At 40.5% G+C, this 72,089-nt stretch overlaps 1 pseudogene; it reads right to left on the reverse strand.

The window, feature by feature from the left end:
* Window positions 1-2,940: 2,940 nt before the first annotated feature.
* Window positions 2,941-42,483, reverse strand: LOC136386502 (histone-lysine N-methyltransferase PRDM7-like; annotated as a pseudogene).
* Between the last annotated feature and the right edge of the window lie 29,606 nt (window positions 42,484-72,089).

Consider the following 72,089-nt stretch of genomic DNA (forward strand, 5'->3'; position numbering starts at 1 on the left):
GGGATACTCAGTCTGCTGTAGCTCCATGGTCAAGGCACATATGAGAAAGCAATCAATGAGCAACTAAGGTGTCACAACAAAAAACTAATGATTGATGCTTCTCATCTCTCTCTGTTCTTGTCTGTCTGACCTTATCTATCCCTCTCTCTGACTCTCTCTGTCTCTGAAAAAAAAAGATTGACTCCAGACTTCTGCGTTTCCAGAAGCTGAGTTTCTGTGCCTGACACTGTAAGTTCTCTGTGGCCCTGTGGCCCACAGAGAACTTACAGTGTCAGGCACAGAAACTGTTTCAGTGATGAGGGTGGGGGGTGAATGAGATATGTGGGCTTCATACTTTTAGAGAGATAAGATTTATTACAACAGGATGCAAAGAGATCATAGAGGAGATTGGTGTTGACATTCCCATAGCACTTAAGGAACTGTTTGTCTAGCTCATCTCTTGTCATGAAAGTAAGGAATTTGTTTAACCAGTTACTTCTGTATTAATTGCAGTCTTGGGAAGGTAAGGGATCAGTGAGTCCCTCTGAAGTCCCCTCAGAGCTGAGGTATGACCTGTGTGGTGGCTATGGCTGTGGAGATGCAATTTAATGCTAATAACTCACTCACCCTCCCTGCAAACACAGGGCTTCTCCCCTGAGTGTGTTCTGTGGTGTCTGAGAGCTGATTTCCGTGTAAAGCCTCTCTTACACTCCCTGCAAACATAAGGCTTCTCCCCTGAGTGTGTTCTCTGGTGTCTAAGGAGAGCTGACTTCTGTGTAAAGCCTCACTCACACTCCTTGCAAACATAGTGCTTCTACCCTGAGTGTGTCCTCTGCTCTCTAAGGAGATGTGACTTCTGTGTAAAGCCTTGCTCACACTCCATGCAAACATAGGGCTTCTCCCCTGAGTGTGTCTTCTTGTGTCTGAGGAGGGCTGACTTCTGTGCAAAGCCTCTCTCACACTCACTACAAACATAGGGCTTCTCCCCTGAGTGTGTCCTCTGGTGTCTGAGGAGACCTGACATCTTTGTAAAGCCTCACTCACACTCCCTGCAAACATAGGGCTTCTCCCCTAAGTGTGTCCTCTGGTGTCTAAGGAGAGATGACTTCCGTGTAAAACCTCTCTTACACTCCCTGCAAACATAGGGCTTCTTCCTTGAGTGTGTTCTCTGGTGTCTGATAATTGACTTCTATGTAAAGCCTTGCTCACACTCCCTGCAAACATAGTGCTTCTCCCCTGAATGTCTCCTCTGGTGTCTGAGGAGATATGACCCATAATCAAAGCCTTGCTCACACTCTTCATACTTGACAGCTACAATTCTTGACATTCCTACTCCCATAGATAGTTTGCCTATGTCCACTGAATTCACTTCCTGGCCTCTGCTGGGCACATCCTGCATCATTCTCTCTTGCTCACTAAAGCTCCCCATGCGTCTCTTGGGAGGTTTTAAAAAGTCTTTTAAAGTCCTCCTTTGCCTGGTCCTTTTAAGCAAAGGTTTAGACTTTTCTTTGACCTCTTGACCTTCAGCTTCGTCATCCCAGCTGTGTGTATCAGTATGTTGATGATGCTGATTTGGACCCTCTGGACAGGGATCCTCTGATTGGAGCTGTTTTCTTGTAGATGCTCCTGGGAGAATATGAGAGGGGTTATTGTGTCCTACGTGTTGGCTGAGTAATTTCTGACTGGAGAAGGCCAGAGAGCAGGAAGGGCATGGGTATATTTATGGCTTTGGTTCTGCTGAAAGAGAAAATTTTGGTCAGGGAAGAGATTGACAAGACTGCCTGGGTCATATGTTTTAGACAGGTCAGCTGTTAAGACCTGTCCATGAGTCATTCTTATGGATTTGACAGTGTGAGCTCTGTCTCCCACAAAGTGTTTCCTTACAGTCTGTTTTCTCTTTTCATTTTTATGTACTGTATCTTCTTTAGAAATCCAGAAAGGCCATATCAAGGGTCCTTTCTACACATTTCCAGATGAGGGACTTTCAAGTAGCATCAGGGGCTGTTTCACCCCTTGTATGGGTGGAACGCTGACCTTTCTTATATACATGTAACTTTTAACACACTCATTTAGAAAGACCACTGGCCCCAACTAGGAATTGCTTCCCTCATAGTTTCCCACAGATGAGAATCTGAAAATATGTCCTTCCTCAAGCCTCACACCAAATATTCATATTTGATTTCAATCAGTGTCAGCCCATTTCATATAAAATGGGAAGTTCTCTTTCAAAATATTTTCCCAACCATACTTTTTAAAAATTGATTTACTTTAGAGAGACAAAGAGATGAGGAGGAAGAAGAGGAGGAAGAGGAAGAAAAGAAGAACAGGAAAAAGAGGAGTAGTAGGAGGAAGAATAAAAAAAAGAAGATAGAGGCATTTATTCATTGTACTACCTAGACATGCAGTCATTGGTCATTTCTCATATGTGCCCTGACCTGGGCTAAATCTTGGTATTACAGGATGATGCTCTAACCAACTGAGCTAATCAGCCAGGGCCCCCAACCATACTTCTTACATGCCTGATTCCCATCCATCTCCAGCTAATCCATAATCCTCTCTCGTGTAGACATGAAGTAAACTCTGATAGGATTCCCAAGTGAAGTGTATTTTCAAAAATTAACAGAGTAAATCTTAGAGAACAAGCCAGAACAGCACCATTGTCCCACCTCACTCAGGAAGGTCCCTAGTATCTCAGCTTGGTTCACAGCATTGCATTTCCAGGCTGCTAGGCATCTATCCAAACTCTGCTTTTACCCTGTATGCTAGACAGGGGTGTTCCTCAGAAAACAGTCCCTGGCCAGTTGGTTCAGCAGATAGAGTGTTGGCCCAGCATGTGGATGTCCCAGGTTCAATCCCCACTCAGGGCACACATAAAAAATGACTGTCTGCTTCTTTTCCCCTCCCTCTCCCCCTTCTTTCTCTCTTCCCATCCCACAGCCAGTGGCTTGATTAGTTCAAGCATCAGCCCAATAGCTCAGTTGGTTCAAGTGTTGACCTCAGGTGCTGAAGATAGCTTGGCTGGTCCAAGAATGGACCTCAGACAGGGGTTGATGGGTGAATCCTGGTCAGGGCACGTGAAGGAATCTATCTATCTCCCCTCCTCTCACTTAAAAAAAAAAACATTAATAAAAAAGTAAAAATATAAAGATTTTTCCTAAGAATCAAAGGCATATGAAATGAATCCTTAATTTATAAAGCATTGGATTTGAAATCTTACTGACTTTAGAGTGTACCATGAAAATGTCTAAGGTGAGTTCTCTCTTTTCTTTCCATTTTGAAGAGTAGCTGGGCCCACCTCTAGCTGCTGTGAGCTCTCTCTTCCGCTTGCTGCCACACTTGATGCCCAGCTCCTGGCCATACTCGTCACCATACCAGACCAGCAGCTCACAGTCTGGCCTGATGACCCGGAGGGTTCAGTAAAAAATCTGCCCATGATACTGAAAGGCCACCAGGTTCTGCTCTTCCTCAAACTGGGCACAGTTCACATACCTGGGATTGAGGCAGGTGAAAGAAATAAACCCACAGGCGATGAGTTCCTACTACCTCTCACATCCATGTCCAGCTCTGCACCTGACACTTGGGCTGTGATGTTGCCCACTCCCAAAGTGCTTCCAGAGAACCTTCTGTTCAATGTCTGAACCTGTGACAATGTCATATGACTTCCTATCTCCCGGTCCTGCTTATGGTGCTCATCTTGCCTAATACCATTTTCAAAAACCAATTCCAGAAGTAACCTTCACCCTGATTGGCCATAAAACCCAGTGACCAGAACTAGCTTCAACTAAACTAAATCAGGTTTCCTTTTATATCACAGAACTTGCTACTTGATGTTCGACTCCGTGTGTAGATTACTTCCATCATAACATACTCAGCCCAAGACCAAATGCTCTTGAGAGGCCTTTCTCCATTCTCTTCACATTTTATTTAGGTAGCATTTGATGCCTCACTCAGGTACCCATAAAAACCTGGAAGCCACTTTGAGTTAAAAAAATTATAAAAAACAATAATAGCTTCCACTTCTTTGTATCTTCCTTGATTTCTTTTACCAATGCTTTATAATTTTTCGAGTACAAGTCTTTAGTCTCCTTGGTTAAGTTTACTCCTAGGTACTTTATGTTTTTGGTTGTAATAGTGAAGGGAATTGTTTTCTTAATTTCTATTTCTGACTGCTCATTGTTGGTGTATAAAAATGCCTCTGATTGCTGAGTATTGATTTTATATCCTGCCACCTTGCCAAATTTATTTATCAGGTCTAGTAGTTTTTTGACTGAGACTTTAGGGTTTTCTATATACAATATCATGTCATCTGCAAATAATGATAGTTTTACTTCTTCTTTTCCAACTTGAATGCATTTTATTTATTCTTGTTGTCTGATTGCTGTGGCTAGGACTTCCAGGACTATGTTAAATAAGAGTGGTGAAAGGGGGAACCCCTGACTTGTCCCTAATCTTAAGGGTATTGCTTTTAATTTTTGCCCATTGAGTATGATGTTGGCTGTGGGTTTCTCATAGATGGTTTTATCATGTTGAGGTATGCTCCCTGTATTACCACTTTGCGGAGGGTTTTGATCATGAATGGGTGCTGGATTTTATCAAAGGCTTTTTCTGCATCTATTGAAATTATCATATGGTTTTTCTCCTTCTTTTTGTTTATGTGATGAATCACATTGATTGATTTACAAATATTGTATCAGCCTTGCCTCCCCAGAATAAATCCCACTTGATCACGGTGTATGATTTTTTCCCTATATTGTTGGATCCAGTTTGCTAATATTTTATTGAGGATTTTAGTATCTATGTTCATCAGAGATATTGGTCTATAATTTTCTTTCTTTGATAAAAGAGATCAAGGAAGATACAAACAAGTGGAAGCATATACCGTGCTCATGGTTAGGAAGAATAAACATCATTAAAATGTTTATATTACCCAAAGCAATCTATAAATTCAATGCAATACCAATTAAAATACCAATGACATACTTTAAAGATATAGATCACATATTCCACAAATTTATATATAACCAAAAAAAAACACAAATAGCTTCAGGAATCTTAAAAAAGAAGACTAAGGAGAGACAAGATGGTGCTGGAGTAGGCGGACATACCAACATCTACCTCCCAGAACCAAAATGGATTACAAACTAATTTTATGAACTATCATCTGGAAAAACCAACTTTGGACTAAACTAAGAGGACTCTTCAAACAAAGAACACTGAAGAAGCCACACCAAAACTGGTAGGGAAAGCAGAAACGCAGAGAGGGCTGCCCAGCTCCCCGGAGCGAACGGCAGCAGGGAGAGACTCGCCTGGCAAAAAGTGAGTTTAGCAGAGGGGGAAGGGTCCTGAGCCCCAGGAACAAAAAGACCCAGCCTGCAGCCCCAGAGCCCAGAAGAGGCATAAGGACAATATTTAGCTGGAAACAAGTCAGGATACTGTTCTTGATAAAGAGTCTGATTTCTCAGAACCAGGATCCTTCTTAAAGGGACTGCGCAGAACATCTCTCTCACAACCACTCACCTGGGGCTCCTGGGGACGGGGAGAGAGGAGAGGACCAGAGTAACAGGAAGAGAGTGTAATCTAGGAGGCACAGGAAGAAACATTTTGGGAGATAGCCACCCTAACCCCTGGGACGAGTCACTCTCCAAAGCTGAAGTGAATATTTGCCTCAGAAACAGCAATACCAGCAAAGGGAAGCAGGAGAGAAGCCAAACAAGCTCCCCCACGGCAATCAGAGCAGAGTCGCATAGAAGGAGGGAACTTTTGGGTATACAGTAGTGAGTCTTAGGGTCCGAGCTGCAATGCTGACACCTACGCAGCTGAGGGCTCGATGGAGGGCAGGCGGCAGCAGGACACAAAAGCATGGTTCTGCTGGCAGGGGCTGAAGCCAGCTGGCCGCCACTGGGCTCAGGTGTGAGCTCAATCTTGCCTGGCTGGAGAGAAGGGGGCGCGCAAAAGCGGTCAAGCTCATCTTCCGGCAGCCTGTAATCCAGCCTGCGAGAGAAGGGTGGAAACCCAAGAAAGGGTGGAGACCAGCCCCTGAGCAAGGGTACAGGAGCACAGCCTTGCCCCGCCCATGCAACCCAGGCTTGAGATCTGACTTGGTAGCCGGCTCCTCCCATGGAGGTGGAACAAAACCCAAGAAGAGCTGGATTTCTGCTGCTGAGCTAAGCTTGGGCACGCAGTCCTGCCCAGTTGTAGAGCCAAGGCTAGCAGGCGTTACTTGAGCCAGCTCCTCCTGCAAGGGCAGGGTGAAAGCCTGGAAACAGGTGGAGACCCGCAGCTGAGCAAAGGTCCTCGGCAGTGCCCTCAGGACCGAGCATAAAGTCACACATGGGGGTGGGGCAATGGCCACCAATGCTTGTGCACCCAAGCGCGTGATCACAGCCACTCCTGTGAAGAGAAAATGCAGAGGCAGAGAAATACAACAAAAATAAACCAAGAGAAATCCCCAGAAAAGGACCTAAGTGAATCAGATATAACCAAATTACAAGATGCAGAGTTTAAAATAACAATTGTTAGGATGCTAAAAGATATTAGAACAACCATAGATGGCCATTACAGAAACCTAAATAAAGAGATAACAAATATAAAAAAGGACATTGAAAGAATAAAAAAGAATCACTCAGAAATGACAAATACAAAATCTGAAATAAAGAATACAATGGAAGGAATTAAAAGCAGGATGGATGAAGCAGAGAATCAAATCAGTGAGTTAGAGGACATGATAAATAAAGGCACAGAAGCAGAGCTGAAAAAGGAAAAGAGACTCAAAAAGTCTGAGGAAACTCTAAGAGAGCTCTGTGACAACATGAAGAGAAATAACATGCGCACCATAGAGGTTCCTGAAGAAGAAGAGAAAGAACAAGGGATAGAGACTTTGTTCAAACATATCATAGTGGAAAACTTCCCCCAATTAAGGCAAGAAAACATTTCACATGTTCAGGAAGCACAGAGAACTCAATTAGAAAAAAACCTACACCAAGACACATCATAATTAAAATACCAAAGCTAACTGACAAAGAGAAAATATTTAAAGCTGCTAGAGAAAAAAAGACTATCACTTACAAAGGAACCCCCATAAGGATGACTTCTGACTTCTCAACAGAAACACTTGAGGCCAGAAGGGAATGGCAAGAAATATTCAAAGTAATGCAGAACAAAAACCTAGAACCAAGACTACTTTATCCAGCAAGGCTATCATTTAAAATTGAAGGAGAAATAAAAAGCTTTACAGACAAAAAAAATACTCAAAGAATTCACTGCAACCAAACCAAGGCTGCAAGAAATGCTAAGGGACCTGTTTTAAGCAGATCAAAGGAAAAATGAATATAGCAAAAGAGGAATACAGTTTTAAAGAAAAAAATAGCAATAAACAATTACATATCAGTAATAACCTTAAATGTTAATGGATTAAATGATCCGATCAGGAGACATAGGGTAGGAGTCCAAGAAGGAAGCAGAGTAGGCAAACGCACAGAAGCCCAGTTATAACCAACAAACTGGAATACAACTCAATCTAGGAAAAATCAGCATGAAAAACCAACTCTGAACTGCAAGAACAGCTCTCAAAAACCAAGGAGCAAAATAGAAGCCACAATAATCCTGGTAGGGAGCGCCTGAATCTCCTCTGCTTACAGGAACGGAGGGGGGGGGTGAGGCTGAGAGCCCAGAGGAGATCTCACATAGGGAAAAGAGCAGAAGCTACTGCTCACAGCCACTTACCTGGTGACCAGGGAGTGAGGTGTGTTGAAAAGCCCAGCTTATCTCCCAAGTGGAAAGGAAAGAGAGAGGAACAGACTGTGAGGAGCTAAGAAATAAAGGAGAAGACCAAAAAAAGCTGACTCATTCGTGCTGGAGGCAGCCAAAGCTGGGGGTGGGACTAAACCTTTCACAAAACAGAGCTGAAGTGCTTCTGGATCAGAGATCTCCGGACATCTATCCAGCTCCAATCAGCACAACAAGACACAGCTGAACACAAAAAATGGAGAGGAGGGGCAGTAACTCAGGTCTCCATGGAGATCTGAGATACACCTCCCCCTACTGAAGCTGAGAAAACACCCTGCCCCCAGTGAGATTAGCTGGCTAAAGAGGACTTCAGAGTCTCATGTTACACCCATCGCATTCCTGGATACACTTTCAAGGAAGCCCCCTGCTGAGATCAGTTAACAAGACTATCACCTGTTAAGAAAACAAACAAATCAAGACTTCAAAGCTGCCCAAATCCAAAAGTGGATTACAGATAACAGCTGATACCAACTCAAGAAGACGTAGAAATAACACAACTGAAAACTGGAGGCAGACAAGACCAAGCCTAGACTCAACCAACTCTACAAATAAAACACCCAAAAACAGACAATGAGAAGACAAAGAAGTGCAATCCAAATGAAACCACAAGTGACACCTTCAGGAGATGAACTGAGTGATATGGAAATAATCAAACTTCCAGATGTGGAGTTCAAAACAATGATTGTAAGAATGCTTAGGGATCTTAGAACAACAATGGATGCTTAGGGATCTTAGAACAACAATGGATGGTCATTATGAACACCTAAATAAAGAAATAGCAAGTATAAAAATGAATCAGGTGGACATGACAAATACAATATCAGAAATAAAGACCAAAATGGAAGGAATTAAAAACAGGATAGATATAGCAGAGGATCGAATCAGCGAGTTAGAGGACAACTGGAATGAAGGCATGAAAGCAGAGAAGAAAAGAGAAAAGAGACTCAAAAAGTCAGAGGAAACTCTTAGAGAGCTCTGTGACAATATGAAGAGAAATAACATCCACGTCATAGGTGTTCCTGAAGAAGAAGAAAAGAAGCAAGGAATAGAGATGTTGTTCAATCATATCATAGCTGAAAACTTCCCTAAATTAATGCAAGAGAAACTCTCACAAGTCCAAAAAGCACAGAGGACTCCATTAAAGAGAAACCCAAAGAAACCTACACCAAGACACATCATAATTAAAATACCAAAGCTGAGCGAAAAAGAGAAAATATTAAAAGCTGCAAGAAAAAAAAAAGTTATCATCTACAAAGGAGCCCCCATAAGGATGACATCCGATTTCTCAACAGAAACACTTGAGGCCGGAAGGGAATGGCAAGAAATATTCAAAGTAATGCAGAATAAGAATCTACAACCAAGACTACTTTATCCAGCAAGGCTATCGTTTAAAATCGAAGGAGAAATAAAAAGCTTCCCAGACAAAAAACAACTCAAGGAATTCATTACAACCAAACCAATGCTGCAGGAAATGGTAAGGGACCTGTTGTAAACAGATCAAAATGAGAAAAGAATATAGCAAAAAAAGAATACACCTTTAAAGAAAAAAATAGCAATAAACAACTACATTTCAATAATAACCTTAAATGTAAATGGATTAAATGATCCAATAAAAAGACATAGGGTAGCTGCGTGGATAATAAAACAGGACTCATACATATGCTGTCTACAAGAGACACACCTTAGAACAAAAGACACACATAGATTGAAGGTAAAAGTATAGAAAAAACCATTTCATGCAAACGGAAATGAAAAAAAAGCAGAGGTAGCAATACTTATATCAGACAAATTGGACTTTAAAACAAAGGATATAGTAAGAGATAAAAAAAAGGCCACTACATAATGATAAAGGGAGTAATCCAACAGGAAGATATAACTATTATAAATATCTATTCACCTAATATAGGAGCACCCAAATATATAAAGCAGACTTTGATGGATTTAAAGAGCAAGATCAACAGCAATACTATAATAGTAGGGGATTTCAATACCCCACTAACATCACTAGATAGATCCTCAAGAAAGAAAGTTAACAAAGAAACAGCAGACTTTTGGAAACACTAGATCAACTCGATTTAATAGATATCTTCAGAATCTTTTACCCTAAACAGCAGAATATACATTCTTTTCAAGTGCTCATGGAACATTCTCTAGGATAGACCACATGTTAGGGCACAAAAGTGCTCTCAACAAATTTAAGAAGACTGAAATCATATCAAGCACTTTCTCCGATCACAACGGCATGAAACTAGAAATGAATCACAGTAGAAAAGCTCAAAAATTCTCAAACACATGGAAACTAAAGAGCAGGGTGTTAAATATTGAATGGATTGAGTGACGTCACGGAAATGGCACCGTGAGAAGCGCGTTCGACAGATCTCCCCAAAATCACAACAAATTTATCAACTAGAAACAGGAAAATTTATCTTCGGAGCAAACTGAAAGCAAAAGGACTGTTATCGCTCGAATCTGAGAGACGAGGGTGTGGAGGAAGCTACCGCAGGGACGTTCATTCAAGCCGCGAGAAAGTCCGCTTGTGGTAAGTCATCCCGCACTCGGAAGCCGCCGCCAGCCGCCGCCGCCGCCGCCGCCAGCGGCCGCGAACAGTGCCCGGGTCGGTTGCAGAACGAGCGGCGAGCAGCTGCTGGCGCGCTCCCGGTCTGGTTGCAGACCGAGCATTGCAGACCGAGCACCGCTAACGTTCCCAGCGGCCCGCGCACGGGGAGCGGGAGAGGCCCCAGGGCGGTATTCCCTACTTGGGAGATTCTCTCCGCGGGCGGGGCACCTCACCCAGCCATTCAAGCTAACAATCAAGCGTTGGGGGAGGGGCGCGCGCAGGCAGCCTGAAATACCTTCGGGAGCACAGCTGCGACCCAATTACTAAAATTAACTTAACCCGTGAAATCTGCGCACCCTCGGTTCTAATTGATAAGATCTCTCTCAGTTCACCGACCCAAGACAAGAGGCGTGATATTTTTTGGTGCCTCTCGCTAAAGGGGCGGGGGCAACTTCTGATTGATAGAGCCTCCATATTCAGGGATAAACGCTAACAAGAAGGACTTGGCAGATAATAAGATCTATACCACACTAGTCGCAAGCAGAGACTAGTGCCTCTTCTTACCGGCCAAAACAGGCTACAAAGTGTGGAAAGCCTGGGTTGAGAGGTCCAACGGAATGCTAGGCGCTGAACAATCACCTTGACAACAATTGACTCCCACCCCCGCCTGATTACACTGGAGGCCCTGACTGTCAGAGCCCTTCCCAGAGCCTTGCACTGAGTGGGGATAGAGTGGGGATTTCCCAGCTCTTTGAGCCTCTTACTCCCCAGGCAGAAGCAGTGGCAGCCTTGTGGCTGGATCGCCAGGCTGCTGGTTCGGGAGGGGGGGACTGGGAGAGAGAATCCACGAAGGCGAACTCTCTCGTCGTTAGACCCTGCAGACGCCGGCAGGCCTTGATTACCAGCAAGACTAAAGCCAATTGTGTGACATTGCCGTAGAACCCCATCAACTGCAAGTCCCTGCCTGGGTGTGGCGCAGGGGCAGGGCCTGGGGTGCAGAGTCGCCGACCGGGAAGAGGGAGAGAGGAGAAGGAGGAAGAGGTTGACATCTCAAAATCAGGAAAAATCCACAGACCTTGCAGCTTGTTCCACTGTTTTTTTTTTGTTTGTTTTTTTGTTGTTTGTTCCTTCTATCTTATTGTCTTTATTTCCTCCACCTCAGTCCTTCTATTCTCTGCCCATCTTATGCTTCCCTTTTCTTGAACTACACTACCCATAAGTGTTACATTTTATTTCTCTTCTTCATCCTCACCCTCCTTTGGGGTTATACTCCAGGACACTTAATTCTCACTCTCTCCTCTTTTGTTTTTTTTTGCCTTATTTTGTTTTTTTTCTCTTGCTTTCTTATTTCTTCCTTCGTTTTTCTCTTTTTCTTATTTTTCCCTTTATATTCCTTTTTTCTTTTCTCGTTTTACTTTCCTCCCATTTAATCCTCAATCACGAACAAATTAGTTAATTTGGGACTCAAGGTTTTTTTTTTTTTTTTGGCTTTGTTTTTCTTTTTCGGTATTGTTTTTGTTTTTTTCTGGTTGGTTTGTTTTTGTGGCATTTTGGGTCCTCCCAACCCAAGGTCTCCATTGTATTTGGTCTTTGCTCCACTTACTACAACGTATTTTTACTTATTATTTTTATTTTTTCTTCTTTATTATTCCTTTTTTTGTCCTTTTTTCTGGTTCCCTCTTCTCCCTCTCATTATATCTCTTGGTTGACCGTCACCCGCAGGCAGATCAACTTATGCTTGTCTAAGATTTTCTTCCTTTTTTTATTTTTAATTTTTTTTTTTAATTTTTTTATTTTTATTTTTTTTATTTTTTTTATTTTTTGCCCCCTTGAACTCTTCACCGCAAACCAGGCCCTCCATTATAGGCACGATATTTCCCTGAGGAGGGGAGAGGAGGGAAGTGGAACAAAGAAAAAAAAAAGGGGGAAACAATAAATTATTACTGCTTTTTTTGTGGGGTGTTTTACCCTCTGGTTTTTTTTGTTTGTTTGTTTGTTTTGTTTTTTTTGTTTTTGTTTTTGTTTTTTGTTTTTTACTTTTTACTCCTTATTAATTCTAATTAGTGCTATCAACAAGACCACCACCAGATGCCAATAAGAAAGAGGAAATCGAATATTATGGATACAAAAGAAAGAGAGGTAACACAAATAGATGTGGAAAAATCTATGGAGAAAAGACTTAACATATTGGAAGCCTTGGAGCTAAATGACAGAGAATTTAAAATAGAAATCTTAAAAATACTCAGAGATATACAAGAAAACACGGAAAGGCAATATAGGGAGATCAGAAAACAACTCAATGAACACAAAGAATATATTACCAAGGAAATTGAAACTATAAAAACAAATCAAACAGAAATGAAAAACTCAATTCACGAGCTGAAAAACGAGGTAACAAGCTTAGCTAGCAGAACAACCCAGATTGAAGATAGGATTAGTGAAATAGAAGACAAACAACTTGAGGCACAACAGAGAGAAGAAGAAAGAGACTCAAAAATAATAAAAAACGAGAAAGCCCTACAGGAATTATCTGACTCCATCAGAAAGAATAACATAAGAATAATAGGTATATCAGAGGGAGAAGAGAAAGAAAATGGAATGGAGAATATACTCAAACAAATAATAGACGAGAACTTCCCAAGCCTGTGGAAAGAACTAAAGCCTCAAATTCAAGAAGCAAACAGAACACCGAGTTTTCTTAACCCCAACAAACCCACTCCAAGGCACATCATAATAAAGATGACACAAACCAATGACAAAGAAAAAATTCTCAAGGCAGCCAGGGAAAAGAAGAGTACAACATATAAAGGAAGGCCTATTAGATTATCATCAGATTTCTCAGCAGAAACTCTACAAGCTAGAAGAGAGTGGACCCCAATATTTAAAGCCCTGAAAGAGAGGAACTTTCAGCCAAGAATACTATACCCATCAAAGCTATCCTTCAAGTATGAAGGAGATATAAAAACATTCACAAATACAGAAAAGATGAGAGAATTTATCACGAGAAAGCCCCCACTCCAGGAAATACTAAAGGGGGTTTTCCAACCAGATTCAAAGAACAAAAGAAAACAACACCACAAGTAACAGCTTCACCAAGAACACAATAAAACCAAACTTAAACTGTGACAACAAAGGAAAAAAAAAAAGGGGGGGGAGAGAATGGAGATTAACAGTAGCAAAGGACGATGAAGTGCAGAAATACTTATAAGATAGGGTACTACAATGAATATGGTAGGTACCCTTTTCATTACTTAATGGTAACCACCCTAGAAAAAGCCACCACAAAAACACATGACTTAAAAAAGGTAGCAACAGAGGAAAGAAGTATGGAACACAAACAAACAGAAACAAATGATAGAAAAACAAAAGAGAAGAATCAAACTAGATACAAAACTAACAGAAAGCAATTTATAAAATGGCAGTAGGGAACCCACAAGTGTCAATAATTACACTAAATGTAAATGGATTAAACTTACCAATAAAAAGACACAGAGTAGCAAAATGGATTAAAAAAGAAAATCCAACTATATGCTGCCTACAAGAAACACATCTAAGCAACAAGGATAAAAACAAATTCAAAGTGAAAGGCTGGAAAACAATACTCCAAGCAAACAACACCCAAAAAAAAGCAGGTGTAGCAATACTCATATCTGATAATGCTGACTACAAGACAGAAAAAGTACTCAGAGACAAAAATGGTCACTTCATAATGATTAAGGGGACACTGAATCAAGAAGACATAACAATCCTTAATATATATGCACCAAACCAAGGAGCACCAAAATATATAAGACAGCTACTTATTGACCTTAAAACAAAAACTAACAAAAATACAATCATACTTGGAGACCTCAATACTCCGCTGACGGCTCTAGATCGGTCATCCAAACAGAGAATCAATAAAGATATAGTGGCCTTGAACGAAATACTAGAACACCTGGATATGATAGACATCTACAGGACACTTCATCCCAAAGCGACAGAGTATACATTTTTCTCTAGTGTACATGGAACATTCTCAAGAATTGACCATATGTTGGGCCACAAAGACAATATCAGCAAATTTAGAAAAATTGAAATTGTACCAAGCATATTTTCTGATCATAAAGCCTTGAAACTAGAATTCAACTGCAAAAAAGAGGGGGAAAAAACCACAAAAATGTGGAAACTAAACAACATACTTCTAAAAAATGAATGGGTCAAAGAAGAAATAAGCGCAGAGATCAAAAGATACATACAGACAAATGAAAATGAAAATACGACATATCAGAATCTCTGGGATGCTGCAAAAGCAGTAATAAGAGGAAAGTTCATATCACTTCAGGCCTATATGAACAAACAAGAGAGAGCCGAAGTAAACCACTTAACTTCACACCTTAAGGAACTAGAAAAAGAAGAACAAAGACAACCCAAAACCAGCCGAAGAAAGGAGATAATAAAAATCAGAGCAGAAATAAATGAAATAGAGAACAGAAAAACTATAGAAAAAATCAATAAAACAAGGAGCTGGTTCTTTGAAAAGATCAACAAAATTGACAAACCCTTGGCAAGACTCACCAAGGAAAAAAGGCACAGGACTCAAATAAATAAAATCCAAAATGAAAGAGGAGAGATCACCACAGACATCATAGATATACAAAGAATTATTGTAGAATACTATGAAAAATTATATGCCACCAAATACAACAATCTAGAAGAAATGGATAAATTCCTAGAACAATACAACCTTCCTAGACTGAGTCATGAAGAAGCAGAAAGCCTAAACAGACCAATCAGCAGGGAGGAAATAGAAAAAACTATTAAAAACCTCCCCAAAAATAAAAGTCCAGGCCCAGACGGTTATACTAGTGAATTCTATCAAACATTCAAAGAAGACTTGGTTCCTATTCTACTCAAAGTCTTCCAAAAAATTGAAGAAGAAGCAATACTTCCAAACACATTTTATGAGGCCAACATAACCCTCATACCAAAACCTGGCAAGGATGGCACAAAGAAAGAAAACTACAGACCAATATCTCTAATGAATACAGATGCTAAAATTCTAAACAAAATACTGGCAAACCGAATACAACAACATATTAAAAAAATAATACATCATGATCAAGTGGGATTCATCCCAGAATCTCAAGGATGGTTCAACATACGCAAAACGGTTAACGTAATACACCATATCAACAAAAGAAAGAACAAAAACCATATGATCTTATCAATAGATGCAGAAAAGGCTTTTGATAAAATACAACACAATTTTATGTTTAAGACTCTCAACAAAATGGGTATAGAAGGAAAATATCTCAACATGATAAAGGCCATATATGATAAACCATCAGCCAACATCATTTTAAATGGCATAAAACTGAGGACTTTCTACCTTAAATCAGGAACAAGACAGGGTTTTCCACTCTCTCCACTCTTATTTAATGTGGTGCTAGAAGTTCTGGCCAGAGCAATCAGACAAGACAAAGAAATAAAAGGCATCCATATTGGAAAAGAAGAAGTAAAGGTATCACTTTTTGCTGATGATATGATCCTATACATCGAAAACCCGAAGGACTCCACAAAAAGATTATTAGAAACAATAAACCAATACAGTAAGGTCGCAGGATACAAAATTAACATACAGAAGTCCATAGCCTTTCTCTATGCCAACAATAAAATATTAGAAAACGAACTCAAAAAAATAATCCCCTTCACGATTGCAACAAAAAAAATAAAATACCTAGGAATAAACATAACAAAGAATGTAAAGGACCTATATAATGAAAATTACAAAGCATTGTTAAGAGAAATCGAAAAAGATACAATGAGATGGAAAAATATTCCTTGTTCTTGGATAGGAAGAATAAATATAATCAAAATGGCCATATTACCCAAAGCAATATACAAATTTAATGCAATTCCCATCAAAATCCCTATGGGATTTTTTAAAGAAATGGAACAAAAAATCATCAGATTTATATGGAACTATAAAAAACCCCGAATAGCCAAAACAATCCTAAGGAAAAAGAATGAAGCTGGGGGCATTACAATACCTGACTTTAAACTATATTATAGGGCCACAATAATCAAAACAGCATGGTATTGGCAGAAAAATAGACACTCAGACCAATGGAACAGAATAGAAAGCCCAGAAATAAAACCACATATATATGGTCAAATAATCTTTGATAAAGGGGCCAACAACACACAATGGAGAAAAGAAAGCCTATTCAACAAATGGTGTTGGGAAAACTGGAAAGCCACATGCAAAAGAATGAAACTCGACTACAGCCTGTCCCCGTGTACTAAAATTAATTCAAAATGGATCAAAGACCTAAATATAAGACCTGAAACAATAAAGTACATAGAAGAAGACATAGGTACTAAACTCATGGACCTGGGTTTTAAAGAACATTTGATGAACTTGACTCCAATGGCAAGAGAAGTGAAGGCAAAGATAAATGAATGGGACTACATCAGAATAAAAAGTTTTTGCTCAGCAAGAGAAACTGATATAAAAATAAACAGACAGCCAACTAAATGGGAAATGATATTTTCAAACAACAGCTCAGATAAGGGCCTAATTTCCAAAATTTACAAAGAACTCATAAAACTCAACAACAAACAAACAAACAATCCAATAAAAAAATGGGAAGAAGACATGAATAGACACTTCTCCCAGGAAGAGATACAAATGGCCAACAGATATATGAAAAAATGCTCAGCTTCATTAGTTATTAGGGAAATGCAAATCAAAACTACAATGAGATACCACCTCACCCCTGTTAGATTAGCTATGATCAACAAGACGGGTAATAGCAAATGTTGGAGAGGCTGTGGAGAAAAAGGAACCCTCATTCACTGTTGGTGGGACTGTAAAGTAGTACAACCATTATGGAGGAAAGTATGGTGGTTCCTCAAAAAACTGCAAATAGAACTACCTTATGACCCAGCAATCCCTCTACTGGGTATATACCCCAAAACCTCAGAAACATTGATACGTGAAGACACATGTAGCCCCGTGTTCATTGCAGCACTGTTCACAGTGGCCAAGACATGGAAACAACCAAAAAGCCCTTCAATAGAAGACTGGATAAAGAAGATGTGGCACATATACACTATGGAATACTACTCAGCCATAAGAAACGATGACATCAGATCATTTACAGCAAAATGGTGGGATCTTGATAACATTATAAGGAGTGAAATAAGTAAATCAGAAAAAAACAAGAACTACATGATTCCATACATTGGTGGAACATAAAAATGAGACTAAGAGACATGGACAAGAGTGTGGTGGTTACCAGGGGTGGGGGGAGGGAGAACAGGGGGAGAGTTAGGGGGAGGGGGAGGGGCACAGAGTACTAGATAGAGGGTGGCGAAGGACAATCTGACTTTGGGCGAGGGGTATGCAACATAATTTAATGACAAAATAACCTAGACATGTTTTCTTTGAATATATGTACCCTGATTTATTAATGTCATCCCATTACCATTAATAAAAATTTATTTAAAAAAAATATTGAATGGATTAAGAATGAGATCAAAGAAGAAATAAAAAAATTCCTAGAAACGAATGACAATGAGCATACAACTACTCAAAATTTATGGGACACAGCGAAAGCAGTTCTGAGAGGGAAGTTCATAGCACTACAGGCACACTTTCAGAAGCTAGAAAAAGCTCAAATAAACAACTTAACCCTGCATCTAAAAGAATTAGAAAAAGAACAGCAAGTAAAGCCCAAATGTAGTAGAAGGAAGGAAATAATAAAGATCAGAGGAGAAATACATGACAGAGAGGCTAAAGAAACAATACAGAGGTTCAATGAAACTAGGAGCTGGTTCTTTGAAAAGGTAAACAAGATTGATGAGCCTTTAAGTAGACTCACCAAGAAAAAGAGAGAGAGGCCTCAAATAAATAAAATTAGAAATGAGGGAGGAGAAATAACAACTGACACAACAGAAATACAAAATATTGTAAGAAAATACTATGAAGAACTGTATGCCAAAAAACTAGACAACCTAGATGAAATGGACAAATTCCTTGAAACATACAATCTTCCAAAAATCAATCTGGAAGAATCAGAAAACCTAAACAGACCGATTACAACAAATGAGATCGAAACAGTTATCAAAAAACGACCAACAAATGAAAGTCTGGGGCCCGATGGCTTCACAACGGAATTCTACCAAATATTCAAAGAAGAACTAACTCCTATCCTTCTCAAACTATTTCAAAAAATTCAAGAGGAAGGAAGACTTCCAAGCTCCTTTTATGAGGCGAGGATAATTCTGATTCCAAAACCAGGCAAAGACAACACAAAGAAAGAAAATTATAGGCCAATATCTCTGATGAATTTAGATGCTAAAATCCTCAACAAAATATTAGCAAACCGGATCCAACAAGATATGGAAAAAATCATACACCATGATCAAGTGGGATTTATTCTGGGGAGGCAAGGCTGGTACAATATTCGTAAATCAATCAATGTGATTCAGCACATAAACAAAAATAAGGAGAAAAACCACATGATAATTTCAATAGATGCAGAAAAAGCATTTGATAAAATCCAGCACCCATTTATGATCAAAACTCTCAGCAAAGTGGGAATACAGGAAACATACCTCAACATGATAAAAGCCATCTATGAGAAACCCACAGCCAACATCATACTCGATGGGAAAAAATTAAAAGCAATACCCTTAAGATCAGGAACAAGGCAGGGGTGCCCCCTTTCACCACTCTTATTTAACACAGTCCTGGAAGTCCTAGCTACAGCAATCAGACAAGAAGAAGAAATAAAAGGCATTCAAGTTGGAAAAGAAGAAGTAAAACTATCATTATTTGCAGATGATATGATATTGTATATAGAAAACCCTAAAGTCTCAGTCAAAAAACTACTGGACCTGATAAATACGTTCAGCAAAGTGGCAGGATATAAAATCAATACTCAGAAATCAGAAGCATTTTTATACACCAACAATGAACAGTCAGAAAGAGAAATTAAGGAAACAATCCCCTTCACAATTACAACCAAAAAAATAAAGTACCTAGGAGTAAACTTAACCAAGGAGACAAAAGACATGTACTCGGAAAATTACAAAACATTGATAAAAGAAATCAAGGAAGATACAAACAAGTGGAAGGATATACTGTGCTCATGGTTAGGAAGAATAAATATCATTAAAATGTCTGTATTACCCAAAGCAATCTATAAATTCAATGCAATACCAATTAAAATACCAATGACATACTTCAAAGATATAGAACACATATTCCAAAAATTTATATGGAACCAAAAAAGAACACGAATAGCCTCAGCAATTTTAAAAAAGAAGAATAAAGTGGGAGGTATCACACTTCTTGATATCAAGTTATACTACAAGGCCGTTGTACTCAAAACAGCCTGGTACTGGCATAAGAACAGGCATATAGATCAATGAAACAGAACTGAGAACCCAGAAATAAATCCACAGTTCTATGGACAACTGATATTTGATAAATGAGGTAAGGAAATACAATGGACTAAAGACAGCCTCTTTAACAAATGGTGTTGGCAAAATTGGACAGCTACCTGCAAAAAAATGAAACTAGATCACCAGCTTACACCACTTACAAAAATAAACTCAAAATGGATAAAAGACTTGAATGTAGGCCGTGAAACCATAAGCATCTTAGAAGAAAACATAGGCAGTAAGCTCTCGGACATCTCTCGGAGCAATATATTTGCTGATTTATCTCCTCGGGGAAGTGAAATAAAAGACAGAATAAATAAATGGGACTATATCAAACTAAAATCCTTTGCACAGCTAAAGACAACAAGAACAGAATAAAAAGAGAAACTACACAATGGGAGAACATATTTGACAATACGTCTGATAAGGGGTTAATAACCAAAATTTATAAAGAACTTGTAAAACTCAACACCAGGAAGACAAACAACCCAATCCAAAAATGGGCAAAAGAGATGAATAGACACTTTTCCAAAGAGGACATACAGATGGCCAATAGGCATATGAAAACATGCTCAACATCACTAATCATTAGAGAAATGCAAATTAAAACCACAATGAGATATCACTCACACCAGTCAGAACAGCGCTCATCAATAAAACAACACAGAATAAGTGCTGGCGAGGATGTGGAGAAAAGGGAACCCTCCTGCACTGCTGGTGGGAATGCAGACTGGTGCAACCACTGTGGAAAACAGTATGGAGATTCCTCAAGAAATTAAAAATTGAACTGCCTTTTGACCCAGCTATAACACTGTTAGGAATATACCCCAAGAACACCATAGCACTGTTTCAAAAGAAGAAATGCACCCCCATGTTTATGGTAGCATTTTTCACAATAGCAAAGATCTGAAAACAGCCCGTGTCCATCAGAGGACGAGTGGATTAAAAAGCTTTGGTATATATATATACAATGGAATACTATTCAGCCATAAGAAATGATGACATAGGATCTTTTACAACATGGATAGGCCTTGATAACATTATACTGAGCGAAAGTAAATCAGAAAAATCTAAGAACTATATGATTCCATACATAGGTGGGAAATAAAGATGAGACTCAGAGACATGGACAACAGTGTTGGGGTTTACAGGGTGGGGGGTAGAGAGGGACTTAAAGATCATGGCTTTTCAGAATTTGCAATATTCTTCCTTTAATCTATAGACTGACAGCAAATATTTACTTATGGTGTTTCCACTATAAAGACTGCTGTCTTTGGGAAAAATGCTGATGAACTATTTCAGCAGTTCCTCCTTCTTCAAAGACTTATATGTCAACATAGAGCTCCATGTTTCATAGGACATACTCAAGCTCACTCCATGCTCCCTGGAGCTTTAGCACAAGGGAATGCCCTTTTTTTTTCTTTTTTTTCTCTTTTCTTTTTTTTTTTTTTTTGTTGTTGTTGTTGTATTTTTTCTTTTATTTATTTATTTTTTGTATTTTTTCTGAAGATGGAAATGGGGAGGCAGTCAGACAGACTCCCGCATGCACCTGACCGGGATCCACTTGGCATGCCTACCAGGGGGGCATACTCTGCCCATCTGGGATGTTGCTCTGTTGCAACCAGAGCCATTCTAGCTACTGAGGCAGAGGCCATGGGGCCATCCTTAGTGCATGGGGTGGCTTCGCTCTGGTAAAGCCTTGGCTGCGGGAGGGGAAGAAAGAGACAGAGAAGGAGAGGGGGAAGGGGTGGAGAAGTAGATAGGCGCTTCTCCTGTGTGCTCTGACTTGGCATCAAACCCAGGAATCCTGCACACCAGGCCAATGCTCTACCACTGAGCCAACCGGCCAGGGCCTAGGAATGCCCTTGTTGATCAAGCTACCCAAAAGAAAATTATATGGAACAACAACGACAGTCCGAGCTAGTCAGTCTCATGCAATTCATCACCAGAACGCTGCAGCCTGGTGTAAACAGTTTCAACTTTCTCGGGAAGCAGCATGGCAGATTGGGAAATCCTGTCCAAGGGGTCCTATACTGCCCCTTCATTTGGAGTTAACCTTCAAGGACCCCTACCAGGACAACTTTGGCAGATGGATGTTACTCATATACCTTCATTTAGCAAACAGTCATATGTCCACATTACAGTGGATACATATTCCGGATCTATAGTAATCTCTGTCAGAACAGGAGAGGCTGCTAAGCATGTTATAGCTCATGGTCTGTATGCATTGTTCTATTATTGGATTTCCTAAACTGGCTAAACTGAAAATGCTCCTGCATATGGAGCAAAAGCATTTACTGTATTTTTTCATGCTTACAATCTTTAAAGCTAAGGTATTATTAAAGTGTACTCAGCAAATATTTTAAGGTCAATTAAAAAAAAAAAACTTTCAAAGGGGGTACTCATATCCTGGAACTCCTTTGGGTCTACTATATCATGCTTTTTATTTTTTAAAAAAATTTACATTTCTTTTGAATTCTGATAAACAGGAGACACCAAATCTTTTTCACCTGCAAACTACTACCTTCTTTATTAGATCCAGCTAATAACACTGTTTTGTCTTTTTCCAAATAGCTCCAGATATATGGAAAAGATTTATATAGGCAGATGGGGATCCTCAAACCCCTCAGCGAGATCTTCTGAGCATGGCTTTTAAGATACCTAGAGGCAGAAAAAGCCCAATAGAGATCAGGGGAACTACCAGCTTTTAGGATACACCCTTAAAGGCTCCAATGCCCCAAAGGGGTCTCATAGGATGCCATCTGGGTCCTGCTTCAGTAGTGGAAAGGAAGGTCTTTGAGCTAAAAGCCTGCCAGGCTTACATGCCTCTGCTGTGAGGAAACAGGGACACTGGAAGGTAGGCTTCCCCCTAGCTCCTATAAGGGAGTGTTCAGTCTTTTCCAGCCCTGCTCCAGCCACCTATGACCTAACCTTGCCCAGAAAGCTGGGGTTTGCCACTGAAAGCTGAAGGTGCCCAGAGCCGTCAGCCCCATCTACGACACTGTGGACAAGCCTAGGGTATTTCTTCCAAGAAGCAGGTAAACTGATCTCATTTGCACAAGGGCCACTTAACTATGTGTTGCCTGAATAGTCAGGTTTTTTATTCTCCTTCAAAGATCTCTGTTGTGGGTGTTGATATTCCTATTTTCTGTTGCTTTGCTTAACATATAGTGTTTTTCTTTATCCCTCCTACCTCAATGCCCCAATCATATTTCAGGCTGGGACCTACTCCTAATTTAGAGCTCTCTTTTCCCCTTTTGACAACTTCTATTATGAATCTACCTTTGCCACCCAGCTTAGTGTATCCTAAGGTTCTCTTTACCATGCCACAGTCACAGAGCTCCAGGGAAATGCAAACTGGTCTCATCTCTCCAGGCTGAGGAGAACAGAAGGTCCATATCCACGCATGCTGCAAATGGCTTTTCCAGTCTACCTGAATCATTACCAGCTAGAAGCAGCGGTCATTGGGACTTGGACATGAGCTGCAAAGTATAGAATGGTGACAACAATTCCAGTGCCATGAGGACTTTTCCTGGACTCCTGCTCCCCGTGACAGCTCCTAACAGACTGTACTGTGGTTGGGTTGCATTTTTCAGGGGTTTGGCATAGTGATGGGGCCAACTTGGACTTGGTGAACATGTTAAGGTCACTACTCTTTTATGGATTCTTGCTGTATTGGCCAAGAGTTTGCTTAAAGGCTTTTTATCACTGTAAAAAAAATAGAAGACTGGATAAAGAAGATGGGGCACATATACACCATGGTATACTATTCAGCTAGAAGAAATGATGACAGCGGGTCACTTTCAGCAGAATGGTGGAACTTGATAACATTATGCGGAGTGAAATAAGTGAATCAGAAAAAAACAAGAACTGCAGGATTCCATACATTGGTGGGACATAAAAGCGAGACTAAGAGACTTGGACAGGAGTGTGGTGGTTACAGGGGGTTGGGGGAGGGAAGGAGGAAGAGGGAAGGAGGAGGGGGAGTGGTACAAAAAACTGGATAGAGGGTGACGGAGGACGATCTCTCTTTGGGTGATGGGTATGCAACAGAACTAAATGACAAGATAACCTGGAAATGTTTTCTTTGAATATATGTACCCTGATTTATTGATGTCACCCCATTAAAAAAATTTATTTATAAAAAAAAGAAGAAGAAAGTGGGAGGTATCACACTTCCTGATATCAAGTTATACTACAAGACCACTGTACTCAAAACAGCCTGGTACTGGCATAAGAACAGGTATATAGATCAATGGAACAGAACATAAAACCCAGAAATAAACCCACAGCTCTATGGACAACTGATATTTGACAAAGGAGGTAAAGAAATACAATGGAGTAAAGGCAGCATCTTCAACAAATGGTGTTGGGAAAATTGGACAGCTACCTGCAAAAAAATGAAACTAGATCACCAGCTTACACCACTCCCAAAAATAAACTCAAAATGGATAAAAGACTTAAATGTAAGCTGTGAAAACATAAGCATCTTAGAAGAAAACATAGGCAGTAAGCTATCCAACATCTCTTGCAGCGATATATTTGCTGATTTATCTCTACAGGCAAGGAAAATAAAAGACAGGATAAAAAATGAAACTATATCAAACTAAAAAGCTTTTGCACAGCTAAAGACAATAAGAACAGAATAAAAAGACAAACTACATAATGGGAGAACATATTTGACAATATGTCTGATAAGGGGTTAATAACCAAAATTTATAAAGAACTTGTAAATCTCAACACCAGGAAGACAAACAATCCAATCAAAAAATGGAAAAAAGAAATGAAATGCCACTTCTCCAAAGAGGACATACAGATGGCCAATAGGCATATGAAAACATGCTCAACATCATTAATCATTAGAGAAATGCAAATTAAAACCACAATAAAATATCACCTCACACCAGCCAGAATGGCGCTCATCAACAAAACAACACAGAATAAGTGCTGGCGAGGATGTGGAGAAAAGAGAATCCTCCTACACTGCTGGTGGCAATGCAGACTTGTGCAGCCACTGTGGAAAAGAGTATGGAGATTCCTCAAAAAGTTGAAAATTGAACTGCCTTTTGACCCAGCTATCCCACTTTTAGGAATATACCCTAAGAACACCATAGAACAGCTCCAAAATGAGAAATGCACCCCCCTGTTTGTGGCAGCATTGTTCACAGTTTTCGAAGATCTAGAAATAGCCCAAGTGTCCGTCAGAGGACGAGTGGATTAAAAAGCTTTGGTACATATATACTATGGAATACTACTCAGCCATAAGAAATGATGACATCGGATCATTTACAATAACATGGATGGACCTTGATAACATTATACGGAGTGAAATAAGTAAATCAGAAAAAACAAAGAACTATATGCATCCATACATAGATGGGATATAAAAATGAGGCTCAGAGACATGAACAAGAATGTGATGGTAATGGGGGTGGAGGGGTGAGGGGAGGGGGGAATGAGGCAAAGAAGGAGATAGGGGATGGGGAAGGGAGGGGCACAAAGAAAACCAGATAGAAGGTGACAAAGACAATTTGGTTTGTGTGAGGGTTATACAGCATAACCAAATGTCAAAGTAATCTGGAGGTGTTTTCTCTCAATATATGTACCCTGATTTATCAATGTCACTGCATTAAATTTAATAAAATAAAAAATAAAATAAAAAACAATAATAGCTTATTCACAGTCTGTAGCCCATGATAAAAGACCCCTTCAGGAAAGTGGCCCATGATCATTGCTCTGCAGGCTGCAGAACTCATTTCTAGTTAGAAATGAGGCTGGAAAATTTTGCTGCCCTCACAGGTTTAGGCTATCCTTGATTTAGGTATCCTGGCACTGTGCACTTCTCAAAAAATAGGAAATTTATAGTTAAATATATCTAAAATCAATTGTTTGACTGTGTCTGCAATTAGTCCTCCATAAGAAGATGGGTTATATGATCTGTTTAAGTAATGAATATCTTCATCTAAACTGGAATATAGTAGGGCTTAAATAATGTTCATCAACCAAAAATTCCATCAATAGATGACTGGATAAAGTAGATGTGGCACATATACACTATGGAATACTACTCAGCCATAAGAAATGATGACATCGGATCATTTACAGCAAAATGGTGGGATCTTGATAACATTATACGAAGTGAAATAAGTAAATCAGAAAAAACCAGGAAGTGCATTATTCCATACGTAGGTGGGACATAAAAGTGAGACTAAGAGACATTGATAAGAGTGTGGTGGTTATGGGGGGAGGGGGGAGAGGGAGAGGGAAAGGGGGAGGGGGAGGGGCACAAAGAAAACTAGATAGAAGTTGACAGAGGACAATCTGACTTTGGGTGATGGGTATGCAACATAATTGAACGACAAGATAACCTGGACATGTTATCTTTGAATATATGTATCCTGATTTATTGATGTCACCCCATTAAAAAAAATAAATTTTTAAAAAAAATAATGTTCATTAGATCAATTTAAGTATAATCCAGGCTCCTCAAAGTGTTTTTGCAGTGCCTAAATTTTGTCTAGCTTAGAGATTTATATTTTGAGGATATATGCTATATTTTTATCCCTTTTTTCCCCTTAAATACCTCTTGCTTTGAAAGAGCACCAAATGGAGAAAAAAGAGAAAGGGGATTGAGGGAGCCCACTGAGGGAAGCATGATTAGAAGGAAAAATGTATGGGCCTGAGAGGGATGAGTGTTCTCGTGACTCCCAGAAACTTCTTGGCCTTACCTCATCCAGTTGGCCCAGGATTCATCCTTTCCATCCACATAATCATAGCAGTTTTTCCCTTTAGTGATCTGCATTTCAGGAAGAAGAAATAAAGGGTTTTTTTGGGTGAGGAGGTAATAGAAGAATTATTTTACCCAATTGTCAACAAAGCTCTTTCAGGTTGCATGCATTGCCACTCGTGACCACATATTTTTCTTACTCATCACATCTGAGTTGACCTGTGCACTCAGGGCTGGGAGGAGGCATTCCTTTGTGTCTGTACCACTTTGTTGCCACTTAACCTGTGATCGTCAACAGGAGCTCCATGTTCTGCAAAGTCTACTCAGTAACCAGAGCTAACCATATTGTCTACATCCATGTCCTAGTGTGTAGAAGGGCAGGTCTCACTAAGCTATGGGAGGGATGTGGGAAGCCAGAAGACAGGGGAAGAGGTTAATGCTTCTCACCAGCCAGGAGTATCTGTTGTTGCCTGCCTCTTCATCTTCTGTGATATGACCCTCATAAGGGCCAAAGTGCAGACCCACTGGCAGAGCAGATGCCTCGTTCCACACTCCAAGCCCAGCCTCAGAGATGCTCGATGGTCTGATTCTCAACCCAGGGGGCAGAGTGAGGGTTGAGCGGTTTGGATGCCCCTTATCCACTGCACTGTCTTTTAGAAATGTAGGGGGCCTATGCATGGCACAACTGTCAATGAAGCAGTTCTGACACTTCTCACAATCTGGAAGTGAGAGCAATAGAAATTAGGGAAAGTGTAGTGCATGTTCCTGGACATAAAGAGCCTCCAAGAGAACCCAAGCACTCTCTGTCTCTCTCTCCTCTCTCCCTCTCTCTGTCTCTCTCCTTCTGTCTCTCCTTTCTAAAATGAATAAATAAAATAAAAATTAAAAAAAAAGAGAACCCAATCACTCACATCATTGAGCCTCAATCCTGTAGTGCAGGTCCATAGGGAAACAGAATGCTTTGGGGACCAGATAAAATTATTGGATGAAAACATAACATGCTTCTTTGTGAAGGACACTTACAGAAGTAGTCATCATCCTGGGGCTCGCTGACCTCTTGGTACACATGGCCCTTTCTTTCTCGTAGGCTATATATGTTCACTTCAGTTTCCTTTCTCCTGAGTTCTAAGTTGGAGAAGAGTGAGGTTGGGAGGTATGGAGTGTTAGTCCCTGTTTTGTCAGAAAACACACAATCTGCTCCCATTAAATTATCACCTGTCCCAGCGGTAGAGCATCGGCCTAGCGTGCGGAGGACCCGGGTTCGATTCCCGGCCAGGGCACACAGGAGAAGCGCCCATTTGCTTCTCGACCCCTCCGCCGCGCTTTCCTCTCTGTCTCTCTCTTCCCCTCCCGCAGCCGAGGCTCCATTGGAGCAAAAATGGCCCAGGCGCTGGGGAGGGCTCTGTGGCCTCTGCCTCAGGCGCTAGAGTGGCTCTGGTCGCAACATGGCGACGCCCAGGATGGGCAGAGCATCGCCCCCTGGTGGGCAGAGCGTCGCCCCTGGTGGGCGTGCCGGGTGGATCCCGGTCGGGCGCATGCGGGAGTCTGTCTGACTGTCTCTCCCTGTTTCCAGCTTCAGAAAAATGAAAACAAAAAAACAAAACAAAAAAAAAATTATCACCTGTCCTTCTATATACTCTGGTATTTTTCTCTGTCAACTACTGGTTCAGAGAGAGTAAGCCTCCCCAGTGACTACAAATGGCCAATGCAATTTTTGTTTCTAGATCTTCCCATTATGAGATTTAACTTCCAAACCTTTAGTTATTCATAAAATATTTATTGAGGACACATTATATGTTAGGTATTGAGTAAAGGCCTGGGCAAACAATACCAACAGTATATGGTCACTATTATTAGAGATGTATTAATTGGGCAATTTACATGTTTCAGTTTTTTTAAATTGAATTTAAACCCTGGCTGGTGACTCAGTAGATAGAGTGTTGGCTCAATGTATTTCCCGGGTTTGATTCCAGTCAGGGTACATAAGAGAAGCAACCATCTCCTTCTCTGCCCTCCTCTCTCTCCCTTCTCTCCCTCTTCCTTTCCTACATCCAGTGGCTCAGTTGGTTCAAACATTGGCCCTGGGTGCTGAGGATGGCTCAGTTAGTCAGAGCATGTCATCCTGAGGCACAAAAAAGATAGCTCAGTACTCTAGCTTTAGGGTTGCCAGGTAGATCCTGGTAAGAGTGCATATGGGAGTCAGCCTCACTATCTCCCCTCCTCTTACCTAAAAAATAAGTAAATACATACAAAATTAAATCAATTGAATTGAATACTGTCGAAGACTATATGCACATATTTAACTTTACACATTAGCATTCAAGAGCTCAGAGAATCTGTAAGATTTGCCCAAAGCTATTCAGTCTTAGCTTAATAGAGCTTAAATCCAGGCCTATACAAAATCCATCCCACATACCTAGGTCATACTTTTTAGCTTTTCTAGAGGACTCAGAGGAACTGAAATCTCCAAATGATTTTCTCTTACCCAATTTTCATTTAGTATGGTGTCCAGAGAGTCTTGCTTCACCAGGATGGGGCACTGGTTTCTGGGCCTGCTCTGAGCCACTTGCAGTGAGCAAGTTTGCTGTTCCTGACAATTCCTTCAAACTGGACTCCTGACTGAATGGGGTCCTGGACACTGCCTTCAATGTGAAAGTCACATAGTAAAAGATAACATGCTTTTATTTAATTCTGTAGGACTTACGATATATTTTCACATGCATGACTTCAATTAATGCTTCAATGACCTTTGGAAGAATTGGGAGTATGACTATTAGAGGGAAAAGAAAGAGCCTATGTGGGTAGTGAATCCAATACTGAAACTCATGTTTTCAGGCTCTTTCATTTCAACTTTCTATATAATAGAGTGAGGAATATTGGTAAGAGAGTAAATAAATAGTTGGCAGAAACATATCTAGACAAAAAAGAAAATGATGCTGAATTTTCAAATTGCTATATTTTGAAAAGAATCTTTTTAATTACATTAACTGGTTCCAATCAATTCTGTTTGAATAAGATTGTAACTCTAGCTAGTTCATTTCAGTTTCATGATCTATAACATGCTAATTTTTAATGTTACAGTGATATGAAATATAATGATGTTCATTATATTGTTTTGTGAGCTTCTTAATACAGTATGAATGTGAGATATCAGTCCTGCTATTGATTTATTCCTCACCCATGTCCATATTTAAAATCTCATAAAAGTAATCCAGCATTTATTGACCAACTTCTGGTTTAATTTGTAAATATAAAATAATTCATTCAACAGATACTAATTGGGCCCTCGGAAGCCTGAGCTGGGCCTGGAACTTCTGAGAAGAATCAGGCATGGACCAGTCTCTCAAAAGAGCTCACAGCACAGAAGGAGACATGCTGAACAAATGATTCCAAACAAGATGAGAGTGGCCTAATCAGAGCTGAGAGAAAGAACTTACTTTCTCCTACAGGAATAGGCATTTGAAACCAGTTTCAGATGGATGACTTTCTGTTGAATTATGTATAACATATATGAAGTCCTTAAGTCATGTTACTGTTTGTTGGTTTTCAGACATCAAACCTGGAGCTCCTCAGAGATGGGAGATGCTTTCTTTTATTATAGTTGGTGGCTCTGATTCTGGGAAGCCTATAATCCTTCTTCCTCTGGGACCATCCACTGTACAAACTACCCATATACCATTAAGCTTCCCTTAGTCAGAGAGTCTTAGTGCCTCTCTCACTTCAGCACAGCAGAGAAAACTGCAGTTGAAATCAGTCAGATGAGTGGTGGAGCATCGGCCCAGTGTGTGAATGTCTTGGGTTTGATTCCCATCCAGGGCACACAGGAGAAGCACCCATCTGTTTCTCCACCACTTCCCCTCTCACTTCTCTCTCCCTCTCTTTCTCTCTTCCCCTCCTGCAGCCATGGCTCAATTGGAGCGAGTGGGCCCCTGGTGCTGAGGATGGCTTCATGGCCTCCACCTCAAGTGCTAAGAGTTCAGTTGCTGAGCAACAGAACAATGCTTACAATGGGCAGAGCATCATCCCCTATTGGGCTTGCCTACTGGATCCCAGTTGGAGCACATGTGGGAGTCAGGCTCTGCCTCCCCTCCTTTCACTGAATTAAAGAAGGAAAGAAAGAAAGAAAAAGAAGAAAGAAAGAAAGAAAGAAAGAAAGAAAGAAAGAAAGAAAGAAGAATGGGAGGGGTAGAGGGAGTGTGGGAAGGAGGGAGGGAGGAGAAGGAGGGAAGGAAAGAGAGAAGGAAGAAAGTAAAAAAGAGAAGGGGGAAGGAGGGAGGGAGGGAGGGAGGGAGGAAGACAAGAAGACAGAAAGAAAGAAGGAAGGACAGGTAAGGTTTAAATGAGTTAATTTATGTAGATTTCTTTTTTAAAATCTATTGACTTAAGAGAGAGAGAAAGGGAGAGAAGGAGGGAAGAAGAGAGAGAGAGAGAGAGAGATTGATTTGTTGTTCTACTTAGTTGTGCATTCATTGGTTGCTTCCAGTATGGGCTCTGACTGGGGATCGAACCCACAGCTTTGGTGTATCAGTATAGTGCTCCTGAGTTACCCAGCCATTGCTCATATGGAATTCTTAAAATCAGAAACAATGTGAAAATAAAACAAGTGGTAGCTACTATTGTTGCTGTTGTTATTAACTATTAAGATGATGATGATGCCTGAGCAGGCAGTGGTGCAGTGGATAGAGTATTGGACTGGGATTCTGAGGACCCAAGTTCGAGACCTCAAGGTAGCCAGCTTGAGTGAGGGCTCATCTGGTTTGAGCAAAAGCTCACCAGCTTGGACTCAAGGTCACTGGCTCGAGCAAGGGGTTACTCGGTCTGCTGAAGGCCCGCGGTCAAGGCACATATGAGAAAGCAATCAACGAACAACTAAGTTGTCACAATGCGCAAAGAGAAACTAATGATTGATGTTTCTCATCTCTCCATTCCTGTCTGTCTGTCCCTGTCTATCCCTCTCTCTGATTCTCCCTCTGTCTCTGTAAAAAAAAAAGATGATAATGATGATGTTATCAGACATTGTGTTGAAAAGATAAGGAAAGGAAGGCAGCACTTCCTAAGATAGTCTGCATTTTTCAACTATTACCTGCATTTATAACCATGATGAAAATTAATTTGTCAATAGGATTTGGGAAATACTCACCTTCTGGTGTTTCCTCTGTTCTGCTCTGAAGGTCATCCAAGAAGGCTTAAGTAAAAGATGACGAGAAATTAGTGATTTGGTTGGTAAATGTTTCCAAAATCTGGAGATTTTTATTAGACACACAGAATTGTGAATCAGTAACATGAGGAAAATTAAAGGATAATTGAAAAATGTTTTCTGAGGTATCATTCGGGTCTATGCTTCTATTAAGGGTATCAACTAATTTTCTTAAAATGTTAAAAAAATAAAGGATTATCTATGTTTCATCCTATGATCATAAGGTATCTGTTAAATATTTTAAAATAGTAAATTGTTCTAAAAAGAAAAAAGAAACTGGACCTGACCAGGCAGTGGTGCAGTTAATAGAGCCTAGGATTGTGATGCTGAGGACCCAGGTTCGAAACCCCGAGGTTGCTGGCTTGACTGTGGGCTAATACAGCTTGAGTGCCAGCTCACCAGCTCGAGAGTGGGGCTGCCAGCTTGAGCATGTGATCATAAGCATGACCCCCTGGTCACTGGCTTTTGTCCAAGGTCTCTGGCTTTAACAAGGGGTCATTCACTCTGCTGTAGCTCCCCCCCATCAAGGCACATATGAGAAAGCAATCAATGATAAACAAAGGAGCCAAAATGAAAGACTGATGATGCTTCTCATCTCTCTCCCTTCCAGCCTATCTGCCCCTGTCTGTCCCTCCCTCTGTCTCTCTCTCACACACACACTCTTTCTCTCACTAAATAAAAAAGAAAAAAAATTGACTGTTCATGTGAAAAATATAATAAAGGTCACAAAACTAGACAGAAAGTCCATTTCTTTAACATGACACTTTCTCCTTTCTGTCTTCTTGTTTTAATTTTTTAAAAATTTGCATGAGGAGATGATGTCACAGTAATGATGGGGTAGGAGGCGATACCAATAAATCTCTCCCAAAACTCAACAAGATCTTCAACCAGAAACAGAAAAACCTCTCCTTGAAGCTTCCAGATGTTTCGCAATACACCCGAAGGTATGGTTGAGTGATAAATTGGCTAAATATATAATCAAACCCTGAAGGAAATAGGGAGTAAGAAATACTCCGCCTTCCTCACTAACCTAAACAGGGCGGCTTTCATTGGGAACTGAGAATATAGAAACTGAGGCAGGCAAAGGGGGTGAAGAGATCCAGGCCGCGGCACAAATGGATGAACCAGGCTGTGGCACAGAGATCCAAGCCGAGGAAAAACTGTTCCTATGGCAACCCGGGCAATACAAGCTAACACTCGCGCCAAACCCAGACAAAGAAAGACAAGTGGGGCAGCCATTTACCTCGATCCCCTGGTCGGCGCACGTAGATAGTGGGCGAGAGATTTCTTCCAAAGCCCCGGGAGTGGGCACCCGTGTTGTCCCACAGAGAGGCAGAGACAGAGGCCTTTGTGAGGGCCGAAAGCAAAATCTCGGGCCACCCAAGTGCCTTGGAAAAGCCGCGCACGGGGATGGAGCAAGAGCCAATTCCAATGCTGGAACTTTTTCGTGTGGGTAAGGGTTTCACTCAGAGGGTGAGGTGGCGGCCGGCCTGATATCCTGGTCTGTGCATGCAGATAGTGAGTGAGAGATTCCTCCGAGTGCCTCGGCAGTGCGCGCCTGTGTTATCCCACAGAGGGGCAGAGTCAGGGGCCTTTGTGTGGGCCAAAAGCAGAATCTCGGGCTGCCCCAGCACCTTGCAAAAGCTGTGCACAGGGACGGAGCGAGAGTTTCCTCCAAGCGCCCCGGGAGTGGGCGCCCGTTCGTGTTACCAGAGAGAGTGGCAATGCCAGAGGTCTTTGAGTGGGCAGAAGCCCGCCTGATTATGCTAGCAGCTCTGAATGACTGAGCCTTACCCAGAGCCCTGTGTTGAGTGGAAATAGAGTGGGGAGTTGCCAGCTATTTGAGCCTATTACTATCCAGGCAGAGGCAGCAGCAACCCCATAGCTGGATTATCAGGCTACTAATTGAGGAAGGAAAGACTAGGAGAAAGGCTCCAGGAACACGGACTCTCTTACTATCAGAGCCTATAAATGCTAATGAGCCTCGACTGCCAATGAGACTAAAGCACAATACATGACATCGCCATAGAGACTTATGAACTGCAAACCTCTACCTGAGCATGACAAAGGGGCAGAACCTGGGTACAGAGTCAACAACCAGAAAGAGGGAGAGAAAAGAAAAAGCAAGAAGATAACTTCTCAAAATCAAGAATAATCCGCAGACTTTATAACCTATCACATTTTATTATATTTGTTTGTTTGTTTCTCTTATCTTCATTCTTGATATTTTCTTTCCTCCTCCAATTTGGTCGATTAACTCTCTGCCAGTCTTACTCTCTCCTCTCCTTGAACTACACTACCCATAACTGTTACATCTCCCATTATCTTATCTTTCCTCTTCCTTTCTCTCTATGAGGGTTGCACTCCAAAACCCTTAACCCTCTCTCTCTCTTCTCTTTTTTCTTTTTTCTTCCTTTATTGGTTCCCTCTCTTTTTTCTCTCTCTCTCTTTCTTTTCTCCCTCTATATTAGTTTCTTCCTTTCTCCTTTACATCTCCCCTCATTCAAACCTCAATAATGAACAAATTATCTTATCTGGGACTCAAACTTACGTTTGCGGCATTTTGGGGGGTGTTTACTTCACCTTTTTAACTCACTAGCAGTGCTCCCATCCCTGGATCTTCATTTTATCTAGTTCTTGTTCCACTAAATACAATAGTAATTTTTTCATTTGTCCCTCCATTTTCCTGTTTCCCTCTTATTCCTCTCATTATAACTCTTAGTCAACCAACACCTAAAAGCAAATTATTTTATTCTTGACCCAAATTTTTTCCTTATTTGCTTTTTGTGGGTCCATACCCCCTTCTTTTTTCTTTCTTTTTTTTTTTTTTTGCCCCTTTATTACTTTTCCACAATTCAGGCCCTCCATGAAAGGCATTGTTTGTTATAATTCACAGTTCACCACAAGATTTTCTCAAGAAAGAGGGGAGAGAAGAGGAGAGAAAAAAATGATGGGGGAATAAATTCCTTTTTTATTAATTTTTATTTTATTTTATTTTTCATTATTTCATTATTAATTTAAAAAAAACTCTTTTCAATTTTTTATTTTTTCAACTTTTTATCCTTTATTAAATCTCATTAATACTATCAACAAAACGACCCTCAGATGACATTAATGAAGAGAAAATTGAATATCATGGATACAAAAGAAAGAGAGGTAACACAGCTAGATGAGGAAAATCTATGGAGAAAAAATTTAATATATTGGAAACCTTGGAGCTAAATGATACAGAATTCAAGATAGAAATCCTAAAAATCCTCCAAAACATACAAGAAAACACAGAAAGGCAATTTTGGGAGCTCAGAAAACAACTCAATGAACACAAAGAATATATTTCCAAGGAAATTGAAACTATTAAAAAAATCAAACAGAGAAGAAAAACTCAACTCACGAGCTGAAAAACGAGGTAACAAGCTTAGCTAATAGAACAGGCCAGATAGAAGAGAGGATTAGTGAAATAGAAGACAAGCAACTTGAGGTACAACAGAGAGAAGAAGAGACACAAAAATTTAAAAAATGAGATATCCCTACAAGAATTATCTGTCTCTATCAAAAAGAATAACATAAGAATAATAGGAATCAGAGGGAGAAGAGAGAGAAAATGGAATGGAGAACATACTCAAACAAATAATAGATGAGAACTTCCCAAGCCTGTGGAAAGAACTAAAGCCTCAAATTCAAGAAGCAAACAGAACTCTGAGTTTTCTTAACCCCAACAAACCTACTCCAAGGCACATCATAATGAAATTGGCACAAACCAACTGCAAAGAAAAAATTCTCAAGGCACCCAGGGAAAAGAAGAATACAAAATATAAAGGAAGGCCCATTAGATTATCATCAGATTTCTCAAAAGAAAGTCTAAAAGCTAGAAGAGAGTGGACACCAATATTTAAAGTCCTGAAAGAGAGAAACTTTCAGACACAAATAATATACCCATCAAAGCTATCCTTCAAATATGAAGGAGAAATAAAAACATTCACAGATACAGAAAAGATGAGGGCATTTATCATTAGAAAACTCCCACTCCAGGAATTACTAAAGGGAGTTCTCCAATCAGATACAAAGAACAAAACAAATACAAAGCCACAAGTAAAAGCTCCAAGAAGAATACAATAAAACCAAATTTAAACCGTGACAACAACAAATAGAAAGGGGGGGGGGAGAGGATGGAGATTAACAGTAGCAAAGGATGATGGAGTGCAAAAGTACTCACAAAATAGTGCGCTACAATGAACAGGGTAGGAACTCTTTTCATTACTTAAAGGTAACCACCATTAAAAAACCACCACAGAAGCACATGAGATAAAAAATATAGCAACAGAGGAAAGATGTATGGAATACAACCAAATAAAAACAAAAGATAGAAAAACGAAAGAGAAGGATCAAACAAGACACAAAACTAACAGAAAGCAATCTATAAAATGGAAATAGGGAACTCACAAGTGTCAATAATTACACTAAATGTAAACAGATTAAACTCACCAATAAAAAGGCACAGAGTAGCAGAATGGATTAAAAAAGAAAATCCAACTGTATGCTGCCTACAGGAAACTCATCTGAGTAACAAGGATAAAAACAAATTCAAAGTGAAAAGCTGGAAAACAATACTCCAAGCAAATAACATCCAAAAAAAGCAGGCATAGCAATACTCATATCTGATCATGCTGACTACAAGACAGCAGAAGTATTCAGAGACAAAAGTGGTCATTTCATAATGGCTAAGGGGACACTGAATCAAGAAGACATAACAATTCCTAATATATATGCACCAAACCAAGGAGCACCAAAATATATAAGACAGCTACTTATTGACCTTAAAACAAAAACTGACAAAAATACAATCATACTTGGAGACATCAATACACCGCTGACGGCTCTAGATCAGTCATCCAAACAGAGAATCAACAAAGATATAGTGGACTTAAACAAAACCCTAGAGCACTTGGATATGACAGACACCTACAGGACATTTCATCCCAAAGTGACTGAGTATACATTTTTCTCCAGTGTACATGGATCATTATCAAGAATTGACCATATGTTGGGCCACAAAAACAACATTAGTAAATTCAGAAAAATCGAAATTGTACCAAGCATATTTTCTGATCATAAAGCCTTGAAACTAGAATTCAACTGCAAAAAAGAGGAAAAAAATCCCAAAAAAATGTGGAAACTAAACAACATACTTTTAAAAAATTAATGGGTCAAAGAAGAAATAAGTGCAGATATCAAAAGATATATACAGACAAATGAAAATGACAATACGGGCCCTGGCCGGTTGGCTCAGCGGTAGAGCGTCAGCCTGGTGTGCGGGGGACCCCGGTTCGATTCCCGGCCAGGGCACATAGGAGAAGCACCCATTTGCTTCTCCAACACCCCTCCTTCCTCTCTGTCTCTCTCTTCACCTCCCGCAGCCAAGGCTCCATTGGAGCAAAGACGGCCTGGACGCTGGGGATGGCTCCTTGGCCTCTGCCCCAGGTGCTAGAGTGGCTCTGGTCATGACAGAGCGATGCCCCGGAGGGGCCGAGCATTGCCCCCTGGTGGGCAGAGCATCGCCCCTGGTGTGCGTGCTGGGTGGATCCCGGTCAGGTGCATGAGGGAGTCTGTCTGACTGTCTCTCCCCGTTTCCAGCTTCAGAAAAATACATAAAAAAAAGAAAGAAAGTGACAATACGACATATCAGAATCTACGGGATGCAGCAAAAGTAGTGATAAGAGGGAAGTTCATACCACTTCAGGTATATATGAACAAACAAGAGAGAGCCCAAGTGTACAACTTAACTTCACACCTTAAGGAACTAGAAAAAGAAGAACAAAGACAATCCAAAACCAGCCGAAGAAAGGAGATAATAAAAATCAGAGCAGAAATAAATGAAATAGAGAACAGAAAAACTATAGAAAAAATTAATAGAACAAGGAGCTGGTTCTTTGAAAACATCAACAAAATTGACAAACCCTTGGTAAGACTTACCAAGGAAAAAAGAGAAAAAACTCATATAAACAAAATCCAAAATGAAAGAGGAGAAATAACCACGGGCACCGTAGATATACAAAGAATTATTGTAGAATACTATGAAAAACTTTATGACACTAAATTCAACAATCTAAAAGAAATGGATAAATTCCTAGAACAATATAACCTTCCTAGAGTGAGTCAAGAAGAAGCAGAAAGCCTAAAAAGACCAATTAGTAGAGAAGAAATAAAAGAAACTATTAAAAACCTCCCCAAAAATAAAAGTCCAGGCCCTGCCGGCTATACCAGCGAATTTTATCAAACATTCAAAGAAGACTTGGTTTCTATTCTACTGAAAGTCTTCCAAAAAATTGAAGAAGAAGCAATACTTCCAAACACATTTTATTAGGCCAACATAACCCTCATACCAAAACCAGGCAAGGATGGCACAAAAAAAGAAAACTACAGACCAATATCTCTAATGAATACAGATGCTAAAATACTAAACAAAATACTAGCAAATCGAATACAACAACATATTAAAAAAATAATACATCATGATCAAGTGGGATTCATCCCAGAATCTCAAGGATGGTTCAACATATGTAAAACGGTTAACGTAATACACCAAATCAACAAAACAAAGAACAAAAACCCCATGATCTTATCAATAGACACAGAAAAGGCTTTCGATAAAATACAACACAATTTTATGTATAAGACTCTCAACAAAATGGGTGTAGAAAGAAAATATCTCAACATGATAACGGCCATATATGATAAACCATCAGCTAACATCATATTAAATGGCACTAAACTGAAGGCTTTCCCCCTTAAATCAGGAACAAGACAGGGTTGTCCACTCTCTCCACTCTTACTTAATGTGGTACTAGAGGTTCTAGCCAGAGCAATCAGAGAAGACAAAGAAATAAAAGGCATCCATATTGGAAAAGAAGAAGTAAAGGTATCACTTTTTGCAGATGATATGATCCTATACATTGAAACCCCCAAAGAATCCACAAAAAGACTACTAGAAACAATAAGCCAATACAGTAAGGTCACAGGATACAAAATTAACATACAGAAGTCAATAGCCTTTCTATATGCCAACAATGAAACAATTGAGAATGAACGCAAAAGAATAATTCCCTTCATGATTGCAACAAAAAAAATAAAATACTTAGGAATAAACATAACAAAGAATGTAAAGGACTTATATAATGAAAACTATAAACCATTGTTAAGGGAAATCAAAAAAGATATAATGAGATGGAAGAATTTCCCTTTTTCTTGGTTAGGAAGAATTAATATAATCAAGATGGCCATATTACCCAAAGCAATATACAAATTTAATGCAATTCCCATCAAACTTCCAAAGATGTTTTTTAAAGAAATAGAGCAAAAAATCATCAGATTTATATGGAACTATAAAAAACCCCGAATAGCCAAAGCAATCCTAAAGAAAAAGGATGAAGCTGGGGGCATTACAATACCTGACTTCAAACTATATTATAGAGCCACGACATTCAAAACAGCATGGTATTGGCAGAAAAATAGACACTCAGACCAATGGAACAGAATAGAAAGTTCAGAAATAAAACCACATATATATAGTCAAATAATTTTTGATAAAGGGGCCAACAACACACAATGGAGAAAAGAAAGCCTCTTCAATAAAATGGTGCTGGAAAAACTGGAAAGCCACATGCAAAAGAATGAAACTGGACTACAGTTTGTCCCCCTGTAATAAAATTAACTCAAAATGGATCAAAGATCTAAACATAAGACCTGAAACTATTAAGTACATATAAGAAGACATAGGTACTCAACTCATGGACTTGGGTTTTAAAGAGCATTTTATGAATTTGACTCCAATGGCAAGAGAAATGAAGGCAAAAATTAACGAATGGGACTACATCAGACTAAGAAGTTTTTGCTCAGCAAGAGAAACTGATAACAAAATAAACAGAAAGCCAATGATATTTTCAAACAACAGCTCAGATAAGGGCCTAATATCCAAAATATGCAAAGAACTCATAAAACTCAACAACAAACAAACAAACAATCCAATAAAAAAAATGGGAAGAGGAAATGAACAGACACTTCTCCCAGGAAGAAATACAAATGGCCAACAGATATATGAAAAGATGCTCCTCTTTTTTAGCTATTAGAGAAATACAAATCAAAACTGCAATGAGATACCACCTCACGCCTGTTAGATTATCTATTATTAACAAGACAGCAAATGTTGGAGAGGCTGTGGAGAAAAAGGAACCCTCATATACTGTTGGTGGGAATGTAAAGTAGCACAATCATTATGGAAGAAAGTATGGTGGTTCCTCAAAAAACTAAAAATAGAACTACCCTATGACCCAGCAATCTCTCTACTGGGTATATACCCCCAAAACTCAGAAGCATTGATACGTAAAGACACATGCAGCCCCATGTTCATTGCAGCATTGTTCACAGTGGCCAGGACATGGAAACAATGAAAAAGCCCATCAATAGATGACTGCATAAAGAATATGTGCCACGTATACACTATGGAATACTACTCAGCCATAAGAAATGATGACATCGGATCATTTATAGCAAAATAGTGGGATCTTGATAACATTATACGAAGTGAAATAAGTAAATCAGAAAAAACCAGGAAGTGCATTATTCCATACGTAGGTGGGACATAAAAGTGAAACTAAGAGACATTGATAAGAGTGTGGTGGTTACAGGGGGAGGGGGGAAAGGAAGAGGGAAAGGGGGGGAGGGGCACAAAGAAAACTAGATAGAAGGTGACAGAGAAAAATCTGACTTTGGGTGATGGGTATGCAACATAATTGAACGACAAGATAACCTGGACTTGTTATACTTGAATATATGTATCCTGATTTATTGATGTCACCCCATTAAAAAAATAAAATTATTTTAAAAATAAATAAATAAATAAATAAATAAATAAATAAAAATTTGCATGACCTGTTGTGGCACAATGAATAAAGCTGTGACCTGGAATGCTGAGGTCACCAGTTCAAAACCCCAGGCTTGCCTGGTGAAGGCACATACAAGAAGTAACTACTACAATTTGATGCTTCCTGGTCCTCTCTGCCATCCCCTTCTCTCTCTTTCCTATCTCTAAAATCAATAAATTTAAAATTTTTTATTGATTTTAGAGAGAGAAGAGGGAAGAGATTGAGAAACATTGATTTGCTGTTCCACTCACTTATGCATTTAGTGGTTGATTATTCTTTTATTTATTTATTTATTTATTTATTTATTTATTTATTTATTTATTTTTTAGTGAGAGACAGACAGAAAGGGGGAAGGATGAGAATCATCAGCTTATAGCTGCAGTACCTTAGTTGTTCATAGATTGCTTTCTCATATGTGCCTTGTCCAGGGGACTCTAGCTGAGCCAGTGACCCCTTGATCAAACCAGCAACCTTGGCTTTCAAGCCAGTGATTATGGGGTCATGTCTATGATCTCACACTCAAACCAGGGACCCCGTGCTCAAGATGGTGAACTCATCCTCAAGCCCACAACCTTGGGATTGGGAACCTGAGTCCTGCTTATCCCAGGTTGATGCTCTATCCTCTGTGTTACCACCTGTTCAGGCTTCAGTGGGAGATTCTTATATGGGCCCTGACTGGACATCAAACCCACAACCTTGGTGTATGGGGATGACTCTCTAACAAATTAAGCAACTTGGCCAGGGCTCCTTTCTTTCTTCTTGTTTCAGAATGGCCTTGTCCAGTCTAATGGTACAGTGACCACCTTGCCTCCTTTCCTTCTTATCCTTTCACCTTTACACATTTAACCGTCCTTGCCCTTCCTTAATCATCAGAGTCTGGTCAGCACCAAACAGTCTTGTGGACCACAGAAACCACTTGGGTCAAGTTAGAGATCACATCTGGACTTCAGCTGTGTTTCAATGCTAGACCCATGAACGCAGAAGGACCTTACAGACCACACCCTCATGATACCAGACACACTGAAGACATGGCTGACACAGGTACTGATACAATGGTCCCTACCCTGGCTGACAACCCCAGCTACCTTAATCACCACGATTAATCCTTTCTCATCTGCAATGTGGCCGGCGCCACTCAGGCACCCCTGTCCTAGAGCACTGCTCACCGGCCACACCTTCCTCCTCCTCTTGTGATGAAAAGTGTTCTGAATGAGTTATTTCTTACATGGTTTTATACTTTTATGCCGTTCCTGCTCATTAACACATCTATAAATACGTGTAATTATTTACACATGGAAGCAGTATGGTAAATCGCCCCTTACTGCACAATGTGTTTGCATCTCACTCGTTTGCTAAACGCAAGTTCTGTCCCTCGTTAGCTGTTGAGAGGGCAGGGACCTGACCCGGGGTCGGTTTCTAAAGGGCAGCGCCGTGCCTGCAGCCCCTCACCTCGCTGCCTCCGAGTCCAATCTTCATGTGAGTCCTCAGTGTTCTCCGCCGGGGGTCTGGTGGCCTGCCGGCGGTGACCCATGAAAGCGGGCAGAGGGACTTTAAGGCCTGGGTAGAAACAAAATCGTGGTCCCGAAAGCGAAGTGCTTGAAGAGTGGCCAGGACACTCGGCCAGTCGCGTGGGGCCCTTATTTCCCGCACCCCAGTTCCCGCCCCGCGGTCCCGCCCGCGCCCGTCACCTGTGCACAGCAGCGTGTCCTGGTTCCTCTGCACATTGCGGCAGCGCACCTTCTCCCAGTCACCCATGGCGGCCACCCCTCCCAGAAGAAGTAGGCACGGATGTCCCTGAAGGCGTTGGGGGCCTGGGGGAGACACAGCCACGTGACCCCGCACAGCCATCAGGCAGAACCGCGCCTCGCACCTCGGGTCCCGCCATTCCCATTCCCCGCCGCACCCGTGCTCACCTGCGGCTCCGCTGGCGCTCTCCCCGCTGCTCCCTCAGCACCTCCCAGCAGACTCGCGTCTGCATCTGAGTCCGTGGTGCAGCCCACGTGCTTGAGGGGAGAAGGCACTGAGTCTGACCTCCCGCCCCGAGAGAGGACATGTGGGGCTGGCAGCGGGACCGAGGATGGGCTTGGGCGAGGGGCCAGGGACCAGAGGCTGTGGGGGCAAGGGAATGAGGGGCTGAGGGGGCGCTGGGATGAGGAGACAAGGATCTGAAGGACCGCGGAGAACTGGAGTACTCAGGGTGTTGGCAGTCTCAGCACTTACGGGGTTCAGTGTTCCTCTGGGCTTTGAGGGCCTCTGGGTCGGCAGACTGGGGGTACGTGGAGGTGGGCTGGGTCAGGGGCCTCTCAGCGTGAGGGCATCTGAGGTCTCCTAGGCTTGAATCAGGAGGTCTGGGGGCTGAGCGTTCCCACAGCAAGGCCCCGCACTTTTCTGTCAGTCTTCCTGGCGCTGCCCAACCTGCCTGAGGGCCTCCTCGGAGCCGCGTATGCTTCCCGCCCTCAGGTGTGAAGCCCTGGAGTGCACGGTTCCTGTTTGTACCGCCCAGTCAGGTGCAGGCCGCCAATCAGTGCTGCGATGGCAGGACCCTATCCACCAATGGGCAGTAAGAAACAGCTGAAAGGGCGGGGCATGGGATGTGCCTGCCTCTCAGTGGTGGGCATAACACAGTCCTGGGCTCAGGTTGGGTGGCTGGGTCACCATGTGGGAGGCCCCGCCCAACCCACAGGGATTGGCTGATCTAGGTCCTGTGAGTGCCTGTCAAGAAGCCTTCAGTGAGGACTCCCAATTGGTGGGTTTCCATTGCTTGTTTTCCAGTGGCATTGGTGAGGGACCCGCACTCAAAGTGTCCAATTTTCACCCAAAGCTCCATTCCAGCAGGAAAATTCACTTAGGTAAAAAAATACTATGTCAGGACCCTGGCTGGTTGGCTCTATGGTAGAGCGTCGGCCAGTCATGTGGAAGTCCCAGGTTCGATTCCTGGCCAGGGTACAAAGGAGAAGCGCCCATCTGCTTTTCCACCCTTCCTCCTCTCCTTTCTATCTCTCTCTTCCCCTCCCACAGCCAAGGCTCCATTGGAGCAAAGTTGACCCAGGGGCTGAGGACGACTCCATGGCCTCCAGCTCAGGCACTAGAATGGCTTCCAGTGCAATGGAGCAATGGCCCGGATGGGCTGAGCATAGCCCCCTAGTGGGCATGCAGAGTGGATCCTGGTCAGGCACATGCAGGAGTCTGTCTCTCTGCCTCCCTGCTTCTCACTTTAGAAAAGTACCAAAAAAAATATGCTATGAGTAAATACATCTCTAGGTAAGATTGAATTTGTTTATAAATACCTATCTCAAGAAGACAGGTACAATGGACAATTCACAATTCCTTACTCATAGCTTTCACTAGAAATGACAATGTTTTAAAGGCTAAGAATTCTAATATATTGAAGCTACAAAGAAAAAAAAGGAAGAATTGTATATAAAAGGAAAACAAGATATGGCCCTGGTCCATTAGCTCAGTTGGTTAAGGGACTGTCCAGCAATTGGACCCAAGGTCACTGGCTTGAGCAAGGGGTTAATGGATCTGCTGTAGCCCCATGGTCAAGGCACATATGAGTAACCAATCAATGAACAATTAAAGTGCTGCAACAAAAAATTGATTCTTCTCATCTCTCTCCCTTCCTGTCTCTCTGTCCCTATTTATCCCTCTCTCTGATTCTCACTCTGTCTCTGAAAAAAAAAAAAGGGCGAGTGCCCAGAAACAAGGTTGTGTGTTTAAAGGTTGTGTATTTGATCCCTGGTCAGGGCACACACAGGAAGCAACCAAGAAATGCATGACTGAGTGTAACAACAATGCTTCCCTTCCCCCTCCCTTCATTTTGTCTTTCAAAAAAATTAATTAAAATTAAGCCCTGGCAAGATAGCTTAGATGGTTGGGGCCTCAACCTGGAGCATGGAGGTTGCTGGTTTAATTCTGTAGTCAGGGCAATATGAGAACAACTTGATGTTCCTGTCTGTCTCCCTGCCTTTCTCAACAAAAACGACCACAACAAGGTATATTATGAGTGAATAAAAAGGTATGGGATAAAAGGAGTTTTGTTTTTTGTTTTTTGGGGTTTTTTTTTGTTTTTTGTCGGGAAGGTGGGAAGGGGGAGAGAAAGGGATGGACAGACAGGAAGGGAGAGAGATGAGAAGCATCAGCACCTTAGTTGTTCATTGATTGCTTTCTTATATGTTCCTTGACCTGGGGGCTCCCTCTGAGCCAGTGATTCTTTGCTCAAGCCAGTGACCTTGGGCTCAAGCCAGCGACCTTGGGCTTCAAGCCAGTGACCTTGGAGTCATGTCTTTGATCCCACATTGAAAGCAGTGATCCTGCCCTCAAGCCCAATGTGCCTGCTCTGAAACCTGTGACCTCTGGGTTTCGAACCTGGGTCCTCAGTGCCCCAGACCAATGCTCTATGCAGTGCACCACCGCTTGGTCAGGCTATCTCATATTGTTTTAATCAGGTCTTTGATTACTAAAGAAAACTATCTCAATCCTAACAACCAAAGATGTGATAACCATATATTAATCTAGCACCAAAATGACAGGACCCCATACTCTCTCATAGGTGGGATCCTTATGCAGAATTACAGGGCCATATATGATATATCAGGGGTCTGCATTTTCTCAGTAACACCCTTTCCAACATTCAGAGGATGTAGAACCAAAGTGACAGGACTCTATGCTGTCACTGTGGACCCCTGCACACACTCAGATGAATACGGCTAAGAATCGCTTTTTTCTGTTGCCATCTAGTGCACATCTTGAGAATATCACCTATTTACTAAGCGTCCATTCTTATCATTTGTATAGGACAGTATCAATCTCCATGGCACCTTCCATCAACCCTAGCTTAGGATGACTTACATACCCACAGTGGAAGGACCCAAAATGCACAAAGTAGGACCCACTAGTCTCTCATGTGGGACTCCTCTCCATAGTGGCAGAATCCACAACTCATATGACAGAACTCACTATTCTCTTAGGTGGAATCTTTACCCAAACTCACAGGACTCAGAGAGAATTTGGCAGGACCCTGTATTCATAATGAGTAGAGAACAAACCTAAGAAGAACTTTCTAACAATGCTTGGGTTTAGATTTGAGGATGTACATATTATGAATCAGCAATCCTGAACAGCAGTTCATAGTTTTCTTATACAACCCCCCACCATTCACCCAGTTATGTGAGCCATTTTCCCCCATTATGTTCAAGTGGCACATCCTCAGGAATAGTTTCCCAGGGACAGTCCTCTGGGTTCTGTTGGGACCATGTTTATGAGCACCTCTATCAGACCAGAGTTGGGAGTGCTCTACTTTCCAACAGAGAAATTGATGGAGGAAAAACAGAAGGTTTAGTAATAGACTGAAATCTGCAGATCATTTTTTTTTTTTTTTTTGGTAACAGAGACAGAGAGAGAGGGACAAATAGAAACAGACAGGCAGGAAGAGAGGGATAAGAAGCATCCATTCTTTGTTGCAACACCTTAGTTGTTTATTGATTGCTTTCTCATATGTGCCTTGACCAAGGGACTACAGCAGACCAAGTGACCCCTTGTTCAAGCCAGTGACCTTAGGCTCAAGCTGGCGAGCCTTGCTCAAACCACATGAGCCTGCGCTCAAGCTGGCAATCTTGGGGTTTTGAACCTGGGTCCTCTGCATCCCAGTGAGACATTCTATCCACTGTGCTACTGCCTGATTAGGCTGCAGGTCAGTTTTGTATGATAAAGATGTCTCCTTAGATCAGCTTTAAAAGTATGATGTACATAATAAATGGTGTGGGGATATGAGCAAGGGCCAGTCATGAATTAAATTCTAGCAGCAGGGCCTTTTTTGAGGTGAAGACAGGATATGGGGGTGAGGGAAGTGGCCTGTCAAACAGGAAGTGATGTGCCTGGAAGCAGGGTGTGGGGCAGGGTCAGACTGTAGGTGAGAGGAAGTTGGACCTGAGGGGAGCAAAAGTATGGACATAGGAGAGGAATGAGCCTACCTGGAGATTCACCACTGTCCTAAATATAAGGCAAATGTCCGGCAGGTGTGAAGTGAGTAGGTACATGTCCTGTCTTTTCTGTCCTGCCTGAGGTGTGAGGGAAGCAGTGGAAAGGATTTGAGGTGACAGGTAAGGGGCAGGTAGGATGTGAGGAATGGGTCATGGGCCTGGATGAGTGGCTGGGGCTACAAATCAGTCCGTGGATGGGGAGGTCATGAGATGGGCACTTCCTGTGGGACCACTTATTCTGAGAACATCCTCCAAACCGAACACTGGATTTGGCAGTGCAATGCCTTTGGACCCAGTTTTGATAGACTGTGGCGAGGTCCAATATCTCAGCTTCTTGGAAGGCAGGCCTAAGGCCTAAGCTAAGATCCTTCAACAATGCAGGTTCTCAGCTATAAAAGTGAGAAAATTTAAAAGTGACAAAACAAAGATCCTGGGAGGTGTTTTGTGACCAAAAGAACCTAACTTGTAAGTGGTGACCCAGGCTCAGGTAAATTCTGGATGCCCAGAGCTTAGGTGGTCTCTCAGTCTGGACTGCTGCCACAGCACAAGAAAAAGTGCATGTTAGGAAAGGGGCCATTTTGTGTTAAACAATTAGAAATAGTGTTTTTGCCCCTGACTGTCAAGAGCAAAGAAAAGACTTCTGGTGTTGTCACCACAGCAGACTAGATTATTATTATATTTTTAATTACCTCAGGTTTTCTCTAGTACTTATTTTTTTCACAAAAGACAATGGCTTGCTCTGGCCAAAGAGCTCAGTAGGTTACAGCATCAAACCCATACACTAATATCATAGGTTTTATCCTGGGTCAGGACACATACAGAAAGTGATTGATGTTTCTGACTATCTGTATGTCTATCTCCCCCTTCCTCTATCTAAAATTAATAATTAAATTTTTTAAAAAAGAAAAATATGACAATGGCTTTTTGTTGTTGTTGCAGCTTAAATTGTATAGAGTAATGAATTATTTTTTCAAAATCTCACCCCAAGAGGAAAAAACCTGGTAAGGTTGTAAAGTTTCATATTTCCCCATGTATAAGATGCATCCATATATAAGATGCACCTTAATTTGGGGGACCAAAATTTGAAAAAAAAAGGACAACAAATGTTAATAATGAAAAATGCAAGTAAAAAAACTACAACAACGGTATAAGAAACACCCAGTTTTTAGACCCCAAATTTTTAGAAAAAGAATGAGCCTTATATATGGGGAAATATGGTATACACGCTCCAAATGTCTCTGTGAACATTTCTTTTTTAAAAAAATATTTTTCATTTTTTTTAATTTATTCATTTTAGAGAGGAGGGAGAGAGAGACAGAGAGAGAGAGTAAGGAGAGACAGAGAAAGAGAGAAGAGGGAGAGGAGCTAGAAGCATCAACTCCCATATGTGCCTGGACCAGGCAAGCCCAGGGTTTCAAACTGGTGACCTCAGCATTTCCAGGTCGACACTTTATCCACTGCGCCACCACAGGTCAGGCAACATTTCTTTTTTTTACTTTCTCTAGAATTAATTTACTATCCTGGTTCTTAGTATGAGTGGAAAGGCTGTGTATTTTCAGATTTTTTCACCTAAAATGGATTCATCACTACATTTTGCCATAGACTTTTTATGTAGTTTTTATTTTCATTAATTTTAAATTATTTTATAATTTGAATTGTGATTTGGGGAGGGGGTTATTTTTTTTTAATAAATTTTTATTAATGTTAATGGGATGACATTAATAATTCAGGGTAAAGATATTCAAAGAAAACATGTCTAGGTTATCTTGTCATTAAATTATGTTGCATACCCCTCGCCCAGAGTCAGATTGTCCTCCATCACCCTCTGTCTAGTTTTCTCAGTGCCCCTAACCCTCCACCTAACTTTCTCCCTCCCTCCCTTCTGCGTCCTCCCTCCCCCCACGCCTGGTAACCACGACTCTCTTCTCCATGTCTCTTAGTCTCGTTTTTATGTTCCACCAATGTATGGAATCATGTAGTTCTTGTTTTTTTCTGATTTACTTATTTCACTCCGTATAATGTTATCAAGATCCCACCATTTTGCTGTAAATGATCTGATGTCATCATTTCTTATGGCTGAGTAGTATTCCATAGTGTATATGTGCCACATCTTCTTTATCCAGTCTTCTATTGAAGGGCTTTTTGGTTGTTTCCATGTCTTGGCCACTGTGAACAGTGCTGCAATGAACATGGGGCTACATGTGTCTTTACGTATCAATGATTCTAAGGTTTTGGGGTATATACCCAGTAGAGGGATTGCTGGGTCATAAGGTAGTTCTAGTTGCAGTTTTTTGAGGAACCACCATACTTTTCTCCATAATGGTCGTACTACTTTACATTCCCACCAACAGTGTATGAGGGTTCCTTTTTCTCCACAGCCTCTCCAACATTTGCTATTACCCGTCTTGTTGATAATAGCTAATCTAACAGGGGTGAGGTGGTATCTCATTGTAGTTTTGATTTGCATTTCTCTAATAACCAATGAAGCTGAGCATCTTTTCATATATCTGTTGGCCATTTGTATCTCTTCCTGGGAGAAGTGTCTGTTCATGTCCTCTTCCCATTTTTTTATTGGATTGTTTGTTTGTTTGTTGTTGAGCTTTATGAGTTCTTTGTAAATTTTGGATATTAGGCCCTTATCTGAGCTATTGTTTGAAAATATCAGTTCCCATTTAGTTGGCTGTCTGTTTATTTTTATATCAGTTTCTCTTGCTAAGCAAAAACTTTTTATTCTGATGTAGTCTCATTCATTTATCTTTGCCTTCACTTCTCTTGCCATTGGAGTCAAGTTCATAAAATGTTCTTTAAAACCCAGGTCCATGAGTTTAGTACCTATGTCTTCTTCTATGTACTTTATTGTTTCAGATCTTATATTTAGGTCTTTGATCCACTTTGAATTAATTTTAGTACACGGGGACAGGCTGTAGTTGAGTTTCATTCTTTTGCATGTGGCTTTCCAGTTTTCCCAACACCATTTGTTGAAGAGGCTTTCTTTTCTCCATTTTGTGTTGTTGGCCCCTTTATCAAAGATTATTTGACCATATATATGTGGTTTTATTTCTGGACTTTCTATTCTCTTCCATTGGTCTGAGTGTCTATTTTTCTGCCAATACCATACAGTTTTGATTATTGTGGCCCTATAATATAGTTTAAAGTCAGGCATTGTAATGCCCCGAGCTTCATTCTTTTTCCTTAGGATTGCTTTAGCTATTCGGGGTTTTTTATAGTTCCATATAAATCTGATGATTTTTTGTTCCATTTCTTTAAAAAATGTCATAGAAATTTTGATGGGAATTGCATTAAATTTATATATTACTTTGGGTAATATGGCCATTTTAATTATATTTATTCTTTCTATCCAAGAACAAGGAATATTTTTCCATCTCATTGTGTCTTTTCCTATTTCTCATAGCAATGCCTTGTAGTTTTCGTTATATAGGTCCTTTACATTCTTTGTTATGTTTATTCCTAGGTATTTTATTTTTTTTGTTGCAATCATGAAGGGGATTATTTTTTTGAGTTCATTTTCTAATATTTCATTGTTGGCATATAGAAAGGCTATGGACTTTTGTATGTTGATTTTGTATCCTGCGACCTTACTGTATTGGTTTATTGTTTTGAGTAATCTTTTTGTTGAGTCCTTTGGGTTTTCGATGTATAGGATCATATCATCAGCAAAAAGTGATACCTTTACTTCTTCTTTTCCGATATGGATGCCTTTTATTTCTTTGTCTTGTCTGATTGCTCTGGCCAGAACTTCTAGCACCACGTTAAATAAGAGTGGAGAGAGTGGACAACCCTGTCTTATTCCTGATTTAAGGTGCAAAGTCCTCAGTTTTACGCCATTTAATATGATGTTGGCTGATGGTTTATCATATATGGCCTTTATCATGTTGAGATATTTTCCTTCTATACCCATTTTGTTGAGAGTCTTAAACATAAAATTGTGTTGTATTTTGTCGAAAGCCTTCTCTGCGTCTATTGATAAGATCATGTGGTTTTTGTTCTTTGTTTTGTTGATATGGTGTATTACGTTAACCGTTTTACGTATGTTGAACCATCCTTGAGATTCTGGGATGAATCCCACTTGATCATGATGTATTATTTTTTTAATATGTTGTTGTATTCGGTTTGCCAGTATTTTGTTTAGTATTTTAGCATCTGTATTCATTAGAGATATTGGTCTGTAGTTTTCTTTCTTTGTGCCATCCTTGCCTGGTTTTGGTATGAGGGTTATGTTGGCCTCATAAAATGTGTTTGGAAGTATTGCTTCTTCTTCAATTTTTTGGAAGACTTTGCGTAGAATAGGAACCAAGTCTTCTTTGAATGTTTGATAGAATTCACTAGTATAACCATCTGGGCCTGGACTTTTATTTTTGGGGAGGTTTTTAATACTTTTTTCTATTTCCTCCCTGCTGATTGGTCTGTTTAGGTTTTCTGCTTCTTCATGACTCAGTTTAGGAAGGTTGTATTGTTCTAGGAATTTATCCATTTCTTCTAGATTGTTGTATTTGGTGGCATATAGTTTTTCATAGTATTCTACAATAATTCTTTGTATATCTATGATGTCTGTGGTGATTTCTCCTCTTTCAATTTGGATTTTATTTATTTGAGTCCTGTGTCTTTTTTTCTTGGTGAGTCTTGCCAAGGGTTTGTCAATTTTGTTGATCTTTTCAAAGAACCAGCTCCTTGTTTTATTGATTTTTTCTATAGTTTTTCTGTTCTCTATTTTGTTTATTTCTACTCTGATTTTTATTATCTCCTTTCTTCGGCTGGTTTTGGGTTGTCTTTGTTCTTCTTTTTCTAGCTTCTTAAGGTATGAAATTAAGTGGTTTACTTCGACTCTCTCTTGTTTGTTCATATAGGCCTGAAGTGATATGAACTTTCCTCTTATTACTGCTTTTGCTACATCCCAGAGATTCTGATATGTCATATTTTCATTTTCATTTGTCTGTATATATCTTTTGATCTCTGCGCTTATTTCTTCTTTGACCCATTCATTTTTTAGAAGTATGTTGTTTAGTTTCCATAATTTTGTGGGTTTTTCCCCCTCTTTTTTACAGTTGAATTCTAGTTTCAAGGCTTTATGATCAGAGAATATGCTTGGTACAATTTCAATTTTTCTAAATTTGCTGATATTGTCTTTGTGGCCCAACATATGGTCAATTCTTGAGAATGTTCCATGTACACTAGAGAAAAATGTATACTCTGTCGCTTTGGGTTGAAGTGTCCTGTAGATGTCTATCATATCCAGGTGTTGTAGTATTTCGTTTAAGGCCTCTATATCTTTATTGATTCTCTGTTTGGATGACCGATCTAGAGCCATCAGCGGTGTATTGAGGTGGGAGGGGGTTATTTAAAAGTGAATTTCAACTTAAAAATGGAAAGGATTTCTAGTTAGTTTCCATTACTTATTTGTAGATTAAGTGTAATGACAACAAGAAACATGTTTTAGGGAGTGGCAAGATGGTGATGGAGTAGGCGAATGTACCAATTTTCACCTCCCAGAACCAAAATGAATGACAACTTAATTTTAAAAACATCATTAGGAAAAACCAACTTTGGACTAAACTAAGAGGACTCTATAAACAAGGAACACAGAAGAAGCCATACTAAGACTGGTAGGAAAAGCAGAAATGTGGAGAGGCCCGGGATGAGCTCAGTCTTACTGGCAGGGGAGGAAGAAGCACATGAAAGCAATCTGGCTGTCTGCGGGCCTGCCTGCAATCACACCTGCATGGAAAAGGTGAATGTCTGGGAACTGCAGAGACCAGTGGCTGAGCATGGGCACACAGCCCTGCCTCGCTTACAGAGCCAAGGCTTGTAGCTGAACTCATGAGCACAGTTCAGCCTGCAGGGGTGAAGAAAAAGCACTGGAACAGGTGGAGAACTGAAGCTGCGCAGAGCCATGGAGCCCTGCCCATGTGCTGAGGTTTGTGGCCTATGCACAGCAGGTAGTGCCACCCACGGGGGCAGGATAAAAGCCAAGGCTTGTGAACCTGGGCATGTGAACACAGCCCTCCTGTGGAGGAGAGGCGGAAACCACAGTAACAGTCGCAGCCGACTGGCACCAGTAATGCTTATACCCAAATGCCCAAGGCAGTGGCAGAGGGTGTGGCAGGCCTGCAGAGAGACCACACCTAGGGAACACAGAAGCTATGCACATTGAACTCCAGTAGCCACACCCTTCTTATATACAGACAAAATGGGAAGGCATAGAAATAAACCCAATTGAATCAAGAGAAATTCGCAGAAAAGGACTTGAATGAGTCAGATATAACCAAATTACCAAATGCAGAGTTTAAAATAATGATTGTTAGAATGCTCAAAGATCTTAGAACAAAAATAGACGGTCATAACAAACAACTAAATAGAGATAGCAAGTATAAAAAAAGACATTGAAATAATAAAAAAGAATCACTCAGAAATGAAAAATACAATATCAGAAATGAAGACCACAATGGAAGGAATTAAAAGCAGGATGGATGAAGCTGAGGATCGAATCAGAAGTTAGAGGACAAGATAAATGAAGGCAAAAAAGCAGAGTAGCAAAAAGAAAAAAGACTCAAAAAGTCTGAGGAAACTCTAAGAGAGCTCTGTGACAACATGAAGAGAAATAACATCCGCATCATAGGGATTCCTGAAGAAGAAAAGAAAGAACAAGGGATAGAGACTTCATTCAATCAAATCATAACTGAAAACTTCCCTAAATCAATGCAGAAAAAAGTCACACAAGTTCAAGAAAAACAAAGAATTCCATTAAAGAGAAACCCAAAAACTCCACACCAAGACACATCATAATTAAAATACCAAAGCTAAGTAATAAAGAGAAAATATTAAAAGCTGCTAGAGAAAAAAGGCTATCACCTAAAAAGGAGTCCCCATAAGGATGACATCAGACTTCTCAACAGAAACACTTGAGGCCAAAATGAAATGGCAAGAAATATTCAAAGTAATGCAGAACAAGAGCATACAACCAAGACTACATTATCCAGCAAGGCTATCATTTAAAATTAAAGGAGAAATAAAAGGCTTTTGAGAAAAAAAAACTCAAGGAATTCATTACAACCAAACCAATGCTGCAAGAAATGTTAAGGGGCCTGTTGTAAACAGATCAAAGTGGGAAAAGAATAAACCAAAAGAGGAATACAGCTTTAAAGAATAAAATGGCAATAAACAACTACATATCAATAATAACCTTAAATGTAAATAGATTAAATGATCCAATCAAAAGATAGGGTAGCTGCGTGGATAAGAAAACAAGACCCATACATATGCTGTCTAAAAGAGACACACCTTAAAACAAAACCTGCTCATAGACTCAAGGTAAAAGGATGGAAAAAAATATTTCATGCAAATGGAAATGAATAAAGAAGCTGGGGTAGCAATACTTATCTCAAACAAAATGGACTTTAAAACAAAGGCTATAATAAGAGATAAAGGAAGCAATCCCACAGAAAGAAAAAAACCATTTTAAATATCTATGCACCTAATATAGGAGCACTTAAATATATAAAGCAGACTTTGATGGATATAAAGGGCGAGATCAACAGCAATACTATTATAGTAGGTATTTCAGTACCCCACTGATATCACTACATAAATCCTCAATAAAGAAAATTAACAAAGAAACAGCAGACTTAAAGGACACACTAGATCAACTTGATTTAATAGATATCTTCAGAATTTTTCACCCTAAAGCAGCAGAATATACATTCTTATCAAGTGCACATGATACATTCTCTAGGATGGACCACATTTTAGGGCACAAAAGCGGTCCCAACAAATTTAAGAAGATTGAAATTATATCAAGTATTTTCTCTTATCACAATGGCATGAAACTAGAAATCAATCACAACAGAAAAACTGAAAAATACTCAAACACTTGGAAACTAAATAACATGTTATTAAATAACAAATGGGTTAACAATGAGATCAAAGAAGAAATAAAATAATTCCGTGAAACGAATGATAATGAGCATACAACCACTCAAAATTTATGGGACACAGCTAAAGCAGTACTGAGAGGGAAGTTCATAGATTACAGGCATATCTTAAGAAGCTAGAAAAAGCTCAAATAAACAACCTAACCATGCATCTAGTAGAACTAGTAAAAGAACAGCAAGTAAAGCCCAGAGGTAGCAGAAGGAAGAAAATAATAAAGATCAGAGTGCAAATAAATGACATAAAGGCTAAGAAACAATACAGAGGATCAATGAAACCAGGAGTTGATTCTTTGAAAAGGTAAACAAGATCGATGAACCTTTAACCAGACTCACCAAGAGAAAAAGAGAGAGAACTCAAATAAATAAATTAGAAATGAGAGTGGAGAAATAACAACTGACACAACAGAAATACAAAGGATGTAAGAAAATACTATGAAGGGAGAGACAAGATGGCGCTGGAGTAGGCGGACGTACCAACATCTACCTCCCAGAACCAAAGTGGATTACAAACTAATTTTATGAACTATCATCTGGAAAAACCAACTTTGGACTAAACTAAGAGGACTCTTCAACCAAGGAACACTGAAGAAGCCAAACCAAGACTGGTAGGAAAAGCAGAAACACGGAGAGGGCTGCCCAGCTCCCCGGAGCGAATGGCAGCAGGGAAAAACTCACCTGGTGGGAAGCTCAATCTGCCCAGCTGGGAAGAAAGGGGCATGCAAAAGCGGTCAAGCTCAGCTGCCGGCAGCCTGTAATCCAGCCTGCGGGAGAAGAGGGGGAACCCCAGAAAGGGTGGAGACCAGCCCCTGAGCATGGGCAGAGGAGCATAGCCTTGCCCCGCCCGTGCAACCCAGGCTTGGGGTCTGACTTGGTAGACGGCTCCTCCCACAGGGGTGGAGCCAAAAGACCAGAAGAGGCAGAGTTCTGCCACTGAGCTGAGCTTGGGCACGCAGTCCTGACCGGCGGTAGAGCCAAGGCTAGCAGCAGTCCTTGAGCGGGCTCTTCCTGCAAGGGCAGGGTGAAAGCCTGGAAACAGGCAGAGACCCGCAGCTGAGCAAAGGTGCTTGCCAGTGCCCTCAGGACCGAGCATAACCTCACACACAGGGGCGGGGCAAAGGCCAAGGCCACCAATGCTCGTGCACCCGAGCACGTGATCAAAGCCACTCCAGTGAAGAGAAAATGCAAAGGCAGAGAAATACAACACAAATAAACCAAGAGAAATCCCCAGAAAAGGACCTAAATGAATCAGATATAACCAAATTACCAGATGCAGAGTTTAAAATAACGATTGTTAGGATGCTCAAAGATATTAGAACAACCATAGATGGCCATTACAAAAACCTAAATAAAGAGATAACAAATATTAAAAAGGACATTGAAATAATAAAAAAGAATCACTCAGAAATGACAAATACAATATCTGAAATAAAGTATACAATAGAAGGAATTAAAAGCAGGATGGATGAAGCAGAGAATCGAATCAGTGAGTTAGAGTACACAATAAATAAAGGCACAGAAGCAGAGCAGAAAAAAGAAAAGAGACTCAAAATGTCTGAGGAAACTCTAAGAGAGCTCTGTGATAACATGAAGAGAAATAACATCCACATCATAGGGATTCCTGAAGAAGAAGAGAAAGAACAAGGGATAGAGACTTTGTTCAAACATATTATAGTGGAAAACTTCCCCCAATTAAGGCAGGAAAACATTTCACATGTTCAGGAAGCACAGAGAACTCCATTAAGAAGAAACCCAAAGAAACCAACATCAAGACACATCATAATTAAAATAGCAAAGCTAACTGATAAAGAGAAAATATTAAAAGCTGCTAGAGAAAAAAAGACTATGACCTACAAAGGAGCCCCCATAAGGATGACTTCTGACTTCTAAACAGAAACACTTGAGGCCAGAAGGGAATGGCAAGAAATATTCAAAGTAATGCAGAACAAGTACCTACAACCAAGACTACATTATCCAGCAAGGCTATCATTTAAAATTGAGGGAGAAATAAAAAGCTTTATAGACAAAAAAAAAAAAAAAAAACCTCAAGGAATTCACTGCAACCAAACCAAGGCTGCAAGAAATGCTAAGGAACCTGTTGTAACCAGATCAAAGGAAAAAAAAGAATATAGCAAAAGAGGAATACAGTTTTAAAGAAAAAAATGGCAATAAAAAATTACATATCAGTAATAACCTTAAATGTTAATGGATTAAATGATTCGATCAAGAGACATAGGGTAGCTGCGTGGATAAAAAAACAGGACCCATACATATGCTGTCTACAAGAGACAAACTTTAAATCAAAAGATGCACACAGACTGAAGATAAAAGGATGGAAAAAATATTTCACGCAAATGGAAATGAAAAAAAAGCTGGGACAGCAATACTTATATCAGACAAAATGGACTTTAAAACAAAGACCATAGTTAGAGATAAAGAAGGTCACTACATAATGATAAAGGCAGCAATCCAAAAGGAAGATATAACCATTATAAATATCTACGCACCTAATATAAGAGCACTTAAATATATAAAGTAGACATTGATGGACTTAAAGGGCAAGATCAACAGCAATACTATAATAGTAGGGGATTTCAATACCCCGTTAACATCATTAGATAGAACCTCAAGAAAGAAAATTAACAAAGAAACAGCACACTTAAAGGACATATTAGATCAACTCGAGCTAATAGACATCTTCAGAACCTTTCACCCTAAAACAGCAGAAAATACATTCTTTTCAAGCGCTCATGGTACATTTTCTAAAATAGACCACATGTTAGGGCACAAAAGCGGTATCAACAAATTTAAGAAGATTGAAATCATATCGAGCACTTTCTCTGATCACAATGGCATTAAACGAGAAATCAACCACAACAGAAAAATTGAAAAACATTCAAACACTTGGAAACTAAATAGCATGTTATTAAATAACGAATGGGTTAACATTGAGATCAAAGAAGAAATTAAAATATTCCTAGAAACAAACGATAATGAGCATACATCAACTCAAAATTTATGGGACACAGCAAAAGCAGTCCTGAGAGTTAAGTTTATAGCATTACAGGCATACCTCAAAAAGCTAGAAAAAGATCAAATAAACAACTTAACCATGCATCTAAAAGAACAAGAAAAAGAACAGCAAGTAAAGCCCAGAGCTAGTAGAAGGAAGGAAATACTAAAGATCAGAGCAGAAATAAATGACATAGAGGCTAAAGAAACAATACAGAGGATTAATGAAATCAGGAGCTGGTTCTTTGAAAAGGTAAACAAGATCGATGAACTTTTAACGAGACTCACCAAGAAAAAAAGAGGGAGGACTCAAATAAATAAAATTAGAAATGAGAGTGGAGAAATAACAACTGACCCAACAGAAATACAAAATATTGTAAGAAAATACTATGAAGAATCGTACGCCAAAAAACTAGACAACCTAGATAAAATGGACAAATTCCTTGAATCATATAATCTTCCAAAAATCAATCTGGAAGAAGCAGAAAACCTAAACAGACCAATTACAACAAATGAGATTGAAAGAGCTATCAAAAATCTCCAAAAAAAGAAAAGTCCTGGGCCTGATGGCTTCACAAGTGAATTCTACCAAATATTCAAAGAAGAACTAACTCCTATCCTTCTCAAGCTATTTCAAAAAATTCAAGAGGAAGGAAGACTTCCAAACTCCTTTTATGAGGCGAGCATAATTCTGATTCCAAAACCAGGCAAAGACAACACAAAAAAAAGAAAATTATACGCCAATATGCCTGATGAACTTAGACGCAAAAATCCTTAACAAACTATTAGCAAACCAGATACAACAATATAAGGAAAAAATCATACACCATGATCAAGTGGGATTTATTCTTGGGAGGCAAGGCTGGTACAATATTCACAAATCAATCAATGTGATGCATCACATAAACAAAAGAAGGAGAAAAACCACATGATAATTTCAATAGATGCAGAAAAAGCATTTGATAAAGTCCAGCACCCATTCATGATCAAAACTCTCAGCAAAGTGGGAATACAGGGAACATACCTCAACATGATAAAGGCCATCTATGACAAACCCACAGCCAACATCATACTCAATGGGCAAAAATTAAAAGAAATCCCCTTAAGATGAGGAACAAGGCAGGGGTGCCCCTTTCACCACTCTTATTCAACATAGTTCTGGAATTCCTACCCACAGCAATCAGACAAGAAAAAGAAATAAAAGGCATTCAAGTTGGAAAAGAAGAAGTAAAACTATCATTATTTGCAGATGACATGATATTGTATATAGAAAACCCTAAAGGCTCTGTCAAAAAACTACTAGACCTGATAAATAAATTTGGCAAGGTGGCAGGATATAAAATCAATACTCAGAAATCAGATGCATTTTTATACACTAATAATGAACTGTCAGAAAGAGAAATCAAGGAATCAATCCCCTTTACCATTGCAACCAAAAAAATAAAGTACCTAGGAATCAATCTAACCAAGGAGATTAAAGACTTGTACTCGGAAAATTATAAAACATTGATAAAAGTAATCAGGAAAGATACGAATAAGTGGGGGCATATACCGTGTTCATGGTTAGGAAGAATAAACATCATTAAAATGTCTATATTACCCAAAGCAATTTATAAATTCAATGCAATACCGATTAAAATACCAATGACTTACTTCAAAGACATAGAACACATATTCCAAAAATTTATATGGAACCAAAAGAGAACACAAATAGCCTCAGCAATCTTGAAAAGGAGGAATAAAGCGGGAGGTATCACACTTCCAGATATCAAGTTATAGTATAAGGCCATTGTACTCAAAATAGCATGGTACTGGCATAAGAATAGGCACAAAGATCAATGGAACAGAACAGAGAACCCAGAAATAAACCCACAGCTCTATTGACAACTGATATTTGACAAAGGAGGTAAGAAAATACAATGGAGTAAAGACAGCCTCTTCAACAAATGGTGTTAAGAAAATTGGACAGCTACCTGCAAAAAATGAAACTAGACCACCAACTTACACCACTCACAAAAATAAACTCAAAATGGATAAAAGACTTAAAAGTAAGTCGTGAGACCATAAGCATCTTAGAAGAAAACATAGACAGTAAGCTCTCTGACATATCTCGCAGCAATATATTTGCTGATTTGTCTCCACAGGCAAGTGAAATCAAAGACAGGATAAACAAATGGGACTTTATCAAACTAAAAAGCTTCTGCAAAGCTAAAGGCAATAAGAACAGAATAAAAAGACAAACTACACAATGGGAGAATATATTTGACATAGCGTCTGATAAGGGGTTAATAACCAAAATTTATAATGAACTTGTAAAACTTAATACCAGGAAGACAAACAATCCAATTCAAAAATGAGCAAAAGAAATGAATAGACACTTCTCCAAAGAGAACACACAGATGGCCAACAGGCATATGAAAACCTGTTCAACATCACTAATGATTAGAGAAATGCAAATTAAAACCACAATGAGATAACACTCACACCAGTCAGAACTGCACTCATCAATAAAACAACACAGAATAAGTGCTGGCGAGGATGTGGAGAAAAGGGAACCCTCCTGCACCGCTGGTGGGAATGCAGACTGGTGCAGCCACTGTGGAAAACAATATGGAGATTCCTCAAGAAATTAAAAATCGAACTGCATTTTAACCCAACTATACCACTGTTAGGAATATGCCCCAAGAACACCATAGCACTGTTTCAAAAGAAGAAGTGCACCCCCATGTTTATGGCAGCATTGTTCACAATAGCAAAGATCTGGAAAAAGCCCAAGTGTCCATCAGAGGATGAGTGGATTAAAAAGCTTTGGTATATATATACTATGGAATACTACTCAGCCATAAGAAATGATGACATAGGATCTTTTACAACAACATGGATGGGCCTTGATAACATTATACTGAGCAAAAGAAGTAAATCAGAAAAAACTAAGAACTATATGATTCCATACATAGGTGGGACATAAAGATGAGACTCAGAGACATGGACAACAGTGTTGGGGTTACAGGGTGAAGGAAAGAGAGAGGGTGGTTGGGGAGGGGAAGGGCACAAAGATTGTGGCTTTTCAGCAATTGCCATACTCCCCCCTCAATCTATAGACAGACAACAAATATTTACTTATGGTGTTTCCACTATAAAGACTGCTGTCTTAGGGACAAATGCTGATGAACTATTTCAGCAGTTCCTCCTTCTTCAAAGACTTATATGTCAACATAGAGCTCCATGTTTCATAGGACATACTCAAGCTCACTCCATGCTCCCTAGAGCTTTAGCACAAGGGAATGCCCTTTTTTTTTCTTTTTTTTCTCTTTTCTTTTTTTTGTTGTTGTATTTTTTCTTTCATTTATTTACTTTTTGTATTATTCTGAACATGGAAATGGGGAGGCAGTTAGACAGACTTCTGCATGCGCCTGATCAGGATCCGCCTGGCATGTCTACCAGGGGGGAATGCTCTGCCCATCTGGGGTGTTGCTCTGTTCCAACCAGAGCCATTCTAGCACCTGAGGCAGAGGCCATGGGGCCATCCTTAGTGCACGGGGTGGCTTCGCTCTGGTGGAGCCTTGGCTGCGGGAGGGGAAGAGAGAGACAGAGAGGAAGGAGAGGAGGAGGGGTGCAGAGGTAGATGGGCGCTTCTTCTGTGTGCTCTGACTGGGCATCAAACCCAGGAATCCTGCACACCAGTCCAATGCTCTACCACTGAGCCAACCTGCCAGGGCCTAGGAATGCCCTTGTTGATCAAGCTACCCAAAAGAAAATTATATGAAGCAACCATGACAGACCGAGCAAGTCAGTCTCACTATTCATCACCAGAATGCTGCAGCCCGGTGTAAACAGTTTCAACTTTCTCGGGAAGCAGCACAACAGATTGGGAAATCCTGTCCAAAGGGTCCTATACTGCCCCTTCATTTGGAGTTAACCCTCAAGGACCCCTACAGGACAACTTTGGCAGATGGATGTTACTCATATACCTTCATTTTGCAAACAGTCGTATGTCCACATTACAGTGGATACATATTCTGGATCTATAGTAACCTCTGTCAGAACAGGAGAGGCTGCTAAGCATGTTATAGCTCATTGTCTGTATGCATTGTTCTATTATTGGATTTCCTAAACTGGCTAAACTGAAAATGCTCCTGCATATGGAGCAAAAGCATTTACTGTATTTTGTCATGCTTACAATCTTTAAAGTTAAGGTATTATTAAAGTGTACTCAGCAAACATTTTAAGGTCAATTTAAAAAAAAAATTTAAAAGGGGGTAGTCATATCCTGGAACTCCTACGGGTCTACCATATCATGCTTCTTACTTAAAAAAAATTACATTTCTTTGAATGCTGATGAACAGGAAACACCAAATAATTTTTGCCTGCAAACTACTACCTTCTTTATTAGATCCAGCTAATAACACTGTTTTGTCTTTTTCCAAATAGCTTTAAATATATGGAAAAGATTTATATAGGCAGATGGGGATCCTCAAACCCCTCAACGAGATCTTCTGAGCATGGCTTTTAAGATACCTAGAGGCAGAAAAAGCCCAATAGAGATCAGGGGAACTACCAGCTTTTAGGATACACCCTTAAAGGCTCCAATGCCCCAAAGAGGTCCCATAGGATGAAGGTCATTGAGCTAAAGCCTGCCAGGCTTACATGCCTCTGCTGTGAGGAAACAGGGACACTGGAAGTTAGGCTTCCCCCTCGCTCCTCTAAGGGAGGGTTCTGTCTCTTCCAGCCCTGCTCCAGCCACCTATGACCTAACCTTTCCCAGAATGCTGGGGTTAGGCACTGAAGGCTGAAGGTGCCCAGAGTCATCGGCCCCATCTATGACACTGTGGATGAGCCTAGGGTATTTCTTCCAAGAAGCAGGTAAACTGATCTCATTTGCACAAGGGCCACTTAACTATGTGTTGCCTGAATAGTCAGGTTTTTTATTCTTCCCTCAAAGATCTCTGTTGTGGGTGTTGATAGTCCTATTTTCTGCTGCTTTGCTTAATATATAGTGTTTTCTTTATCCCTCCTACCTCAATGCCCCACTCATATTTCAGGCTGGGACCTACTCTTAATTTAGAGCTCTCTTTTCCCCTTTTGCCAACTTCTATTATGAATCTAACTTTGCCACCCAGCTTAGTGTATCCCAAGGTTCTCTTTACCATGCCACAGTTGCAGAGCTCCAGGGAAAAGCAACCTGGTCTCATCTCTCCAGGCAGAGGAGAACAGAAGCTCCAAAGCCACGCATGCTGCAAATGGCTTTTCCAGTCTACCTGAATCATTACCAGCTAGAAGCAGCAGTCATTGGGACTTGGACATTAGCTGCAAATTATAGAATGGTGACAACAATTCCAGTGCAATGAAGACTTTTCCTGGATGTGGACTTTTCCTGGACTCCTGCTCCCTGTGACAGCTCCTAACAGCCTGAACTGTGGTTGGGTTGCATTTTTCAGGTATTTGACATGGTGATGGGGCCAACTTGGACTTGGTGAACATGTTAAGGACACTACTCTTTTATGGATTCTTGCTGTATTGGCCAAGAGTTTGCTTAAAGGCTTTTAATCAGTGTAAAAAAAAATAGAAGACTGGATAAAGAAGATGGGGCACATATACACCATGGTATACTATTCAGCTAGAAGAAATGGTGACATTGGATTACTTACAGCGGAATGGTGGAATCTTGATAACATTATGCGGAGTGAAATAAGTGAATCAGAAAAAAACAAGAACTGCAGGATTCCATACATTGGTGGGAAATAAAAATGAGACTAAGAGACATGGACAGGCGTGGGGTGGTTATGGGGGGTGGGGAGAGCGGAGGAGGGAGAGGGGGAGGGGAGGGGGAGGGGTACAAAGAAAACTGGATAGAGGGTGATGGAGGACAATCTCTCTTTGGGTGATGGGTATGCAACAGAACTAAATGACAAGATAACTTGGAAATGTTTTTTTGAATATATGTACCCTGATTTATTGATGTCACCCCAGTAAAATAAAAATTTATTTATATAAAAAAGAAAGAATATATTATGAATAACTGTATTTCAGAAAACTTAGACAACCTAGACTAAATGAAAAAATTCCTTGAAACATATAATACTTTAAAAATCAATCTGGAAGAATCAGAAAACCTAAACAGACCAATTACAACACATGAGATAGAAACAGATATCAAAAAACTCACAACAAACAAAAGCCCAGGGCCCGATTGTTTCACAAGTGAATTCTACCAAATATTCAAAGAAGAACTAACTTCTATTCTTCTCAAGCTATTTCAAAAAATTCAAATGTGAGGAAGACTTCCAAGCTCCTTTTATGGGGCGAGCATAATTCTGATTCCAAAACCAGGAAAAGATAATGAGAAAAAAAAAAAAAGAAAATTATAAGCCTATATCCCTGATGAATCTAGATGCTAAAATTCTCAGGAAAATATTAGCCAACTGGATTCAGCAATATATGAAAAAATCATACACCATGATCAAGTGGAAATTATTCAGGGAGGCAAGGCTGGTACAATATTTGCAAGTCAATCAATGTGAGTCATCACATAAGCAAAAGGAAGGAGAAAAACCACATGATAATTTCAATAGATGCAGAAAAAGGATTTGATAAAATCCAGCACCCATTCATGATCAAAACTCTCAGCAAAGTGGGAATACAGGGAACATACCTCAACATGATAAAAGCCATCTATGAAAAACCCACAGTCAACATCATACTCAATGGGCAAAAATTAAAAGCAATCCCCTTAAGATAAGGAACAAGGCAGAGGTGCTCCCTTTCACCACTCTTATTCAACAAAGTCCTGGAAGTCCTAGACACAGCAATCAGACAAGAAGAAGAAATAAAAAGCATCCAAATTGGAAAAGAAAAAATAAAACTATCATTCACAGATGATATGCTATTATATATAGAAAACCCTAAAGTCCTAGTCCAAAAAACTACTGGACTTGATAAATGAATTCAGCAAGGTGGCAGGATTTAAAATTAATACTCAGAAATCAGAGGTATTTTTATACACCAACAATGAATTGTCAGAAACAGAAATTAAGGAAACAATCTTCTTCACTATTGCAACCAAGAAATAAAGTACCTAGGAGTAAATTTAACCAAGGAGAATAAAGACTTGTACTCGAAAAATTATAAAAAATTGGTAAAAGAAATCAAGGATGATACAAACAAGTGGAAGCATATACTGTTTTCATGGTTATGAGGAATAAGCATCATTAAAATGTCTATATTATCCAAAGCAATTTATAAATTCAATTTAATATCAATTAATATACCAATTACATATTTCAAAGATATAGAACACATATTTCAAAAATTTATATGGAACCAGAAAAGAACATGAATAGCCTCAGTAATCTTGAAAAGTAAGAATAAAGTGGGAGGTAAAACACTTCCTGATATCAAGTTATACTACAAGGCCATTGTACTCAAAACAGCTTGGTACTAGCATAAGAACAGGCATAGAGATCAATGGAACAAAACAGAAAACCCAGAAATAAACCCACACCTTTATGGATGACTGATATTTGACAAAGGAGGTAAGAGCATACAATGAAGTTAAGACAGCCTCTTCAACAAATGGTTTTGGGAATATTGAACAGCTACCTGCAAAAAATAATGAAACTAGACCACCAACGTATAACATTCATAAAAATAAACTCAAAATGGATAAAAGACTTAAATGTAAGCAGTGAAACCATAGCATCTTAGAAGAAAACATAGGCAGTAAGCTCTCTGACATCTCTCACAGCAATATATTTGCTGATTTGTCTCCACAGGCAAGTGAAATAAAAGACAGGATAAACAGGCCCTGGCCAGTTGACTCAGTGGTAGAGTGTCAGCCTGGCATGCAGGAGTTCTGGGTTCGATTCCTGGCCAGGGCACACAGGAGAAGCACCCATCTGCTTCTCCACCCCTCCACCTCTCCTTCCTCTCTGTCTTTCTCTTCCCCTCCCGCAGCCAGGGCTCCATTGGAGCAAAGTTGGCTGGGCGCTGAGGATGGATCTAAGGCCTCTGCCTCAGGTGCTAGAATGGCTCTGGTTGCAACAGAGCAATGGCCCAGATGGGGTGGAGCATCGCCCCCTGGTGGACATGCTGGGTGAATCCCGTTCAGGCACATGCGGGAGTTTTTCTGACTGCCTCCCTGTTTCCAACTTCAAAAAAAAACAAAAACAAAATGAAAAGACAGGATAAACAAATGAGACTATATCAAACTGAAAAGATTTCGCACAGCAAAACACAATAAGAACAGAATAAACAGACAAACTACACTACGGGAGAACATATTCAACAATATGTCTGATAAGGGATTAATAACTGAAATTTATAAAGAACTTGTAAAACTCAACACCAGGAAGATAAACAATTCAATCAAAAATGATCAAAAGAAATGAATAGACACTTCTCCAAAGAGGACATACAGATGGCCAATAGGCATATGAAAAAATGTTCAACATCACTAATCATTAGAGAAAGGCAAATTAAAACCACAGTGAGATATCACCTCACATGAGTCAGAATGGTGCTCATCAACAAAACAACACAGAATAAGTGATGGCGAGGATGTGGAGAAAAGGGAACCTTCCTGTACTGCTGGTGGGAATGTAAACTGGTGCAGCCACTGTGGAAAATGGTATGGAGATTCCTCAAAAAATTAAAAATGGAACTGCCTTTTGACTCAGCTATCCCACTATTAGGAATATACTCCAAGCACTGTTTCAAAAGGAGAAATGCACCCCCATGTTTATGGCAGTATTTTTCAAAATAGCAAAGATATGGAAACAGCCCAAGTGTCTGTCAGTGGACGAGTGGATTAAAAAGCTTTGGTACATATATACTATGGAATACTATGGGCCATGAAAAAGAAGGAAATCTTACCTTTTGTGACAGCATGGATGGACCTGGAAACTATTATGTTAAGTGAAATAAGCCAGACAGAAAAAGAAAAATACCATATGACCTCACTCATTTGAGGAATCCAATGAACAAGGTGAACTGAGGAACGGAATTGAGACAGAGGAGAGATCAAAGGGACCAGAGGGAAAGGGGATGATAGGATTGGATAAACCTGAAGGGAAGGGGGGAGGGTGCAATGGGGAGGAGTGTAAGGGAGATGTTGAGGGGAATAGGGGTGAGGGGAGATGCATTCAGGGCAACACTAGAATATATGTAAACACAATAAATTAAAATCAATTAAAAAAAGAAATATGCTTTATATTATTTCAGAGGTTGAAGATTGTTGAAAATTGCTTCAAAGAACATACAGGATGGTCTCTGGTCAAGGTGTTCCAAGCGTTCTTCTCTGCTGCCTCCTCATGTGCATCTTGGGAATCACAAAAGTGGGATAGCAGCAAAAGTTTGGTAGAGAGGATCCTGGGCAAAGGTTGATTTCAATTGACCATTCATGTAAAGTTTCTGTGTATCTTTAGTGATTTGTCTTCTGGGAATCTATTCGTTCCTTTGTGTGTGTGTGTGACAGAGACAGAGAGAGATAGTGAGAAGGACAGATAAGGACAGAGATGAGAAGCCTCAATTCTTCATTGCGGCTCCTTAGTCTCCTTAGTTGTTCATTAATTGCTTTCTCATATGTGCCTTGAGGGGGGGCTCCAGCACAGCGAGTGACCCCTTGCTCAAGCCAGCGACCATGGGGGTCATGTCTATGATCCCATGTTCAATCCAACAACCCCACCGCTCAAGCTGGTGAGCCTGCACTCACACCCGCGACCTCGGGATTCAAACCTGGGTTCTCTGCTTCCCAGTGTGACTCTATATCCACTGTACCACTGTCTGGTTAGGTGGAACCAATTGGTTCTGAAAGAGGCATACTCAGTCTAGAAGGGGAGAGGCATTGTGTTAAATCTGTTATGATTATGCATTTGTTTATTTTTTCCTGTAGCTCTGTTCTGTATAGAAGAATTTATGTTATTGAGCACAGACAAATTTGAAACTCCCTAGTAAATTAAAGTCACTGATATGAAGTGCTGTTCATTTCTATTAGTGCATTTTGCCCTCAAGTGTCCTGTATGCTATTATATAATTTTGCATGTAATACAGATAAGTGTGAAAGGAGGTTTACATTTGTTCATATGGAAACAACACAATAGTTCATAAATAGTAATACCACAAGTAACTGTTTGACATACTAAAAAATGTAAACCTACTTTTGTACCACTGTGTGCCTTTACCCATTCTTTCACTTTCAATCTCTTTGTACTTTTATCAGAGGCGAATTCAATGGCGGGCACACAGGGAGTGCACCCTGGGCCCTGACTTCTGAAAAGCCTTGAAAAACCCCAACTTGAAACTTTTTTCTAATCACAAGGGACCCAATACTTTCCTCTGTGCCCAGGGCACCAACTGACTTTAGTCCATCTCTGTCCTTTATGTTTTAGGTGACTTCATGTCCTATATTAGTAATGAATAGTTATTAAAACCTATAAGGAATGGAGTTTGGTCAAGGCTACGATATAAGGCTCCAATATATTTTTGTATTTACTTTTCTCACAGTATTTATTATATAATGCATATTGTTTTCATGCAACTAAAAAGATATCTTAGACAAAGTTTTCATATGGATGTGCAGGTATTACTGGGCATTATTTTCTGTTTTGTCATTTCATCTATTGATGTGTCATTACCCCAAAGTTTTAATTATTGTCTTCACACTGAAATGCATGTCTGTGTCTAGTTGTGCAAGCTTCTGTGTTTTATTTTGTTTTTCAGAATTATCCTGTGCATTTCAGGTGCGTATCGTCCTCTGCTCTGTGCACACTGTCTGCCATTATGATCCGCCCTCAGTCCAGGCTCATGACAATCCAAAGTGTCTGCATACATTGCAGTTGTCCCTGGGGCCACCATCCAATCTGGGTGAGAAACATGTGTTCAAAGATTATTCTGGAGCCTGAATGATTGGCCTGGTAATGTAGAAACCACACCCCATTAATGCAGTGACTTAATCTCTGAGGATTGAGGAGTAATCTAGAATGTTATTCATCAAGGAATACATAGGGTCACAGTGCTTTCTGTGTTCTTCTTTATGTCTCAAGTGTACTGTTATGGGGGAAATATTTGGTCACATTCTGGGGTTTATAATCAGGACACATTGAATGAGTCAGCTCTGGAATGACCATCTCTTCTGTTTGGTTTAATATGAAACCTCCCCATTCACTTCCCCAATGGCCAGGTGAGATAGGGAGCAAGGAAAAGGTGGAGGGGCTCTGAGGAAGCTCGGTTTTCTCACGTAGCCTACTATGAGCAGGCAGTTATTTGTCAGAGGAAAGCCAGGGCACCGAGTGACTTTCCATTCCCATCCTGAGGAAGTGAAGGTCGAGACCAAGCATACATGACTGAAGGCAATTGCGTGCATCCAGGGAAGGCTTCAAGGGCGCAAAGCTTGCCCTTGCTGGAGCTTTCTGCAGATCAGGAATCAGACAGCAGATGGTGTGTTATGTCTCAGAAAGGACAAGAGAATTCTAATCAGTTTTGCAAAACTAAATAATAAAATTGGACATTGTATTCTGCTTGTTAGTTTCTCATGCCTGATGTCATGTTTCTGCTTAATAAATTAAATAGCTGATCTCTCTAAGGAAACTCAATCCTGGAGAGATTGAGGTCCTCTACTTGCAGATTATTGCTGCCTCATTCCTTTGTGGCTCCTCTTCATGAAACCCGGAAAACAACAACAAAAATGGTGCCTGCCAGGGAACATAAGGAGGAAATAAGCCTTCGAGACTGCTCTTGCTTTTCAGCCCAAGGGAACCAGAGGGATTCCTGTGGATGAGTAAGTCCCTATTCTGGGACAGTGGAGCAATGGGTAATTCCCCATCAAGTGACTACAAAGCCTATGCCTATTTGCAGTTTGCTGGCCAAGGAACATAGGAGAAGCAACTACCAGACGATGCTTCCCACTCCTCCCCACCCTTCTCTGTCTTCTCTTTCTAAATTAATAAATAAAAACTTTTTCAATTAATTAATTTTTTAAAATGTATAGGCTGGAGAGTCCCATCTTTACAGGGACCCCAGTAAGGCCATCTGAACTATCGCTACATCTTGAGAATCTCAAATTAGATGCCAGGAAGGAGTTTAGGGAAAACAGCCCAGTGGCTTGTGGGTATGGCCCCTCTGTGTCATAGCTGCTCTGCTTCCGGAGAAGGCCAAGAGCAAGTCATAATAATGGTGGGGGTTACAGGCACTGAGTCCTTCTGCCCTTTTCCTCTGGATGCCTCCCCTTTTCAGGTGGCCCCTCAGTGTCCCTTCTTGGACTGTGGTCTCCAAGGAATGAAGAGGTTGTGAAAGTGTAAGGACAGGGAGGGTGTCCTTGGCTAAGCCTGGGCTTCCGAGTGCTTGGCCATATCAATTTATTATTGGCCTGGACGTCAGCTGGGAATGGCAAGGACAGAGTGCAGGAGGGCCATCCTGAGCTCCAAGGTCTCACATGCTATGTGGTGGTGGCTGCAGAGAGGAGGGAACTGATAGGAATGTTGTATGAGACATGGGTCAAAATAGCACAGAGGGAGGTGACGTCACGGAAATGGCGCCGTGAGCAGCTCGTCTGACAGATCTCCCCAAAATCACAACAAATTTATCAACTAGAAACAGGAAAATTTATCCTCGGAGCATTCCGGAGTTCCACACAAACTGAAAGCGAAAGGACTGTTATCATTTGAATCTGAGAGACGAGGGTGTGGAGGAAGCTACCGCAGGGACGTTCATTCAAGCCGTGAGGAAGTGCGCCTGTGGTGAGTCAGCCCACTCTCGGGAGCTGCGAGCAGCAGCCGCGAGCAGCCGCCGCGAGCAGCCGCAGGCGCGCGCCCAGTTCAGTTGCAGAGCGAGCACCGCCCACACTCCGGAGTGGCAAGCAGCCGCTGGCGCGCCCGGTCCGGTTGCAGAGCGAGAACCGCTAACGTTCCCAGCGGCCCGCGCACTGCGAGTGAGAGTCGCCAGCCACCGGGACCCGGAGCACCCCATTCGCGCGCGTGTACCCTGGGCATTCCACGCGCCCAGAGCGCCCTGCTGGCCCGCACACCCAGGGTGCCCCATCATCCTGCACCCAGTGCGCCCCAGCCGCCAGCAGCGGGGGGAGCGGGAGAGGCCCCAGGGCAGTATTCCCTACTTGGGAGATTCTCTCCATGGGCGGGGCACCTCACCCAGCCATTCAAGTTAACAATCAAGCGTTGGGGGAGGGGCGCACGCAGGCAGCCTGAAATACCTTCGGGAGCACAGCTGCGACCCAATCACTGAAATTAGCTTAACCCGTGAAATCTGCGCACCCTCGGTTCTAATTGATAAGATCTCTCTCAGTTCAGCGACCCAAGACAAGAGGCGTGATATTTTTTAGTGCCTCTCGCTAAAGGGGCGGGGGCAACTTCTGATTGATAGAGCCTCCATATTCAGGGATAAACGCTAACAAGAAGGACTTGGCAGATAATAAGATCTATACTACACTAGTCGCAAGCAGAGACCAGTGCCTCTTCTTCCCAGCCAAAACAGGCTACAAAGTGTGGAAAGCCTGGGTTGAGAGGTCCAACAGAATGCTAGGCGCTGAACAGTCACCTTGACAACAATTGACTCCCACCCCCGCCTGATTACACTGGAGGCCCTGACTGCCAGAGCCTTTCCCAAAGTCTTGCATTGACTGGGGATAGAGTGGGGATTTCCCAGCTCTTTGAGCCTCTTACTCCCCAGGCAGAAGCAGTTGCAGCCTTATAGCTGGATCACCAGGCTGCTAATTCAGGAAGGGGGGACTAGGAGAGAGACTCCAGGAAAGAGAACTCTCTCATCGTTGGACCCTGCAAACGCCAACAAGCCTTGACTACCAGCAAGACTAAAGCCAATTATATGACATTGCCATAGAATCCCATCAACTGCAAATCCCTACCTAAGTGTGACACAGGGGCAGAGCCTGGGGTACAGAGTCACCAACCAGGAAGAGGGAGAGAAAAGAAAAAAGAAGAAGTTAACATCTCAAAATCAAGAAAAATCCACAGACTTTACAACTTGTTCCACTAATTTTTTTTGTTGTTGTTGTTTGTTTCTTCTATCTTATTGCCTTTATTTCCTCCACCTCGGTCCTTCTATTCTCTGCCCATCTTATGCTTCCCTTTTCTTGAACTACACTACCGATAAGTGTTACATTTTATTTCTCTTCTTCATCCTCACCCTCCTTTAAGGTTATACTCCAAAACACTTAACTCTCACTCTCTCCTCTTTTGTTTTATTTTGTTTTGCTTTATCTTGTTTTTTTCTCTTCCTTTTTTATTTCTTCCTTCGTTTTTCTCTTTTTCTTATTTTTTCCTTTCTATTCGTTTTTTCTTTTCTCGTTTTACTTTCATCCCATTAAATCCTCAATCACGAACAAATTAGTTAATTTGGGACTCAAGGCTTTTTTTGGCTTTATTTTTCTTTTTTGCTTTTGTTTTTGTTTTTTTCTTGTTTGTTTATTTTTGTGGCATTTTGGGTCCTCCCAACCCAAGGTCTCCATTGTATTTAGTCTTCGCTCCACTTAATACAACAGATTTTTACTTATCATTTTTATTTTTTTCTTCTTTATTATTCATTTTTTT

This window comes from Saccopteryx leptura, chromosome X, assembly GCF_036850995.1.
Source record: "Saccopteryx leptura isolate mSacLep1 chromosome X, mSacLep1_pri_phased_curated, whole genome shotgun sequence".
NCBI classification, from domain to species: Eukaryota; Metazoa; Chordata; class Mammalia; order Chiroptera; family Emballonuridae; genus Saccopteryx; species Saccopteryx leptura.